The sequence below is a fragment of the Diospyros lotus genome, chromosome 7 (genome assembly GCF_014633365.1).
Source record: "Diospyros lotus cultivar Yz01 chromosome 7, ASM1463336v1, whole genome shotgun sequence".
NCBI lineage: Eukaryota > Viridiplantae > Streptophyta > Magnoliopsida > Ericales > Ebenaceae > Diospyros > Diospyros lotus.
Window position 1 is genome coordinate 11,596,300 of NC_068344.1, and position 69,187 is coordinate 11,665,486.

Consider the following 69,187-nt stretch of genomic DNA (forward strand, 5'->3'; position numbering starts at 1 on the left):
TCCAATGTTAGATTGGATCTGACATGTTATCTATATCACACATCGTACTGGATCTATCATAGTTATCGAGTCATGTGAGTTTAATTAGTCCATGACTCTCACTCAGTCGATATATTAGTTAGTGAAATGACTATAGTGCATGGTAATCGAGGAGTCTTAATAAGTTCATATGAAGTTGGACTTCACTCCTATTAAGATCGTCCTGAGTCCTAGCTAGAGGATACTCAGGATCTTTCAGTGTGCTCTAGGGATTTGGAGAGATTCTCTTAGTAGACTGATGGCATTAGTCGACACCAAGGAGTTGAAATATCCTGATTGCTACATGGCAGTAAATCTAGAAAGTCACACGCATATTGAGTAATGTAGCAGATTAGTGATCCATTGTTATTAGTGTGTTCCTTGTCACTGCGAAGCAGTGATGTTGTAATACCCAAAAAATTCTAAAGAACTTAAGAGTAATTTATCTTGGGGCAAAAAAGGGAATTTTCAGATAAATTGAGGATATAAGGGTAATTTCTTACCGTTATGAATGACTGAATCGACTATAGGGAGTTTCTTGGAGCTGAGATGCCAAAGGAAAATGATATAGCCGTGATGAGTATTTCGAGGCATGATTTATGGTATCAAAAGAAATCAGATCGGGAATGATTTTCGGTATAGCAAAAATGCAGCTACATTTAGGCTGCAAAATCGAATCGTTGTAGGAAACTTCCGGGAAGTCAATGGAAGCTTGAGGGGGCTTTGGATTTTCATAAGAAACAACCCTTCAGCTATTTCAGGAAGAAATGAGAGGGTTTAGGGCTAAAACAAATATTCGGGCCTAAGTGCAATTTTTTGAAATTTCCAGAGGGAGGTCGAAACGATGTTTTTTCAGAATCTTTGGGGGTCTTATATGTAATTATGGAAAGATAAGGGGCTATGTGAAAATGGGCTAAAGGGTGAAAGCCAAAAGTTGAGGGGCCAAAGTGCAAATAATCAAAAGTCGGGGGAGGATTTTTTGTAAAGGCATGGGCGGACAACAGCTAGCATGGTGGCCAGAAAATCAAGAAAACCAACCAGAAGTTTGGCCGGATTGTCGCGACCCTGCAACTTGGATTTTTAGTCAGATAAGGCTGCTTCGAGGTTGATTAAGAGGAGGTAGATGCTCTAAGAGGCATGGGTACTAAGGGCATTTGGAAGCTAGAAAATGCCTAAAAATAGGCATCCATGGTGGGCGAAAATTTGAGGAATGGGAGCTTCAAATCAGCTGCAATATCAAATGAATTGGCGTTTCAAACCATGGGGCTTTTGATGCCCATGAGATGTAGAAGCATTCTGGTAAGTTTGGAGCATTTTCGTTTAGGTATGGTGAGGTTTCGAGGCCTCGTCGGAAAGAGGTGGCGGTCCGCTTGGTCGAGCCTTCAAGCGGCCAGTTAACGACCTTCCGGTGCTCCGTTCAAGGTTCAAGAGGTGCCAAAAGGATCAACTGGAAGAGAGGAAGAAGCTGGTGGAGTCAGCCAGCATTGCTGGTTAACCATCGCCGGAGAAGACGATCGGTGAGTTGTTGGCATGCGTTGGTCTTCACGTGCGGCCACTCGCCTTAGTGCGTGCAGGCGCGTGGAAGGGCAAAAAATTTGGGAAAAAATCTTGAAAATTGTGATCTCGAGGTTTGTGTAAAAAGATTTGATTTTGGCATTCTCGATGTCTCAATTTTTGCATCGAATAGCCTCGTTTTGCGTGAAAATGCAGCATCCGAGTAAGTTCAATAATTTTCCTTTGAAGTTCATAGGATATTATGAATTATTGTGGAAAGAGATTTCAGAAAATAGTCCCGAGAGTATTTATTCGAATTTTTAGAAAAGAAAAGTAAAGAAAATAAGGGGAAAATGAAAGAAATTAGAGTATGGAGATATTTTGTGATAAAATATCATTTATAGGATTGTTGTACTCAAGATAAAGTGATTGGTGCAACTTTTGAGTGTTGGAAAGAAAATTAAGGTTGGGCACGCAAATTGAGGTGATGCACATTTTTTGAGGTATTCTGAATCTCGTGAAAATGTGAGTGGTTTTCTCTTAAGAACTTATATTTATGATATGATTGTTTATATATGCATGTTATTTATGAATGCTATGATCATTTTGTCATATTGCATGGAAAGTCGTGATGTTTGCATGGCACGATATTATTGTCATATTGATATTTGTGCATGGGATGAGATGTCGTCCTGATAGTGTAGTCGTAATTCCCCAATGGCAATTGATGGAGCAACGTTAGGCTTATTCTGTAAAGGTTCGGGATTCTGCATAGGGTTTTGTGCCAGGCTTGTGGGCTAGGGAAGTTACACTGGGGCAAACGTTTATTCATGTCATTACATCATGCATGCATATATATGTTTTTGGTCTCTCACTAGAACTTTCATCTTCTAACGGGTTATGCCCCTGGAACATTCAACATTCCAGTTGATATTTACAGTTTAGGCAAGGAATGGATTGAGATATGACGGCACGGGGTGACGTGTCCGATGGATTCAGTAGGTGGTTTCGATAATTTGTCTATCCGGATATGTTTAGATGAACTGGGGAATGGCTATGTATTTGAGGTATCATTTGATTGCACCTAGGGTGTTTAGATGTTATCTCGGGAAACGAGTCTCCATGTGTTTATGTATTAAGGTTGTTAAAGATATGATGTAATGGTACGGATTCTTATGTTATGATTAAAGTGAATGTACCATATCAGGTTTCTATTATTGCTTCCGCATTTGTAAAGATATGTTGGGGGTTTCTCTTTGAAATACGGTATTTGAGGTTTAAGGAATATATTTAAGAAAAAGAGTATGTATTTATATAATGGGCCCTAGTATAGTGACATGCTCAGGAAAAGTGGGGTGTTACAGATGTTGGTTGCTATATTATTTGTGGGACACGTGGATATATGGTTATGGGAGATTGTTATTGGACAGGGCTTTGGAGGCAATTGGACGAAACTGGTGCCTTGTAGAAGGAATCGATCGACAGGTTCATGGATCGATCAATCGTTTTGGAACTATCAACCCGTGCTCGCATGCTGTTGATTGGCGCATGAGAAAAGTCGACAACCTTAAAACAGTCGATTGGATGCCTCATGTTATTGACTATTTCTGCCATTAAATGTGACCCAAGTTTGTCGCATCAGAGAATTAAATGCTCTAATGAAAATGATGTGAGATGGTGTGGAAAGGGGAGAGGCATGAATGGAAATTGCAGAGGGATAGGAGAAGGATAAGAGGGATTTGGTGGATTGGAGGAGAGCCCCGATCGTGTGAGTTGCTTTCCATCTTTTATCTTCTTCTTCTTTATCCTTTGTTTTTGCTTCTTGCTTGTTGTCCGTCTTCTTCTTCCTCTTAAGCTACAGCTTTTTATTGTTCTTGCTCTAAGACAAGTCGGTATAGCTCCCATCTTATTTTTCTCCACATAAAGAGGCTATTGGACAACCAAGAAACAACTGAGAAAAGGACCACGTATACCTTCATGTCACCTCCATGGAGAGTGTAACACCCTAGTTTTCTTGAGCGTGTTATAACTTAGGATTTCGGGAATATAAAAAGTTTTCATATCACAATAGTTGTCACACATCACACAATATCCCCAAAACCCTAATTTTTACTTTCTCAGCTTAACAAATCCAATAATTGAATAGCTAAGACAAGCATTAAAATTTCAAATGCGGAAACTAGATCGAACCTGATATGGTTCCCAACCATAATGCTTTATCATAACATTGTTCAAGACGTCTACAAAATGTATTACATCACCTATCGCAAATGATAACTGAACATCGTAAACATATCCAAAATTACATAGGTTCGCACATAAGCATACAACAGCAGTAAATTAAGCTTATTCTTCAGCTACATCCTTTCCCTTAGAGTCGCTCGTCGAACTTGGAACGTTTGAATATTTCAGGGACATAGTCCAATTAGAAGATGAATCTTCTAGTGAGAAACTCCAAAAACAGTTTATATCGATGCATGATCAGGTATAAAATGTATGAGAAGACAAGGAGAACTACTCTGAAGTGCCTCGTGAACACGTTAGCCTCCTCCAACGAGAGCTTTCTCAATGGCGCACGCATAATGCCTCTCGGGAGGTCCCTAACCATGTCACTTCGGCCCGACCTCATAGCACTCATGCAAGCTCTACATCCGTTGTCCCTTAGGCTCACGGTCTTCCCCACGAGAGCTTTCTCGATGGCGCACGCATAGCGCCTCTCGGGGGATATCCGACTTTTGCCCTTGGCCAACAACAAATAGGTACAATAGTATGGCCACATGAATTTTATAAATACAACAGTTAAAAAGCCTATAATTTTCAGAAAAATACATTTTATATGTGCATCATGATTTCACGTAAGAGAATAACAAGAGTTTACGTATAGGAACTTCATAAAACACGTCTCATGCAATAGGAGTCTCTCATAAGAGAATAAAAAATAGGATTTAGAGTATAGGAGTCTCACCTTGTTGGTTTATCTTTTCGACGGTATAATTTCACAACAAACGGCCTAGATTTTTGTAGAAAATACATGTTTCAGTAAAGCTAAACCCAAATATTTTTATATACGATTGAAGGGTATTAAATTAGGGGCATAACTAGAAAATTTGAAGGAAAATAGGCCTCTTACGCGCCCTCACGCGCCCCCGGAAGGTGGCTCACGCGCCTTCACGCGCAGCCACTTCCGGTGCATGTATCTCACGCGTTGCTGCCAGATTTCGGACAGCATTGCGTCGTTTTCGTATTTCGGCCATATCTCCCTCGTTTTAACTTCGATTCGACCCCCGTTTGAACCTACGCGACTCTCTCTTCCTCCTCTACAGGATTATCAAAAAAAAAGGACTTACCTCAGTTTTTTGCTGACTGATTTTGACAAACTCCGGTGAAGACCCGCAACTCCGACGAGGCTCGTTCTCCCCGGCTTCTCCTTCAATTCTTTCCCGCCTTCTTGCCGAACTTCCTACTCTCTCTCTAGAGCAAGCTCCTCCTCTTAGAGTGCCTCAACTCTCAAAGTTGTTTGGAATGATTTGAGAACAACCCATGGTGCCTTTTTATAGATTTCTCCAACCAATCACGTTATGCCACTTGTCACAATTTTAGCCATGGACTCCAAAGACTCAAACCTATAATTGAATAGCTTTTGAAATCCAAAGCTAGAATGAATTCAACTTTTGAAATCCAAGCTAAGATCCCAAACTTCTTTCAAATAACACTTTGACCCTTATTTCAAGTCCTCAACTTCAATATTTTACCACATAAGCTCTTAATTTTATCCTTATTTCATTTGGATAATTTTCTAATTACAATTACACCCTCAAACATCAAATTTATCGAGATACTTAAAATTTCAAAATTAATAACTCAAAATTACACAATATATAAGATTTTTCGGAAGCCCCTTACCATCATTCGGTCTTTTTAGGCTACAACTTAGCTTAACCGAAAATCATTTCTGATTTGATTTCTTTTAGCGTCATAAATCTCGCCTTGAGACGCTCATAAAAAATATACCTTTAACCTTATGTATCTAAGCTCTAGGGTACTCCCTACGACTGATTCGGTCACTCGTTGCCAATTCAAACATATTTTCGATATTTTAAACTCACTTAAAATACGTGGCATCTTCACAAAAATATGGGGTATTATATTCTCCCCTCCTTAAAGGAATTTCGTTCTTGAAATTTGAAACATACTCAACATTATTGAATGTTAAATAATTATTGCATTCTGAAATACAATTTCTGGAAGAAAATATAAAAATTTCCTACTCTATTTCCATTTTCTCGAATAAATGAGGATATTTCTTCCTAATTGTTTCCTCAAGTTCCCACGTTGCCTCGTCATCCGAGTGCTTTCCTCACTGAATCTTCACTAACGGTATCTCTTTATTTCGCAACACTTGAGTTCGACGATCTAATATTGCTCTAAGTGACTCTGGGTAAGTCAAGTCATTTCTTAGCTCAATTGTCTCCATCCGAACTCCGAGAGTTGGATCTAGCACATGCCTTCGAAGTTGGGAGACGTGGAACACATTATGAATCTCGGACAAGCTAGTTGGATCTAGTCATTCCTTATCGGTGCACCATGGAGTTGTACTATTTCCTTTACGTACTACTCTGCAAATTTTTGTACCGGTTGATCCATCCTCGTAGGTAGGAAATGCGCTGACTTTGTCAACCTGTCTACCACAACCCAAATGGCATCACAGCCCCTTCGACTCTTTGGAAATTCTGTTACGAAATCCATCGTGATATGTTCCCATTTCCACTTAGGAACTTCCAAAGGTCTCATCAACCCTGCGGGTTTCTGGTGCTCAATCTTTACCCTTTGGCATATATCACATTGTGCCACCCTCCTAGCCACACTGTCCTTCATCCCTGGCCACTAATAGATTTCTTGAAGATCTCGATACATCTTCGTGGCTCCCGGGTGCACGGTATACTTAGCTCTGTGAGCTTCATCCAAAATTTTCTGCCTCAACTCCCGAAGGTTTGGCACATACACTCTACCCCGAAACCTGAGAATGCCATTTCGCATCTCAAAATCTGAACTCTTGGGCTGGCCTTGCTCATCTACCCATAGACGTATACATTGGTTACTTCCACTAGCCTCACGTATCTCGGTCTCCAGATCCAGCCGAGCCTCCAAGCTAGCTACTAGGACAGAAGATCCCTTCAGCACTACACTCACCGTCATTAGGCTAAAAGCCTCAATCAGCAGCCACTCTTGGGCCATCAACCCGGCCATAACAGTAGGCACAGTCCTACTCAAAGCATCAGCTACTACATTGGCATGCCCCGGGTGATACAAGATGGTGCAGTCATAGTCCTTCAGGAACTCCATCCATCGTCACTGTCTCATGTTCAACTCTTTATGCGAGAACACATACCTTAGACTTTTGTGGTCTGTGAATACATCGAACATCTCTCCATATAGGTAGTGCCTCCATAGCTTCAGAGCATATACCACCGCTGCCAGCTCCAAGTCATGCGTTGGATAGTTCACTTCGTGTCTCTTCAATTAGCGTGATCCATATGCGATCACCCGACCATGCTGCATCAATACACAACCCAAACCAACCTTCGAGGCATCGGTGTATACAACATATCCACCGGGCCCACTAGGCATTACCAGCACAGGTGTTGAGGTTAATCTGTCCTTGAGCTCTTGAAAGCTTTCCTCGCACTTTGCAGTCCATTCGAATTTTACCTCCTTCTGTATGAGCTTCGTCATAGGTGTAGCTATCTTCGAAAACCCTTCCACGAATCTTCGATAGTAGCCTGCCAATCCCAAAAAGCTTCGTACTTCGGTCACGCACGTTGGCTGCTTCCATCCTCGAACAGCCTCAATCTTAGCTGGATCCACTGAGATTCCTTCGGCTGAGATCACATGTCCAAGAAATGCCACTTGGGATAGTCAAAACTCGTACTTCGAGAACTTGGCATACAATTGGTGTTTCCTGAGGGTTCCTAACACTATTCTCAAGTGCTCCTCGTGGTCATTCTCATTCGAAGAATACACCAATATATCATCTATGAAGACGATCACAAACCGATCCAAATAGGGCTTGAACACTCTATTCATAAGATCCATAAATGCTGCTAGAGCGTTAGTTAATCCGAATGGCATTACAAAATACTCAAAATGGCCATACCTCGACCGAAATGCCGTCTTCGGAACATCATCTGGTTTAATTCTCAACTGATAATACCCAGATCTCAAATCAATCTTCGAGAACACCTTCGCTCCTTGTAGTTGATCAAACAACTCGTCTATCCTTGGGAGCGGATACTTGTTCTTTATCGTGGCCTTATTTAGCTAACGGTAGTTAATGCACATCCTTAGACTCCCATCTTTCTTCTTTACAAATAGCACTGGTGCACCCCATGATGATGTGCTTGGCCTAATGAATCCCTTATCAGTCAACTCCTGTAATTGACTCTTCAATTCTTTCATCTCCGCCGGAGCCATTCGATATGGCGGAATTGATATCGGCTGGGTTCCTGGCACTAACTCAATTGAGAACTCGATTTCCCGAGGTGGAGGTAGTCCTGGTAATTCTTCTGGAAACACATCATCATATTCTCGTACCACTCGCACCTCATTGAGTTTCAGTACCTCTCTTTCTTCTAACTGAGCATAAGCTATGAATCCATGAGCTCCTCGGCTCAACAGCTTTGCTGCCTTCATTCCCGAAATCATCTTTACGACCTTGGGTTCGCCTTGTCCTCGAAATTTGACCCACCCTCCCTCGGGTTTTCTTATGGTCATTATCTTCCTACGATAGTCTATATTGGTGTTGTACTTGGACAAGAAGTCCATCCCTAAGATTATGTCGAAGTCATATACTTCTAACAGAATCAGATCAGCTTGGAACCAAACATTACTCAGGCTAATTTCGCATCCCCTCACCATTTCTGAGGACTTCATACTTTTTCCCATAGGTGTCGAAATCACCATAAGACACCCCATAGACTCGGTTTCTACTCTCAAACTCCCAGCCAAAACATGCGATATAAAAGAATGAGTAGACCCTGGATCTATCAATGTATGCACAGGAGTCTCCAAAATGAAGAAAGTACCTTGGATAACTGCAGGATTCGCCTCTACGTCCTCCTTGGTTAAATTATAGACTCGCCCCTATCTGGTCCCTTTTCCTTCTTCAATCTTTAACGGCTTCTCTTTTTTCTTCGGGTAGTTCCTCGAGATGTTCTTGTGTTGTTTGCAATTGTATCAGATCACGCTCACTGGTGTTGCTGCTATGGCTTTGCCTTCTTGGACCATTCCCTTCGAGCAATTTCTAGAAGTATGCCCGGGCTGTCCACAGGTGTAACAAATAAGGCTTTGGCCTTCGCACCTCTTGCCCGGGTGCCTCTTCTTGCATTTAAAGCACGCCTTACCCTTTTTCATGATCTTCCCATCCCGAGGTCCCATAGTCGAGTAGGATTTCTCTGATTGTCCTCTAGTTTGAATAGTTATGCCCTTTAGTTCTGCCACCCGCGTCATATTCTCTTCGGTCGTCTTTGCTTTGAAAACTATGTCTGCATAAGACTCCACATGGACCAGGCTCATCAGTTGTTGAAATTCGATTTGCAAGCCTTGCAAGAATTTTCGTCCCTTCTCTACATCATCCATCCAGTACAACAGCATATACTTGATTAACCGCAAAAATTCAGCCTCGTATTGGGTCACGGACATATTTGGCCCTTGGCGTAAGTTCATAAACTCTCGAGCTCTAGCCAACTTCTAGCAAGTGGGAAAGAATTTTCCATTAAACAGTTCCTTAAACCATTCCCATGACATCTGGGGTGCCTCCCCTAATTCTACATCTGTTGCTGACTCTTGAGATCCTGTCCGATTAGGTATTGCTCGCTGCATAGACCTCCACCATTGGGCAGCTTCCTCTTCCAGCATATAGGTCGCACACTCGACCTTGTCTCCATTCAGGATTCTCAATCTTTGTAGGATCTTTTCGGTCTGGTCCAACCAGTATTCATTGATTGCGAGGTCATCTACCAGTTTTCCTCGAAACACTGGCGGGTTTTGTTGTAGATACCTCTCCAAGGAATCTACTATTCTTTGCTCGGGCTGCAACTCCAAAATTCGCCCAGCCATGCCTTCTAGGATTCTCTCGATCCTATCAATCTGGCCTTCACCGAGGTCTGCTCGTGCATCTCTTTGACCTCCCACACCACCTCCTGGGTGCGGGTTGGTGTTGTTTTCTTCACCATTGCCTCTCCCGCGCCTGTTCCTTCTTGTATTCACCATCTAGCAAGAAGACAGGGCGATCTATTAAATCATCACAGCATGGTTCAATTCAAATTGAATAAGCAACAAGAGTATGCTACTAAATATTTCAAAAATCCTAACCTAATTCCCAAAACTTACGATGGCTTTACTCATCTAGTCATATGCGAACTTTTCCTTAGGTTCGCTCTGATACCAACTATAACACCCCAGTTTTCTTGAGCGTGTTATAACTTAGGATTTCGGGAATATAAAAAGTTTTCATATCACAATAGTTGTCACACATCACACAATATCCCCAAAACCCTAATTTTTACCTTCTCGGCTTAACAAACCCAATAATTGAATAGCTAAGACAAGCATTAAAATTTCAAATGCGGAAACTAGATCGAACCTGATATGGTTCCCAACCATAATGCTTTATCATAACATTGTTCAAGACGTCTACAAAATGTATTACATCACCTCTCACAAATGATAACTGAACATCTTAAACATATCCAAAATTACATAGGTTCGCACATAAGCATACAACAGTAGTAAATTAAGCTTATTCTTCAGCTACATTCTTTCCCTTAGAGCCGCTTGTCGAACCTGGAACGTTTAAATATTTCAGGGACATAGTCCAATTAGAAGATGAATCTTCTAGTGAGAAACTCCAAAAACAGTTTATATTGATGCATGATCAGTTATAAAATGTATGAGAAGACAAGGAGAACTACTCCGAAGTGCCTCGTGAACACGTTAGCCTCCTCCAACGAGAGCTTTCTCAATGGCGCACGTATAATGCCTCTCGGGAGATCCCTAACCATGTCACTTCAGCCCGACCTCATAGCACTCATGCAAGCTCCACATCCGTTGTCCTTTAGGCTCACGGTCTTCCCCACGAGAGCTTTCTCGATGGCGTACGCATAGCGCCTCTCGGGGGATATCCGACTTTTGCCCTCGGCCAACAACAAATAGATACAATAGTATGGCCACACGAATTTTATAAATGCAACAGTTAAAAAGCCAATAGCATATAATTTTCAGAAAAATACATTTTATATGTGCATCATGATTTCACGTAAGAGAATAACAAGAGTTTACGTATAGGAACTTCACAAAACACGTCTCATGCAATAGGAGTCTCTCATAAGAGAATAAAAAATAGGATTTAGAGTATAGGAGTCTCACCTTGTTAGTTTATTTTTTCGACGGTATAATTTCACAACAAACGGCCTAGGTTTCTGCAGAAAATACATGTTTCGGTAAACCTAAACTCAAATATTTTTATATAGGATTGAAGGGTATTAAATTAGGGGCATAACTGGAAAATTTGAAGGAAAATAGGCCTCTCACGCTCCCCCGGAAGGTGGCTCACGCGCCTTCACGCGCAGCCACTTCCGGCGCGTGTATCTCATGCGTTGCTGCCAGATTTCGGACAGCATTGCGTTATTTTCGTATTTCGGCCATATCTCTCTCATTTTAACTCCCATTCGACCCCTGTTTGAACCTACGCGACCCTCTCTTCCCCCTCTACAGGATTATCAAAAAAAGGTACCTACCTCAGTTTTTTGTTGACTGATTTTGACAAACTTCGGTGAAGACCTGCAACTCCGACGAGGTTCGTTCTCCCCGGCTTCTCATTCGATTCCTTCCCGCCTTCTTGCCGAACTTCCTACTCTCTCTCTAGAGCAAGCTCCTCCTCTTAGAGTGCCTCAACTCTCAAAGTTGTTTGGAATGATTTGAGAACAACCCATGGTGCCTTTTTATAGATTTCTCCAACCAATCACGTTATGCCACTTGTCACAATTTTAGCCGTGGACTCCAAAGACTCAAACCTATAATTGAATGGCTTTTGAAATCCAAAGCTAGAATGAATTTAACTTTTGAAATCCAAGCTAAAACCCAAACTTCTTTCAAATAACACTTTGGCTCTTATTTCAAGTCCTCAACTTCAATATTTTACCACATAAGGTCTTAATTTTATCCTTATTTCATTTGGATAATTTTCTAATTACAATTACACCCTCAAACATCAAATTTATCGAGATACTTAAAATCTCAAAATTAATAACTCAAAATTACTCAATATATACGATTTTTCAGAAATCCCTTACCATCATTCGGTCTTTTTAAGCTACAACTTAGCTTAACCGAAAACCATTTCTGATTTGATTTCTTTCAGCATCATAAATCTCGTCTCGAGACGCTCATAAAAAATATACCTTTAACCTTATGTATCTAAGCTCTAGGGTACTCCCTACAACTGATTCGGTCACTCATTGCCAATTCAAACATATTTTTGGTATTTTAAACTCACTTAAAATACGTGGCATCTTCACAAAAATATGGGGTATTATAGAGAGGATCCTAGCATGGCTCTGTTGGAGGGTTTTGTGGTGTCTTGGGCATGGATCGACTAGGTATTCTACATTTACAGAGGAGGGCTGGTCACCCAAGTGCGTGCAGGGACAAGAAGGTCACTGTACAGAAAGAAGAAGAGGACATCGCGTAGGTAACTGGCATCGAACTTCATCTGAAAGGTATACCGAAAAACCCCCTATGGCATGGGCTTTTCTATTTTGCATGTGGATGATAAATCGAGTCTTGCAAGGTTGATTTTGGTTTTTGCTGTGTATGTGTTATGCTTTTGCTATGTTATTTTTCTATTAAAAAATGTTTTGAAAATAAAACCCTTGCATAGATCCACACCAAGTTGGTTTTTTTGGCACGCCTTTGGCCACTGCCTTTTAACTTGGATTACCCTTAAGGGAGTTTCCCTTTCGGAGGGTACCCCCGAAGATTATACTACAACAATGGCTCCCATTCTTGCCTTTGACTGAAGGTCAAAGGGAATAGCTCATGAGCATGAAAGGAAGATACCTCGAAGGGCTTCAGAGTTCACCTTTTAGAGTTGTATAGGTCTTTTAAGGGAGTTATTGTCACATGGTGAAGGGCTTCAGAAGGGTTGCTAAAGGCTTCAATACAAGCTTGAGAGATCACATGTGCATAATGATTGCGTGACTATTCCATTCTTGAGGGGTTTCGTCTATAAATAACAAAGACCCTCCTGTAAGTATTACCTATTATTATCGAGATCCTAAGGCTTTGGCAATTTTTCAAGAACCCTTTCGAAGACCTTCCACGCATTCTGAAGGATTTTGATAATAATTATCTAAACTTGCCTTGAAAACAATTTGGAGGTCCTTTATGGGACCTCTGAAGAATCTAATTTGAAGGCTTATATAGGAACCTGGAGGTAGGCCCCCGAAAACTTGACTTCAAAAGATATTATAAGATTTGCTAGGGCTTTCAAAGACCCATTCCGAAGGCCTTCCGAAGACATTGTAGGCATTTATTTTCAGACAAAAATAAGCAATTATGACACCTTGTGTCAAGTTTGTTCACAAATCTAAGAGGGATACAGTACAAACCCTTGGGGGCAATGTAGTGGTGCCTTTAAGGTGTAAAGGTTTAGTGTTAAGGGATAGTGATGTAAGGGAATCGATCGAAGCATTTGATATACCGGCTTCATGGGAACCAAAGAGGTTAGAAGAGCATGAAAAGACACCCACGATGACTAGGGGTAAGGTAGCCGTTAGGGATGTGCACGGTTCGGTTTGGTCGATTTTTGACATTTTCAGTATGCCAAACCAATTGTGCAGTTTTTTGTCAAACCAGACCGCGCGGTCTAATTTGGTGCGCAGAAACCACACTACAAAATGGGGTGCGGTTTTCGTTGTTTGCCCAAAACATCTAAAATATTAATCCACCCATTTTCGTGGTGCAATTTCCACGGTTTCGTAAATTATTTCATCAATCATTTAGCCCATAAACCAAAATAAATAAAAGATTGTATATAAACAATCTTTATAAACATATTGTTTATATATAAACAATCTGTTTAACAAATAAATAGATTGTTTCATAATTTTTAAAATAAATTATTATTATAAACAAATAAATTATTTCATAATTTGTTTAATTATTACATTATACTTGGGTGGTTCGGTTCAAATCGAACCGAAAAATCCTCAAACTGCAAACCGCACGGTTTGAGGATTTCTCAAACCGTGCTGGACCAACCCTCTCAAAAAATTGCACAGTGCGATGTGGTGCAGTTCGGTTATGTCGATTTTCACGATTTGCCGATTTTTTTGAACACCCCTAGTAGTCGTCCACGTTGATAGCTTAAGGATGGGCTTAAGTCTCCCCTTGTATTTATTTGGAATGTAGTACTTGACGAAAAACTAGTTGACACCAGCGTAGTTGCATCCTAATACACGGGTTGTGTTTTTAGGGTCTTTTTGTATTATGCCAAGAGCATGGAATGACCCTTAGCACATAATTGTTTGGTTGTTTCTTTCGCCCAATGACTTCTACAGGGTAAAAGGAATTAGTAATGCTCTAGAGGTGTTTAATTGTCCATTTTTTGATAGTTGAGGAAAGGTAGATGAATTCAAGACCAGATAGTTGGTGGTAAGACCACCCATGAGTTGGACTACATTAAGAATTTGGTGTACAATTGAGGTGAGTAAAAGGGCAGTGATTTTACTGGATCTTAAACTCGCAACGAACGCTAACAAGTTGAATATTAAAAAGTTGTTGAGGGGTGGATCGATAATGCTCAACAGCCTACTCATGGATGAACACTTGATTGACACCGGTTGGCTAGCAAGGGAAGCAGTGGATGATGTGGCTGGTCCCCACATCCTTTGGAACCTCAAGGCCCCATTCTCCCAGTGGAGGGAGAAGGAGAGGAAGGGGAAGTTGGTATTGAGGGCGAAGAAGATGCTGAAAACATGGAGGAAGAATACTTGAAATTGTTGTTGCCATAATATAACAATCAAAACTTGTTTGTCTTAAGGGAAACTAAACTAGTTGATAAAGCTAAGATGGTGAGCGAAATGGGTTGGTTCACTGTTTAGGTAGGCAGGCAGGCAGGCATACACACGGGGTGAAGCTCGATTCATTGTCCAAGAGAGTAGGTAGAATTCCCTAGAAGTAAGCATGGGGGGGTCACTTGAAGAAAGATCACTGAAGGGTCTTTGGGGTAAGTCATGTAGGGTTGATTTTCAGGAGAGTTGAGGGTGCCTCTGGATAGGGTTGTCTTGGAGATGGGCTAGTCTTGGAGCTCCAAAGGGTTTTTCGATCTGCAAAACAAAGAATAGTTAGAAAGCATGTGGACATCTCGTCATGCTGGCTTTTTGATGCCTAAGTTAGGTGTAGTCATGGTGCGGAAGAGTATGTGGATGCATCATAATGTATGTGGGCTTCGAAAGAGCTTAGACTCTTCGAAAGAGCTAAGGTTAGGACATGTATAGATTTGATCTAAGTCTTAGGGTATTGGATTTGGGCCTTGAAGGTGTGGGACCGAGGGGTATTTATAGTCATCCAAGGACTGGGACATGTGGCACTTATGTATGAAGGCACTTGGCAAGACACTTCGAGTGAGAGTGTTGGACTTGAAGATTGGTCTTTAGATGTGGGTAGCCCCAAAAAGGGGTTAACTAGGTTATTGAGGGAACAAATTTGGTTAAGTCGCAAAAGAAAATCTTCCAAAGACCTTCGAAAGGTAGCCTAATGGAAGGACTAAACACGAAAATGACTCAAGCCTTTAGGGAAGTAGACCATAAAGGGTCCTCAAAAAGCCCAATTTGGTCTTTAAGGGCCTCGCTAAAAGGCAGGCCTTCTAAATGCTTGGACTACCCCCAAGGAAGTTTCCTTTGAAAGGTACATTCGAAAACCATGCTACAACACTCTAAATTATATTTTTCATAAAATATAAAATTATATATTATTTAATTTTATCACTATTTTTTTGGGTTAATTATATCAATAATCACTCAACTTTGCATTTTGTTACTGTTTAGTCACTAAACTTTGAAATATTACTTGTTGGTTACTAATATTTCAAAATTGTTACTATTTAGTTACTGAACTTTAAAATGTTACCTACTAGTCATTAATATTCAAAATTATTTTTTATCCATCACTCGTTAGTCATTGATTTTTAAGTTCACAAGTGACAGATAAAAAATACTTTTGAAATATTAGTGATTAATAGGTAATATTTTAAAGTTCAATAACTAAATAGTAATAATTTTAAAATATTAGTAACTAATATGTAATATTTCAAAATTCAGTAATCAAACATTAACAAAATACAAAATTAACTGATTATTAATGTAATTAATTCTTTTTTTTACATTATTATCATCGATTTTCCGCGCCATTAAGAAGATCTCTAAGGGCAAACATGTCATAAAAACGGCCAGTCTGCACCCCGAACTTCCTTCGTGCCTGACTTAGTCGAGAAGTCGGAAAAAAAATAAAATAAAAAAGGAAGGGATCAATTTGTTATTCGACTTGACTTGCCGCTTGCTTGATAATCCATGAGTTGCAGACCATGAGTCTTGATTCTCTCGAATTCATCGGCATCATCGTTTCCCCAATTTTCTTCTTCTTCTTCTCATACACAAATTGAATTATTCGATCGCATCGCGTATATACAGTCAATTCGATTCACCAATAGTCATGGCATCACCGGCGTCGTCATCGGCGGTGGCGAACATCATGCTGGCGATCTACGAGAAGAAGACGGTGGCGGTCGATCTCTACCGCCCGCTGCGAAACTACATAGTCTTCAACTACTCGGAGCGCGAGGCCCAAAATCTAGAGGACGACCTCCAAACCCTCAACCAAATGCGCTCCGATCTAGACCGCAGCGCCGCCGACTCCCCCACCGCCCGCCGCGACCTGCTGCAGAGCTACTACCGTGCCCTCTGTGCCGTGGAGTCGCGCTTCCCTATCTCCCCGAGTAAGGACCACATCAACGCCGTGACTTTCACTTGGCACGACGCCTTCAAGAACAAGCTCAAGGCTTCGCAGCAGAACATCCATCTTGAAAAAGCTGCCGTGCTGTTCAATTTGGGCGCAGTGAACAGCCAGATCGGGTTATCATTCGATCGGGCTTCAGTTGAGGGGCGGCGGCAGGCTTCGCACTCGTTTATTGCCGCGGCGGGGGCGTTCGCATTTCTCAGGGATAATGAGTCGGCGAAGGCGTCGATGGGGAGCTCGGCCACCGTGGATTTGTCGGTGGAGTGCGCGGGAATGCTGGAGAGGCTTATGCTGGCCCAAGCGCAGGAATGTGTTTTTGAGAACACTATCGCCAAGGGGAGTACTCCTGGAGTTTGTTCTAAAATTTCAAGACAGGTAAGTTTTTAGCCTATGTTGCTAATGTTGATCACTCTATGGAAAGATTTATGATTTATAGGGTGCTCTTGGAATGTAATTATATATTTCTTCTCTTTATCGACACGACGATTTGGAGTTAAAAGAGTATGTCAATATGTCATGGGTTCATCACCAAATATGGGGAATTTAGATAACCACACCAAGAATGCTATCTGCTAAGGTTCTCTGTAAATTGTGACATTAATGACTGTATTAGGCAGTTACTAATACAGGCGTGCATGTAGCCAGTTTGTGCCATTCCCCCGGGTTTTGTGGCACAATGGCTAACCATTACCAAGCAGAGGTATTGGTGTTGATTAGTACAAGATGAGACAGATATCCTACGTGTTATGTATATAGTGCAATGGTTTTAATATGCCAAAAAGTTTAGGTATATGCTTAGTAGGCTTCATCATAAATAGGATAGAATTTTGTTTAAATTCATCCCCGAGTCTATAAAATTGTTCCTATGATCACTGTGCCAAATCTAGAATTTTCTTGAGGATGTTAGGAGATGCCACTTGTAGTAATTATATACTGCTTGACATTGGAATTATATGACCAGGTAATTATGCCGGAACTATAATGCTTTGACATGATTACAGGTCGGGATCTACTATGAGGAAGCTTTAGCAGCATTAAATGTTACACCTCTCAAAGATCATTTTGACAAGACATGGTTAAGCCATGTTCAGCTAAAGGCAGCCTTGTTTTATGCTGAGGCGTGCTATAGGTATGGTTTAGAGCTGCATGAGAAAGAGGAGATTGCTGAGGAAATTGCTCGTCTGAAGAGTGGGATTAATGCTTTGTCTGAAGCCAAGAAACCATCCTCAAAGGGTGCTGCACAACAGCTTTTGGATGCAATGAATAAATTGGAAGGCAATTTAAACCGTAACCTGGAGAGGGCTGTGAAGGAGAATGACCGAGTTTACCTGATGAGGGTTCCTCCCATCAGTTCTCTACCTCCTCTTCCAGCATTTTCTATGGTTAAACCTATCCCAATGAATGACCTACTGGATGCAAGCAAAGAAAAAATGTTTGCAAGTCTTGTCCCTGATAGCAGTGCCAAAGCTCTTTCTCGATACACTGAAATGGTTGATGATATCATAAGAACACAAGCTGAAAAATTGCAGCAAGGGAGTGAAATTGCACGAGTGAGGCTCAGGGAAATGGACTTGCCAGATTCTATTCTTGCTTTGGAAGGAAACTTCAGCCTGCCAACAGCTCTTAAAGAAGATGTTGAGGCAGTTCAAATTAGTGGGGGACCTGCAGGGTTAGAAGCTGAGGTACAACAACTTAGAGATTTGAGGAGGGTGAATCAGGAATTGCTTGTCCAGACCGAGGAGCTCTTGCAGAAAGAAGCAACAGAAGATGCACAATTTAGAAGCCAATTCGGGGTGCGGTGGACTAGGCCTCAATCCAGTACTTTAACAAAAAACTTGCAGGACAGGTTAAATAGATTTGCAGGAAATCTGAAGCAAGCTGCAGATAGTGATGCCCGGATTGAGCGTTCTGTGAGGGATCATTCCATTCTCATGTCAATCCTTGACCGGCGCCCGGTATGTCTTTTTACAAGGATTGGTGCACTCTTTCCTTTGTGTAATTAGTTAAGGCACCGGCTTTTCATGGTCTTTGGCTTATAATGATATCTTTGTTTCTGTGAGTTCTATGAATTTAACCAACTTGTTTGATTGGCTTAAAGGATGTCTCATATGCCTCCTAATAGGATTTCGAAAGCATTATTTGAATTTAGTTTCTGGTCCTGTCTAAGGAGAGTATTAGAAGAGATTCTAATTTCTTTCTTTATGCACACATTTGTTTCATGGAAAATTTATGGCTGTGCTTCTTGGTGGTTCCTCCTCTTCTATATTTTCATATGCCAATTTGTGTTGTTGCTAGGAGGAAGTTGTGGACATTCAAGTAGTTGTTTGTTTCAATTTATTTATAATTTTCTTCTTGGTATAAGGCTTGTTTACTTAGTTTATTGTTGGGGTTTGTAACTAGCTAATTCACTTAATTTATTCTCAATGTTCTGGCTTGTTTTGGTTTTGGCATTTCTGACTTCTGTGTCATCCTTTCCTTTTTATCCCTTCATGATGAAATCCTTATAGATTTCTAAGTATGTTGAATCTAAATTTCTCATTCTCTTCATTTCCTATGGGTACTGATATGCACTTGGCTCCACACAGATAGAATCTGCCCTGCCTACACTGGCAAGGCCTATAATGTCTTTGGATGCTAATGAAGATGCTATAGTGGGGGCACTGAAGCAGAGCTTGGTAATTTGATCTTTTCATTCTATTAAATGCATGCTTGTTTTGTGAATTTGTAGCTGAGTTTCCTGCCATTCTATTAAATTCATGCTTGTTTTGAGGTTAGTACTAAGTTAATTACTGAATAATCCACCCCCCCCCCCCCCAAAAAAAAAAAAAAAAGTGCCTGGCAAAAACAAAAGGGAAGAACTATATTCTATTGATTCTTTTAAGGATTAACCTTATTTACACGTATAAATACTTTTCTGGTATTCAAATTTCTGAAACAGTTATGTTGTTCCAGTTGTCAAGATCCAGTCCTTTTATTGCCATCAAGTGCATCAATTACTTATTTTTAGGGTTATCCTGCTATTTTCAGGACTTCAGTTATAATCCATAGCCTTGCATGCTGATATGCTGATGTAGGGTTAAGTTGTTCCCATATGATTTTTATATTTATTTATAATGGGAACTAAATGCAATGTTCAATTGTTGGTATATGTTGAAATTTAAATGGTGGAATAAGGGGCAAAAGTTTCTTAGCTTCTTAAAATGCAAGCTGAAAGTTTTAGAACTTGGAGGATGAGGAATTAGCCATTTGTGATGTGGAATCTTTTTCTTGGATGAAAATTGTAAAGAGTTAAGGAAAGACTACTCTTAACACTGTCTGTAACTCTTTTGTTTTCCTGATGTGGTAAAAGAATGTCCAAGAAATGCTGGACAGTATATGAATGCTGGATTTGTTTTGCTAGTTTTATAACAATCGTCGAAACTATGATTACTTATCAGAGTTCTGTCAGTTAAAGATGTCTAATTCACTACATTACTCCGATAAATGTGTACAGAAAGTAATGTTGTCAAGAATTAGGAGAAAATAAACCTTCCGTCTTACATTACTCACGGGTTAGAGCTTGATTTATACAAGGCTCTTTACATGATTTAGAAAGATACTAAACTTAGCTTAGGAAAGGATTCTAAATCTAGATTTAGGAACTATACAGATTTAGGATACAAACAAATTAGGAAACATATGCTAATCTATAAGATACAATTCTACTTTTAGAAAACATAGACAATCAATCAATCACCAATCAATTAACCAATGATTAGAACCTTCCATTAATACCAGCCGCCATCTTTCCCAGGCTAGAAACCAAACCCTAGCTGTCATCATCTGATGGAAACCCTATTTGCCGACAAATGTTATAATAAAAATGGATTTGTACGGACTAGTGCATCAACAGTTTTAAATAGAAGGAAACCTGTAATTTTGCTACTCTATTATTTTTTTGAAATATCATTTTATTTATGATATGGATCAATGAAAACTAAACATTGTACTTATACTGTACATCAAAATTTGTTATCTGGTATAATCATATGTAAATGCAAAACTTGTTGGTGCATACTATAGTTATATTTATTTGTCATTAAGAGCTAAAAAACAAAATTTTTAGTGTTATATTTATCTTTTCTTTTGCCAATGTGAAATCGGTAGCTATATTGAAAATGATTCCATTGATAATACTTTCATTGGATTGAAAACAATATATAGACAGAGAGAAGCAAGGATTAAGGAGTTAGTTTGGAAATAATTGACTCCTTAATCTCTAAACTAGGAAATGATAGAAAAGAGGAAACAAGCTGAGAAAGGAAATACTGAAAAGGGAAACAGAAATAATCTTTCCGATCTGATTTGAATCTTCTGATCTTTCAACACTTCTCCTCAAGTTGGTGAATAGATATCTATTATTCCCAGCTTGCTAACATATGACTCAAAGTTTGACTTCAATAGAACTTTTGTAGGAAGGTCAGCCTCTTGCAACTTTGTTGGCACATAATGCAAGGTGAAGGTCCCATTGTCAATTTCTGACTTGATGGAGTTTCTATCAATTCTCACATGCTTCATCCTATCGTATTGAATAGGATAATGAACTATGCTGATGGCATATTTGCTATCATTGTATAACTACATAGGTTCTTCCATTGGAATAGATAGGTCTTGAAGTAACCGACTAATCTAAATTAGTTCACACTCCTTGAGCAATTGACTTGTATTCAGCCTCAACACTACTACTTGCAATGACTGTCTGTTTCTTGCTTCTTTAGGTCACCACATTTCCCCATACTTTTGTGCAATACCCAATAGTAGATTTTGTGTCTTCAACTGAACATCAATCTACACCTGCATAGCACTCAACACTCCATTGGTTCATTTTTCTTGAATAGTAAACCCTTCCCTAGAGTACTCTTTAGGTCACGAAGAATCTAACTCATTGCTTCCAAATGTGTCTTTGTGGGAGCATGCATGAACTGATTTATCACATTGACATTGTAAGCAATATCGGGTTTGGTGAGAGATAAGTAGATCATCTTCCCCACTAGGTGTTGATATCTCTCTCTTTCAACTGGTGGATCCTCTTCGGTAATTTTGTGCTTCCAATTTTGGTCTAGGGGTGTCCATGTAGGTTGGCACCCCACTTTCCCTATCTCTTTCAGTAGGTCAAGGGTGTACTTTTTTTGGGAAATAAAAATGCCTTTCTTATTCCTAGCAATTTCCATCCCAAGAAAGTATTGTAGGTGCCCAAGGTCTTTTACTTTAAATTCTGCCTGCAACTGACCTTTAAGTTTGACAATTTCTTGTGTGTCATCCCCAGTAATCACCATATCATCTACATAGACTATTAAGTATAGTCCTTCTTTCAGCCTTAAGACTTTTTTATAAAAAAGAGTATGGTTAGCCTGACTTTGAGTGTAACTGAATTGCTTCATAGCTGTACCAAACCGAGTAAACCACACATTAGGGGGTTATTTCAGTCCATATAAGGATTTTCTCAGTTTACACACCATGCCTGCTCTGTTCTTTTCGAACTCAGGAGGAAGTTCCATATATACCTCTTCTTCCAAGCTTCCATTCAAGAATGCATTCTTTACATCTATTTAGTGTAAATCCCACCCCAGATTGGCAGCAAGAGAAATAAGGACTCTAATGGAATTCAACTTTGCAACAGAAGCAAACGTTTCCTTGTAATCTATACTATAAGTTTTAGTGTATTCCTGAGCAACCAGTCTTGCCTTGTATTTGTCTATATTCTCATCACATTTAGTTTTGTGGTAAAGATCCACTTACACCCAACAACCTTCTTTCCTTCTGGTTGAGGAACAATATCCCAAGTCTTGTTCTCATTCAATGCTATCATTTCATCCATTACAACTACTCTCCACTTTTGATCTTGGAGAGCTCCATACATGAAAAAGAAAAAACTGTTGGAAGTTTTATGAGAGGAAAGAACTTCCATAATCTCATTGATCTGAGGGCTACAATATATATGTACACAATCTCCTAAAACATAGGAATAGATTACAACAACATATTCCAGATTAGTGTTTATTTGAATTAGGATTGACTTATTTGGTTTTAAAGTAGCCTTATCCTTTCTTTTTTTTATCTTCTTAGTTCGAACTCTCCATCTTTTTCCATATAAATCTTCATCTTCTTCTCTTCTTATCTTCTTGTTTATAGCTTGTAATTTCTCCTTTATCTTCTCTAACACTCCCCCTCAAGCTGGTGACCCTTTCTTCTGTATTGTTTTAGTGAGAATATCTGCCTCCTGAAACGCAGTAGGAATATAAGCAAGATTTATATATTCTCTATCAATTTCTTCCTTGAGAAAATGTCGGCTAATTCTTACATGTTTCATCTGGTCACGTTGTATTGAATTATTCACAATATTAGTTGCCGACTTACTGTCACTATGGTGCCTTTTTGGAGAGGATATTGGTATGTGTAGGTCTTCCATTATTTTCTCCACCCAAATTACCTCATATATGACTTGAGCAATAGCTTTATATTCTGCTTTTGCACTATTACATGCCACTATTGGTTGCTGCTTGCTTCTCCACGTTACCAAATTACCCCATAGTTTAGTGCAATATCTGAATGTAGATCTACTGTCTTCAATAGAACTAGCTCAATCAGCATCTACAAATGCACTAATCCCTCTGTCTTGACTCTTCTTAAACAAAAGTCCTTTCCCAAGTGTTCGCTTAAGGTACTTGAGGATGTGACGTGCGACCTCAAGATGTCTTTTTGTAGGTGAATGCATGAACTGACTAACTATGCTTACAACATATGCAATGTTAGGACGTGTGAATGATAAATAGATTAACTTACCCACCAAGCATTGATATCTTCCTTTGTCCACTTGGTACTTTCTTCTGTTATCTTCTTTATTTTTCCAATTAGGTTCTAATGAAGTACTAGTAGGTTTACACTGGAGTTTACTAGTTTCCTTCAGCAAGTCTATTTTGTACTTCCTTTGAGATATAAAAATTCCTTCCTTGTTCTAGCTACTTCCATCCCAAGGAATTATCTCAATTCTCCTAAGTCTTTTACTTCAAATGCAGTCCTTAGTTGCCTTTTGAGATTTTCAATTTCCAGAATGTTATCCCTTGTGATGATAATGCCGTCCACATATATAATAAGGATTGTTTTCCTTCCATCTGCTTCAAGTTTTATGAATAAGGTATGGTTTGTCTTCCCTTGTTTGTATCCCAGCTTAGTTAGAGTATCATTAAACCGCTTGAACCAGACTCTTAGAGACTGCTTGAGACCATATAGTGACTTTTTTAATTTGCATACCTTCTCTTTTGTGTTCTCTGTCTCAAAATCTAGGGGTATTCTCATATAAATCTCTTCTTCTAACTCCCCATTTAAGAATGCATTCTTGATATCCAGCTGGTGCAATTTCCAATTTAGATTGACAGCCAGTGAAAGTAAAACTCGAATAGAATTAAACTTGGCCACCGGAACAAAAGTTTCCTCATAATCTAGTCCTTAGGTTTGGGTAAACCCTTGGACTACTAGTCGAGTGTTGTACATGTCAATGCTTTCATTTGACTTGTACTTTACTGTAAAGACCTATTTGCTGCCAACAATTTTCTTCCCATCAAGTAGGTTAACAATATCCCAAGTTTCATTAGCTTCTAAAGCCTACCTTTCATCCATAACTGTTGCCTTTCATTTCTCATCTTGTAATGCATGATATATATCCATAGAATATGCCCTCCTACCATGGTAAAGAATTGTTGCCATGGCAAACACTTCTTTGATTGAAGGCAATGGCTTTATCCCAAGAATATGCCCTCTAACTTCATCTAGTTCTTTGTTAAACCCCTGAAGAAAATAAAAAACTCTCTTTCTCCAATATTTGGTTATATAGTACACCATCATCGAAACACTTCCATTTAATTGTATAGAACAAATCCATTTCTTGCCATAACTCAATCAAAATGTTGAAGTATTCGGTGACGGACATATTTCCTTGCCAAGTACTATGAAGGGCAAAACAAATTTCAAAGCATTGGGCAGAATTTTGGAGATTAGAGTACATTTATTAAACTGTTGTCCAGATCTCATGGGTTGTGTTGAAGAATAGGCAGGTCTTGCCGATTTTCAATTCCATAGAGTTGATCAGCCACGCCATAACTATGGAATTTTCAGCCTCCCACGTCTTGTATGCCGGATCAGTTTTAGGTGGAGTAGCAGTTTCACCTATGGTTGTTAAACTCCCGATTTTATGAGTACGATTTTACAATTTTTTGCACTGAAAACCCTTACGATTTTACGATTTTGAAGTTGAATCGCACTCGATTTTACGATTTTACATGTCGAAGACCCTCTTACGATTTTACGATTTTAACAACCTTTCACCTGTTAAGTAACCCATCTTCCCTTTCCCTTTGATTGCTAGAAGAATCAATTGGAACCACTCAAAGAAGTTCAACCCATTTAGTTTGTGTTGGGTGATTTGAATGGAGGGATTAAAGTTAGAGATCTGGAGGTTTGGAATCGAATGAATAAAATTCGCTGGATTGGAAGAACTGATTGGATTAGGGTTCAGGGTATGATTGGACGACAAGGTGTTCACAAACTCCATGTTGGTCGGTGATGAAGGGATGCCCGCCATGAAGCCGAATCTAGTTTTCACCTGGCAGTGGATGGCAACGTTGGATGGCTAGTCTAGATGGCTAGGGTTGATCGTAGCGATGTTGGATGGCTGGCCTGGGTGGCTTGGCTTGATTGTTGTGGCGTTGGACGACTAGGGTTGATTAGAACCTAGATGGCTAGGGTTTATCGCAGCTGAACTCTGATACAATGAAATCAGTAGCTATATTGAAAATGATTCCACCGATAATACATTCATTGGATTGAAAACAATATATAGACAGAGAGAAGCAAGGATTAAGGAGTTAATTTGGAAACAATTGACTCCTCAATCTCTAAACTAGGAAATGATAGAAAAGAGGAAACAAACTGAGAGAGGAAATACTGAAAAAGGAAACAGAAATAATCTTTCCGATCTGATTTGAATCTTCCAATCTTCCAACACAATGTATGAAATGATTGACGAAAAACTCCATATGAAGATTTGTATCCTCTTCACTGAATTTTTACTTAAAAACTTTATAAAAATTAAATTAATGGCCTAAAATTTACAGTAAATTTCAACTTTGGCATCTGATATTTAGCTCTATCTAGTGGTATTCAAGGAAGGATAGTACATCATGCCACTTGGATATGCATTATTATTATTTTTGTATAAGTTTTTAGTGAGCTATATGCTATGGTACCCATAATGTGTATCTGAATCAAAATTAGGTCTCTATATCATCAATTTTGGAATTCATGTAGCCGATCCTACATAGTGGGATAAATGCTTGGTATGTTGTTTGTAGTATCTGTAGAAGCTGGTTTGTCATTGTCAAACCTGGTGGAAAGAAATATGAATGTATAAGCACAATTGACTCTTAACAAAAGGAAAATGGGTCTGGCTGAAACATTCCACTGAAATCTTGGGTCGTTTTGTTGCATTTCCATTTTCAGTTTTTGTTTTCAAAATTTTCAAAACAGAATTAGTAAATATTATATGTAAATCAAGTTATACCAATAAAAGATTAATTCAGATATCCTGAATCAATGATCTAAAAGGATTGTGAGATTAATACAGATGTTACCTATAGAACTAAGCTGGGGTGGTTAAATTGAAAAAGTGCATCCTACATTTTATGTAATAGTAAAACTTTGTTAGACCTAAGAGAATTTTATAAGATGACCTTAAGAAACAACTCTGTTGTATAGCACCTATGTTGGGTATTGAACACCTCCATGTGCAAAATATGAGTGTAAGGAGATGAGGATGTTACGGCGGATGTGTGACTATAGAAGAAAAGATAAAATTAAAAATGAGGCTACTTGAAGTAAAATTGAAGTAAATTTTTGAAGATAAAATCACGAGACATGATTAAGATGATCTTGTCACGTGAGAAGAAGACTAATAGAGACTCCTATGATGAGAATGGATGGAATGAAATAAGTCTTTAGCAAAAGAGAGACCAAGAAAAAACTTGATGGAGAACTTTTAGGTATTACATGAGTTATAAGGGTCTTATAGAAGATAAGGTTGTAGATTGAAATGATTGATGAGATAGAATTCATGTTGTAGGCCCTCTATAGCATGATTAAGCTTGATATGGTATTATTGTTGAATTACAAATTTTTGTTTTGTTGTTTATTTTTGCTTTCAAGAAAAAAAAAATGAAAATTTGAAATTTTTTGAGAAAAATGAAAACAGCAGTATGGTGTTTCCACAGTTTTCATTTTGTTTTTACTTTATTCCTTGCCCTCCCCTTCCCTCCACACAAATCTTTCCCCCTACTACGACCAGTGACTCCTAGATTGCTTTGGGAGTCATTGCAAGTCAGCCTTGCGACTCCCACTACTAACTGTGGAAAGGAGGAGGAAGAAGAGAAAAAAAAAAATAAATGCAAAAATGAAAACAAAAAAATAGAAAATAAAAATGGAAAATTTAAATCTCTATCAAAGGGCCTAGCAGTCTCTACACCTTTCTGTTCTATTACCATTCTCACTTAAGTTCAGAACCCTGTTCTATTCTTTTTCGCTTACAAGAGACCAAAATCTTCAAAGTTTGGGTACACACCCACTAAATTAAATCTAGTAGATCGGAGAGTAATTTGGTTGCTCAAGTCACTTTTATAGTAGTAGTAGTAGTTGTATCCAGCAAGGGAAAGCCAAGTTATGCATGTGAATTAATGTATATATTGTTGTTGACATTGAAAGGATTTTATTCGCATCAACACATAGCAGTTCTCAAGTATTCTTAGATGTCTGGCTTTCATCTTGGGCTTTTCTAGGTTGATGTGAAAATGTCTTTCAACAGACGAGTTGAGAATGTATAATAAATAAATCCAATGTGCAATCATGTGAGTTTGTGGCACATATTAGTTCCTGAAGATTTAACGGAAAGCATAAATATTCATTATGTGCAGCCCTAGTTATAGGGTTGGAAATTACAGCTATAGAAAGTTTACAATAGGAAGGATTACAACACATTTAGGAAAGATTATGATACAATGGGATTAGGAAAGATTCCTAATCAGTTTAAGAAACTAATCTAATCAAGATAAAATCTTAAATAAATCATTCCTAAAATAAAACATTCCAAAAACAGGCTGCAACCTCTTCTTCTTTCCTTTCCTTTCATGTTAACAGTTCCACTCCTCCGTGTCTATTGTACTAGTTATGTTTTGTTGTGCTAGTTATGTTTTTGACATGCATGTCTATTTTCATTTTAGAGGTCATAGTGTCGGATGATTTTGATTTTGAAGAATTGAAGTGGACAATAATAATAACAAGCCTTAATCCCACTAGATGGGGTTGATGTCATGAATTCTAGACCTATACCAATCTATCATTGGCCATATCTTCTGTTGGGCATCGTTATTTTCTATCATATCTAAGGGTTTTCATTCCTTTGGTCTTTCTCTTCCTTTTTTGCTACAAATTTACTCCATTTCATCCATTCACAAATGTTTCTTCTTCTCACTTGTCCAAACTATGTTAATCATTACTCCCTTGTCTTATCTTCAATATGCATCATTCTAACATCATTACATATAATCTCATTTTTAATTTTGGCGTTCCTTGTAAATCAAACATTCTTATCTTTGTTAAGCTCTCATATTTTGCACATGTTGGCACTTACAGATTTTGAATCATACAATGAAGATGGTTTTATTGAGGTTTGATAAAACTTCACTTTCAACTTTCGAGGAATTTTATGATTGCATAAAATGCTGCATGCACTTTACTTTGAGCTTTATGGCTAAGCAGTGGCAGAGCCACATACTTGAGAGGAGGCCAATTGCCAGCCCCCCAACTCCTGCCCCCACTGCAAGTTTCTAAAAATTACACTTTAGGCATAGTGTTTGAATATTTTTCCAAAATTGCCCCCACTCAAATATATGAAATTTCGATCAATTTTTTCAAGGAAAAATATGATAAGTTATAAAGTAACTAAAAATAGAAAATGATTAATTATTTTAAGATTTTTTAAATTGTTCAGGGTTCTAGCAAAAGAAAACAACGTAAGGTTTTTATGTAAAAAACGATATAAAGGGATACTTTTCATAAATGTAAAAAATTTAAAAGTGCTATTAGTAATAAATTTTTATCCTTTATAGGATATATATATATGTGTGTGTGTTTTTTTTTGTACAGTGGCTGTTTAAAGATCTGAAATTAAATTAAAAAAAAGAGAGGAAAGGAAGAGAAACAGAGAAGAAGTAATGGAATAAATTACTAAAACATAAAGAAAATTGAATGAACAAGATTTTCTTTATAAAAATTTCATCAAATTCATGCCAAGTTTACTTCTCAAATAAACCCTATTTTTATTTTATATTGATAGTTTTTATGTTATAATCAAACTCAATTTTTTTGGATAGTTAAAATATTTTATAATTTGTTACAAATATTTTCAAGAGAAAACAGTATTAGATCAATGATCAATATTTTTAATTTGGTGATCAAGATGATGAAAAATATTTTTAATTTTTTTAAATTGTAGAGTATTATTCTGATAAACAATAAGGCAATATATGTGTAATTTACACACAAAACAAATTTTGTCAACTTTGTGATTATAATTTTTTAGACAAATTTGGAAAAGAAAAAAAAAATTCAGTGAAAATTTTGTACCGCTTGTTTTATTGAGTTTGGAAATTGGCTGGAGTATGACATAGTAAATGATATTATTGTATTATATAGCTACTAATGCTAGAATCAACTTTAAAAAGTAAGGACTTTTTTACACCATAATTTATATTAAAAAATTGCCGCTGCTGGGCATTTGTCCTGGCTCCATCACTGTGTCTAAATAACATTCTGCAGATTTGCCTAAGTAACATTCTCCATAATCTGCCATTCTTTTGGAACAATTGGTTCGTGATATAAAAATTGATTTCTTTTTTAAGGATAACTTGGTCTCCAAGTTTCACAGTAACAATATCCACACTTCTATTTTTACTGAATTTATACTCTATATCTGAATGTTTGACCTACTTAATGTAAACTTCTGGACTCTCAGGTGTTCCTCGTTATTTCAAGTTTATTATTCATGCCTTCTTTTGTCTCATCCATCAAGATAATTTCGTTTACAAATGACATGCACTAGGGCACGTCTTCTTGATTGTGCTTTCTGATTTAATCCACCACAAAAGTAAAGAGGTAAGAGTAAGAGCTCAATAGAGGTTCCTAATGTTATCCACTTGTGATTGGAGAAGTCTCAGTATTTCCTCCACAAATCCTAGAACATGATACATGTTCCTAATAACCTAAATAAGCAATCTGAACTCCTTTCTTCTCCAACACGTTCTATAAGACTTCTTTCAAGACTCTGTCATAGACCTTTTCCAAGTTTATAAATACCATATGCAAATCCTTTTGTTTATCTTTGGACCTTTCCATTAGGCATCTCAATAAGTAGATAACTTTCATTGTTGACATACCAAGCATAAAACCAAATTAGTTTTCAAATATCTAGTTTCTCTCAACTTTTGAACTACCACCTCCTAAAGTTTTAGATTCGTTAGCTTGAACAACCCCCCTCCCCCTGCAGTAATTTTCACAACTCAAAACATTTTCATCTATTCTTATAAATAAGTATTAAAGTGCCTTTTCATCCAACATTCTTTTTGATTGAACAATCACATTAAATAATTTGATTAACCAAAAGTTCTCCACTCTTCCCATGCATTTCCTGTTTCTATCAGGATATCATCTTTTCTTAACTGCCTTACAGTTCTTTTATCTTTTTCAATAGTTGCATTGATTTGTTATGAGAAATACGTCTATATTAGGTGAAATAGACATGTTAATTAATTTTTCAAAAGTTTGGATATCTTAATGGTTTTGAAAATATTGTTATATCTGACCTATGTAAGTGGTATTTTTTATTTCAGAGTGAACTACCCTCGGTACCCCTGTTGTTCCATTAAATTACATGTACCTCTCACACTTTAGAAATTAAACTGACCTCTCCTCCACTAAATGAATGTTAAGAAATCTGTTTTAAGTATATAAAGCAATAGGGATACCTGTGTAACATAAATCTAATGGCAGAGAGTAATCGATCTAATACAGCTTTTGAACATTAAGGACGGTTAATATAATTTCTGAAACATGAGGGATACTCCTTGTAGCTGTACCAGACCTTGTACCAGACCTCACGGGTGCATGGTATATAAATTCTTAGTAAAATAGTAAGACAATGTAGGAAATGGCATTTTGATTCCTTTCTCTCTGTCATTGCAACCACTGTTGTTATTCTACTTCGCCAAGAACATTTATTGCCCATGTCACTGATTGATTTTATAAACTCTTCTTAATCTTTGCCTGCATGTCTGTTACAGAGGCAATTGGAGACTCTTGGTGCTCAACGTGCAGGGCTTGAAGACATGCTCAAAGAGATGAAGAGGAAGGTTTGCTACATTTATTGATGATATCTCTGCAACTGTTCATATTGGCAATAAATTGTTTTGTTCTTTCTATTTTCTCTTATTTTTTGCTCTGATTGCTCTGGGAAGATGAGGCTTCACGTCTACTGTTTAAAAAAAGATGCTTGTCCTGCATTTCTTGATTTTGGAGATGATGTAAGCTGTTCCCTTGTTCAACCAATTTGATTCCTGTATCTGATTTCAGCATGAGGATTTGCATTATGTTTTACTTATGTTGAAAGCAGCCACATTCTGTGGTTCTTGTCTGAAAGTTATCCTTGGATAAGCTGTTACACAAACGCACTTAAATACTTTATATTTTTCTTGCTCTTTCTCATTAAAATGTCTTTCTTTTTTCTTTTCTGATTGTGTTAAGAAATGGACTTTGTTTTAGAGAGTAGACCTGGCCTAAATGCCTTCCATTTTATCAATTGGTTCTTCTATATGTGGGTGTGTTCTAGAAAGCTCTTTTCTGGTCTGCTTCAACTTCTATTACTGATGGTGAGGATGATGTTGTGTGAGCTGTTCTCAAGCTCCTGTCTTCTCCTACTCGGGCCGATGGCAAATGGTTTAGTGTACCCTGCTCAAGTCTAGTTTTTGAGCTGGAACTTTCATGTCCACACCTATCATGGACAAGTCAAAAGTTTTCAAATATTGTTTGATTGTTTTGTTTAAAGGTGGTATCTCATGCTATGGTGTAAACATTTTCATGATTAGTTGAGGTTTTGTGTCGCACAGATGATTTTCCACTGGACTTTTCTGCCTTGATTTTGTATTTAATAAAATTGTCATGCTTATTTGAGTGGTTTTTTATTTTGTGCATTCTTTTCTGATGCTTATCTTTCTTTTATTTGTAGTTGTAAGTTTTCTAGTGCTCAATTTTTCTCAGTTTGTGCGTGCCCTTTGCTGGCTAATTTTATTTTTTGTATACTCAGGATGATATATTGCCCAAGTTGATGGCATCAACTGGCTCTTATGAGGATCTTTTCAGGAAGGAGATTGCAAAATATGATCACATCTGTGAGGAGATTGCCCAGAACATTGAGGCACAAGAGCAACTTTTGCTACAAATTCAGGTTTGTTTTTATTTCTGTGATTTTCTAAATTACTTTCCTCTATGTTGCTCACTATAGAGTATGGTCATTTGCCTTCAACTTGTGCCATGGTTGCGCAAAGCAAATTCTTGTCTGGTCTGTGGATGCAAATATATGATTAGGTTGTGTTTTTAGGGCTTGTTGGGTCACATTTTGCTTTTAGTTTTCTGTTTTCATTTTCATCATTGTGAAAACAGGAACAGAAACTAAAATTTGTTTTTTTATTTTCATTTTGAAAAAAAATTGATAAAAATGAAAACAAAAAAATAGGTGTAATTTTCCATTTCATTTTTGTTTTCTTTGCCTCCCCTACCCTTCATTCCATTGGCGACCAAAGTTGTCAAACTAAACACAAAAATAAAAACCAAAATTGAAAAATAGAAAACTGAAAGTTCTATCAAACAGGTCCTTAGTTTTGATTGCTTTCCTCTGCTTCTTATTTTCAACTTGGAAGCTTAGCCTGAGGGGGGAGGACGGTTGTTGAAACTATAAATGATTGAATTTTGGATGGTCCTTGGTATGGTGAAGCAAGCTTTTACAAGTTCAACATGTTGTTTGATGGCATAAACTTGTGTTATTCATTGTTGAATATGCTGGATGGTCCTTGGTATAGTGATGAAAAAGCATCATTGGTTTTTAGGGGTGGTGAAATTAGGAAATGATATAGTGTTTGTGGCATGTTTAGGGTCGACGACTTGATAGGGCTTAACAAAAATTATACAAGTTTTGCCTTGATGGTTCTCTTTGATTTATGTGTTATATTTCCTCTCAATATGAAAAGAAGGGAGAAATCAGAAGAACAGAGAAATATCTGTCACAACTCATGGGTAGCGAGAAAGGCATTATTGTAATAAGGTTGTAGTAGTTAGTAAGAGGTATTTTGTGAGTTGTTAGGAGCACGTGGGTGCTATTTTCCAGATTTCAGTTACTATTGAATAGCTTATAAATAGGCCCTAAAATGTAGAGAAATGTATGTTGGTATGATTTAGTGAATTCATATTTCCTTCTTACTTTCTCTCTCTAGTTCTCCCTTGTTTTCCCTCCCTTTCTCTTAATTTCTGCTACGTATCTCCTTCCAATTTTTTATCCGTTTCTCTCCCAAATTCTTCCGAATTCCTCCCTAGACCCTAGCTAAACCCTAGGGTCGTGACACAACCATGAACATTTAGTGCTTGTGTAAACAGGGTTGTGAGAAGAAGTTTTGGTTTTTATTAAACAGGGTTGTGGATATGGGTCTATTTCGCTTTTATACAATATAGCTTGTGTAATGCCCTGCTTCTCCAGGACATTACTAATAAATAATTAATACCAAAAACTGGGGGAAATATAACTTTTTCCAATTAATTCCAATAAATGTCAAAATCTTTTCTTTTCAACTCAACTTAATTATTTCCTCACTGTTCTACTAAGGATGAATCAGTTCATGGCTTGGCTTATCTACACTGCTAATATCCTCTAGTGAGCCCATCTTTAATCTCTTTATCATGCTACCACTCATGATAATTAAAGGTTAAATTATGCGCTACACGAACAAACCTACTCATGTTCAAACCACAATCATAATACAAAATGATATACCATTACATCTCAAAAATATAGTTAAATCCAAGTTGTTCAAATTTCTCGCCTTTAACTATATCAGATGTTTAAAATAAATTCTACAAGCTAGTAGCTGATCTCCTTTACTCCTAGGGCCTTATCTTGTCCTTTGATGAACCTACTATGTCTACGTATGTATACATTTTACAGGGAAAATACAGTTTGGGGGTGAGTAATACATTTTTAAGAAACATCTTGCATGAAACTATGACATGAATAGCATTTTAACAACTTCAAATACAACAGACGGATGAGGAACACACAAGGAAATATTATGGAAAATATTACTCTAGGACAAAATATGTGAAATAAACAATAATATTTTCGCATATCTCATTCCCTTCTTTTTTAGTTCTTTCCCAAGTAATTTTAGCAAGATTATATTTCCATTCTAATTAGGATATGGTTTTGGTCTTTCTTATTTTTCCTAATTAGGGAGGATTTATAGTCTATATAAATCCTTTTCGAGATGTATTATTAAGTAGACTTTGGTGATTGGTATTGAATTTGAGAGTTGATTTGAGTTTAGTTGTTTTAGTTCTTGTTTTCTCCCTTTCGGTTTTGCATCAATTGGTATTAGAGCCAAAAATTCTAAATCTTTTTGGAGATTTTCCAATTTTTTTTTGAAAATTCTAGGACATCAACAATTCTCCCTACTCAACCCACCATCAGTTTCAGCCGTAATTGCCTTTGGTGTTCACCATTGAACATGACAACGCTCATTTGAAGTGTTTTGAAGACCATCGTGAAGAAGGTTCGTATCTTTAGGTTTCACTAAAGTTGTCATAAACCCTATCCAATAACATTGGAACTAGCCAAAGGTCTCACTGAATTTGAAAACCCACTCAACTCCTCACCAAAGTTGACAACTAGAAGCTCTAACCCTACTTTTCTCCCGTGCTTGCTCAATACGTATTATTGTTGGTTTGAAGGGCTTTGAATGTCTTCAATGGCGATGGCAACGAATAGGGTCCTACCATTCTAGACTATAAATCCTCCCTAAATAGGAAACATATCAAAGAGCAAAATCATATCCTAATTAGAATAGAAATATAATCTTCCCAAAACTACTCAGTAAAGAAATAAACAAAGAAAGGAAATGAAATATACTAAATATATATATATATTATTGTTTATTTTCTATATTTTATCCTAGAATAATATATTTCCATAATATTTCTTTGCATGGCCCTCATCATTCTCTCCCAGTTGAAAAGAACTCGAGTCTAACAAGTTGGGCTGCAAGTGTCACTCCAAGAGCTTAAGGTCTAGGGCTCGAAAATCATCCTCAGTAATCGATGTATTATCTTAATCTAGATGATCTTTCCACTTGACGAGGAATCCACCATGATATGAAGCCAAAATCTCATCGTTGAGCACATCTATCACATCCTTTTGCTGTAGTAGGAATGGGACATAAGGAACTTCGGGACTTATAGGAACACTAGTGGGTGAAAGAGGAGACTCAAAAATGTGCCTCGGTAAGGACTAATACTCATATTGTTAGGCCAATCAAGTAAATAAGAATTAGGTCTAAGTTTTTGAATGATGGAAATGCGCCACTAGCTTGAGCATGTAGTTTCTTGAAGGAGGGTTCGGGGAAGTGCTTGGGTTAAATATGAACCATGACATAATCGCCTTCTTAAATTCCCTAGCCCTACAATGTTCATTAGCAACAAGTTTATAATTAACATTACTTGTTGCAATTTTTCGTATAATCATAGGATGCAAATCATGGATGTGTTGGGCAAAATTTTGTACAAGCTTAGAAATTTAGGCTTCTGTGGGTAAGGATATCAATAAGGTTGCAAGGGGAGTAGCCATGACCAATCTCAAAAGGTCTCTTGCTAGTAAACCAATTAATAGAGTTATTATACACAAAAATAGTGGTTTGCAAGACCAAATCCCAATCATCATGTTTCTCTCCTACAAGACACCAAAGCAAGCTTCCCAAACTACTATTAACAACCTCAATTTGTTCATCTTAGGGTTGGAAGAGATAAGTGAATTTCAAATTTGTACCTAATAATTTCTCCAACGTCTTCTAAAAATAGCTAACAAACTTGGCATCCCTATTAGACACAATGGAAGAAGGTAAACCATGTAACTTAACAACCTCTTGAAGGAATGACTTAGCAACATGTGAGGCATTAGGTCTTCTACATGGAAGAAAATTTGCCACCTTAGAGAACCTATCAATTACTAACAGAATTGGGTCACACCCACTAATAGTCTTGGGAAGTCCTTGGAAAAAATCCATACATCTTTCCAAGGTGTATGGGAGATAGGAAGAAGAGTGTACAAGCCAATGTTGTTTTCCTTAGCCTTAGATAGTTGATAGGTGCAACACTGTGAAACAATCCTTGAGACTTCCCCCTTCAAAGATGGATATACTCAACAAGTGCAATGACCTTATCCCTCCCAGAATGACAAGCTAACCACTTGCATGCATCTAGAGACTTACAGATGCAGGTGGATTAGCCTGTTATTTTGGGAGGAATAAGACTATTGCACTTGTTGAGGATAGATTTTTCTGGCCATTGTTGAAGAGGGATGTCTCTAGGATTATTTCAGTGTTCCACCTATCAACTAAGGCTAAGAAAAGCAAAACTAGCTTATACACTCCTTTTCCCATCCCCAATACACCTTGCAAAGATGTATGGATTTTGTCCTAGGACTGCCCAAGATTGTTAGGGGATATGACTCAATTCTGGTAGTAACGGATAGGTTCTCTAAGATGGCACATTTCTTCCATGTAGCAGAACAACTGATGCTTCACATGTTGCTAAGTTTTTCTTTCGAGAGCTTGGTGAGTTACATGTTTTACCTTCTTCCTTTGTGTCTGATAGGGATCCTGTTTGTTAGCCATTTTCAAAAGTCACTATGGGAATTATTTGGGACAAGTTTGAAGTTCACTTCTTCCTTCCACCCCCAAAACAGATAGACAAACTGAGGTCATGAATCATAGTTTGGGAGACTTGCTTAGGTGTCTTCTAGGAAGGGAAGTCTAGTAATTAAGATCTGGTCTTGCCAACTGCTGAATTTGCCTATAATGACTGCTATTCAATCTACTAGTAGTGTCTTTTTGAGATCGTTCATTGGTACTCCTCTTGTGCCACTATTACTCTTGTACCCTTACCCCAGAAGGCCAAATTTCAGTGTGTGCAGAAAATTTTGCCCAACACATCCATGATGTATGTCCTAAGATTAGATGAAAATTTGCAATGAGTAATACTGATTATAAACTTGCTGTTGATGTACATCATAGGGCAAGGGAATTTAAAGAAGGTGATTATCATGGTACATATTTGACTTGAGCACTTAAAACACTCATTAAGAAATTATGTGCTCAAGCTAGTGCTTGTGCTTGATAATATGAATATTAGTCCTATTTTCAATGTGGAAGACTTTTCACCTTATCAAGGCACATTTGAGCCTTCTTTTTTGCCTACTAGTGTTCCTGCAAATCACCAAGTACTCATGTCCCACGCCTATCGAAAAAAGGAAGTGATAAATGTGCTCGACAATGAGATTATTGCTTCATCTCATGGTGGTTATTGAAGATTCCTCCTCAAGTGGAAAGATCGCCCAGATTTTCGAGTCCTAGATCTTGAGCTCTTGGAGTGGTTCTTGCAGTTTAACTTGTCAAAGTCGAGTTCGTTTCAACCAGGGCAGAATGATGGACACACAAGGAAATGTTATGGAAAATATTATTTTAAGACAAAATATAGAAAATAAAGAATAATATATTTGTTTTAATATATTTCCTTCTTTGTTTATTTCTTTCCTACATAGTTTTGGGAAGATTTTATTTTCATTCCAATTAGGATGTGATTTTTTCCTTGATATGTTCTCTAATTAGAGAGGATTTATGTAATACCTGAAGAGCCCAGAGAAGAGTAGTATATATCGAGGATAAGTAATGAAGAAAACAACACCAGCTGGATACCTTTTAGATTGAATGTTGGCAAAAAACTCTCGGGTTAAGCGTGTTTGAGCTGGGGAAGTTCAAGGATGGGTGACCCCTTGGGAAGTTTCGGTTCTTTGTATCGCTCGATGCGGGATGTTACAGGTGGTATCAGAGTCTACCCTTGGTGAAGGCAGTCCAATGAGGGCGAGGAGTGGTGCCGGGGCTCGAGGGCTTGTACAAGGAGCGGCTTCTGGCAAGCTTCTAGGATGGCAGTCTCCAAAGGGGAGAAAATCTGGGATCAGTTGTAACATCGCATGACGAGAACGTCATGTGCTCAAGAGAGAGAGAATGTAATACCTGAAGAGCCTAGAGAATGGTAGTATATATCGAGGGTAAGTAAGGAAAGAAACAACACCAGCTAGATACCTTTGGGGCTGAATGTAGGCAAAAAACTCTCGGGTTAAGTGTGCTTGAATTGGGGAAGTTCACGTAGTTCCATCAGGGTAAGTTGTTTTGGTTCTTCCTATTGCTCGATGCGGGATGTTACAATTTATGTCTACAAATCCTTTTTGAGATGCAACATCAAGAAGACTTTGATTATTGATTTTGAATTTGAGAATTGATTTGAGTTTGGTTTCTTAGCTGTTTTGTGTTCTCCCTTTTTGTTCTGCTTCACTTTAACAAGAACTACCAATTTAGCACATGTATGGCCATTTTCAACATATTTAAGATACATGCAATCTAACATTCTTGTAAAAAATAATGCAAGAAATCGTGCTCATGCCCCATATCCAAAAATAGCTTTAAGAAGATTAGCCTAGTTCGTCTTATCTTCCTCTCAATTTTTCTTCTTAGCCAAATACTTAGAGAAGGTTTAATTCTTTAAAGTCTCTTTTTCTGTCCCTCTCACTCTATATGACCAAGCACCACTCTGATGAAAAATCTTATCTCGCACTTTCTTATTTTCTCTACTTCTACCACTTACTCTATTTATTAGTTTGTCACTCAATTTCTTTAGAACTATCACACTTGCAGAGTATGAAAGTTTCTTTGCATGCAATCTCATCATCTTATGCCATCTCAACCTCCAAAACTCACTCACGCAAGGTTAAGAAATTGGAGTGCCACTTAGCACCTTGCATGCTTCTTAGTTTGACACCAAACTATGTTAAAGCCCCCAGTAATTCCTTTGAATGACACCTAGGTAAATTTACCTTGAATCTGACTCATGACTTGTTGAATTTTATGACAATTGTATGCATTCCGTTTTCTTCCTTTGACTAACTTAACCATTTATTTTGTAATAGACATACAATTGCTGACCCCCACAATGTTGTCAATGCAAATTTTTTATTATTTTATTATTATACTCCACTAAATTTGATCCTAGTCTCAATTTGTTTTACTGCAATGTTCTATGATTACCCTAGTAATTATGCCTAAATAGCCTATAGGTATTTACCAATCCTTCTTTGGTGAAACCTTTTTTTTGGGTACTCCACTTGCTCAATGAATCCAATGGTGTCTGCTTGGGTTTAACCATTCTCCAAATTAAACACACCTATATATGCTTCTCATGGAACTCCATACATAGCCCGTGTGTTAATCTGGATTACCTCTTCTCTCTTTGGCTCAATTTAGTTTTTAGATTCTAAACTGATCACTGCACTCACAAAGCCTTCAGTTAACCAATTCTTTGTATTTGGTTGGCTGAATCTGTCCAGTAAGCTAAACCCAAGTTCCTTTTCATGGCTCAGTTAGCCAGGGTCTCCCCTTCCAGTCATCTGAACAACTCCTCAAATCCTCTTTACTCTGCTAATTTTTTTTCCAAAAATTCCATAAATAACCATAATGTATGAAATTTTCTTTTATTAAATATTCCTCAAAAATTCTTTGTCATGCATTACAGCTTGTGTGTGCAGTTGGAAAGAATAACTTCTCCGCTGTGATTTTCTTGCTTCATATGCAATCATCTTTGATAATTGACATTCAGTTTCTCTTTTACTTCCATTGATAAAATTATTGAGAAATAAAATCATGCCTGGAGTAAGTTCTTTGTTTAGCTCTTGATCCTATAATATATTTTGAAAGGTGAATTATCGTTGGAAATCTAATTTGACCCTAAAGCATCTATTGTTGTTTACAGGCACAAAGTGATGAATTTGCTGCCATCTTTAACCTTGAAGATTATAAAGGTAGGTCTTGAATAATTATGTTGACAATGTTTCTTTTTCCTTTTTTGGGTACTCCACAGAAATCTCCATATTATACACTCATGATGGAATTTATGTTTCTTTTAAGTGATTTTAGAAATAGTCTTGCATCCCTGCTTTTTGTTTGTCATGGCTGTGTTTTTAGGCATATTGTTGTCCGTAGTTGCCATATGAATCTTCTTGATAGCAGACCTTTAAATTTACGAACTAGGATTATTGTTATTGATGGTACTTGGCCTGTTTGAATTCATCTACCCCCATCATGGCGTACACTTGGGCACCATCATTCTTAAGGATATTTCCTGGTTCTGATACTTCTATGTATCTTTCTGTGTCCATGATCTGGTCAGCTAGTGGGGTTTACAACAGTCCTTTATTTATCTTTTTTTATGAACAAAAATATCATTGATAAAAAAAAAAAAGGGGGGGGGGGGGGGGGGGGGGGGAGTGTGCCCCTAGCAAGGAGCCAAGGACATAAAAGGGCCAAAAACTGAACATGTTATCCAGGAACTGCTAAAAAGAGAATATGAAAGGATAATCTACTTGATAACTTCTGTAATTTTATTGTAAAAAAGTGTGCTTCTCTTTGGGCATTGTCCCCACTTATGTGTCTTTTTCCCAATTTATCAGTATCTCGTGAGAAGAGTTACAAGCAGATTGAAGCCGCCATAGCGAAGTACCGAGAAATTAAAGAAAATATTAATGAGGGATTGAAGTTTTATGTTACTCTTCAGGTATTTCTATCAATTCGTAAGTTTCATAGTTCCATCGAATGTCTGTAAGCTTGCTTTGACAATCTGTTTTTCATCTCTTACGTTAAATAGGATGCTATCACAAACGTAAAGCAGCAATGCAGTGATTTTGTGATGACCAGAAACATTCAGTGCCGGGAAATGATGGAAGATGTACAGAGACAACTGGCAGGTTTCAGTTTTCAAGATAAGAATGTTGGTGGTTACAGCTATCCAATTGCTGGACAACCTCATCATCAAAGACCATCTACACAGCAACAAGCAGATCAGCCTCCTCGCCCTCAGGCAACATCTTATTACCACCATCATCCCGAGCAGCCAACTATGCCTGGGTACACCCATCACCCTCCCCCCTATGGCAATCCACAGCAGCCACCTCCTGCTTACCACCCATACCCACCTCAACAGACTCCTCAACAGCAGCCAGCAGTGAGCCACGAGTATGGCCAACCTGCATATCCCGGGTGGCGAGGTCCATATTATAATGCGTCTGCTCCGCAACCAGGAACTCTACCTCGGCCGCCTTACACAGTTCCTTCTCCATACCCTCCTCCCCACCAGAGTGGCTATTACAAGCAATAATAGTAGGGTTACTCCCCTGACACTCCCAATTATTTGTTGTGTATTAGTTTGCCCCCATCTCTTCTTTTTCACTGTTCTTGCCGTTCCCAGTAGCAGGATATTGTGGGATTAGAATAGAAGAAGAGGAATCTGCCCTCTCTTACATATCAACTTTCAAAATGCGTGGACTCCATCAGTTTGGTTTGCTAAAAAACTCATCATCTACAACTATTCTACACTAGTGTAAAGTGGGTATGTTTCCAATATTATTTAGCAGTTGTACAACCATTTTGATTTCAATTGTTCATCAATTTGCACCACGTATTCTCTTTGGGAGTTAGTTCGGCCTTATTGGCATGCAATTATTGTTTGGGGATTAGTGGAATAAAGCAATTGCGTTTGTTTATTTGAGTTGAGGTCTCATTTATATTGTGACAACGTCTGATGTAATCTCCTCTCATAATGTATTTGGTGCTGCTGGGTAGGTTCATGCTATAATCAGCCCTAAATTCTTCATTGTGAGTGTGTTTATCTTGATTGTAGATTATCCTAGTGATGAAGAGATCCCCATTTGTCATTGACAATGGCTTGGCCACTTTTTTGAACATAAGAAGAAGTTCGCTCGTGATCTCTACTTAATTTCTCACCATTAGTGTCTTCTTAGATCTGAATCTACACTCGCAAGCTAGCCTAAATGAGCAACCACCAACCACACCAAATTGATAAGCTGCCGACCCTTACTAAGCTGGTTGCCTGCATAAGACAATTCCACCCATACTTTGCTCATGATCTCCCATCTCTGTCTTTTTTCTCTTCTTCTAATCGTTTGAGCTTCTTGGCAAGTACACTTGCATCAAACAACACGGATTCGATTCGATGTGGTCTCCCTAACAATTCGTTTAGCTTCTTAATTTGTTAATAATAGTAAAGACGGTTTCGTAGGCTTTTACAAACATTCCAAGCATCTAGTCCCTTCATTCCAAACCAATTTGTTAGCTTCTTAATTTATTTAGCTTCTCTTTACTCCCACCATTTTTTCAAATAACAAAATATAGTTTTTGGACGAGATTGTGTTTCTTCAACTCTCTGATTAAGCACACACACTTGGTGATGATGGAAAGAGGGGGTAAAATAATGTTAAGCACCACGTGGAAGGGGTAATGGTGACAACAGACAAAGAGTAGGGACTTTTCAGTAAAAAGCGAAGAATATCCAGAGACTTTATCACTTATAAATAGAAAGATAGGAAAATGGAGAAAGGAGAAATTGAAAAGAGAATTGTAAATTGAACTCATCAAAGGGACTCACATTCCATACTTCATCAATTGGAATACACCTCGGGACTCTTGGATTCCTTGTGTGTATAATCTTGCGTAAATTGTGTAAGAAAAAACCAAGCTTTAAGAAGTTAATTTGTGTGGAAATTGAGTTTGGTGAATGTTGTCAAGCAAAATTATTAAAATGACCAATAAAATAGACGAAAATATGGATTCGATAGAAGATATGAAAGGAGGTTGAATGTCTCGATGGATTTGCACATGTTAGAAAAATGAGTTTTAGAAATGCGTGAAGCTTTAAGGTCTATGATAGAAATACTAAATGAGCTGCTTGCAAATTTGGAGTATCATAATGAAAAAACATAAAATGGAAAATTAGAGCATGAAAGGAATCATCCAGATGGAGACTACATTAATTGAAAAAGTTTTACTAGATGAGTCCAAGAAAGGTGACTAATGAGAGAATAATACTGAAAGAGTGAATTTAGAGATCACTATGAGTAGAGGAGATGATCATTGTCGAAGAATGGCATGTGAAAGAAACTATTTGTTTAAAAAGGGAGGTAAATTAAGCTCACCAAAAAAAAAAAAAAAAAGAATTCAAAAAATAAGGAAATTAAATAATATATAACAAAAAATTTATAGTGTTTCGGTCTACTGCCTATGTCCATTTATTAACTTCTGGTTAAAATTTTTCAATTAACTTATTATGTAACTTTTAAAAAATTAAACTAGAAACTCTTTACACAATTTTTAAAAGGATTAGCAAAAATCTTTACAGGCTCAAGCACAAACTACAAACAACTTAAACAAGCTAAAGTTGAACAATTGGATAAGCTTATAATTAAGCACTAAATAATAAAATAGCTTCTCACAAATACCGAGATTGAAAAGGATGTGAAAAATAGGCACAATTTATCTGATTTTACAATAAACAAAGAATGTGTGTGATGAGAGCTCTTTTTGGTTCGAGAATGACTTGAGAGTATTTAGATCAGCTTGGTTCAGTGTTTTTCTTAATGTCTCTACTTGTCTTCAAGCTTGTTCTGCCTTTTATAACTCATCTACATTTAATGTTGATGGCTTTTTGTCCAATGGATAAAGGCATTAACTGCAAAAAAAAAAAAAAAATTCTCCATATACACATTAATGGTTAGTATTAAAGATTTGAACTCTAATTTCATTTCATTTGCATGAAGGGACCATCAGATCACCTTAAATTGCCTAGTTTTGTCTGAAAAACTTAGGTTGCGTTCTTTTTGCTGTTTTCAAGTCATTTTTAGTTTTCAGTTTTCTAAAATAATAAAAACGCGTTCTCTTTGCTGTTTTTAAAAATGCATTTTTGAAAAAAAAAAAAAATTGTAAAGAAAACTCAAAACAACAAAAAGTTGTTTTGAGTGTTTTCATTCAAAACAAACTCTAAACTCAAAATACATCTATTTATTTATTTATTCATATTTTATTATTGTAATGGAAAAAAATATTACAAAATTCATTAACTTTAAAATTTATATATATTTTTAATAATATATTAACATTAAATATTTATAATTTACTTAATAATCAAATTTATTGAATAAAATATCATTAAAAAAATATTTTCAAAATTTCAAAGAGAACGCGTTTTCTAATTTTCTGTTTTGAAAAATAGTTTTTCAAAATGATAAACAGAACGCGTTTTCAATTTTCTAAAAACAGATTATCAAAACAGAAAACTGAAAATGAATTCAAAACTCAAAATTAAAAATTGAAAAGCAAAGAGAACGCAGCCTTAACTTTGTGCACATTAAATACTCTATAATGGCTATATTTTCAAATAAAAAGTTGAGAAAAAATCAATGTTACTCAAGTAAAATCAACAAATACTCATGTATGCTTAAAGGATAGTTGATTAAGCTTAGACATTACTTGACTACAAGATTTACTCAATCAATTAATAATTCAAATACAAAGATTGGTTCTTTGTTTAATAAATCTTACTTGACTAAGTTACTTAGTAACTTAATTACACAATGATATTACTTGAGTACAAAAATATACCATAATTGATTAACATTTTGATTATAGATTAAGCACATGTGATACTCGATTAAATCACGTCATTACTCGAGTACGAGATAGCTCTTAGTCGATTAATAAGTTAGATACAGATACTCACATTCTGTTTAGTAGATTATATTCGACTAAGCATTTCATTTACTTAACTAAGATAAGAGTTACTCAATTAAGCCTATCCTTTTAGTCAATTAATGTTCAAGTGACTTGACATTTTTCATCTGAATTATTACTTGAGTAAGATGTTTGATTATTCAACTAAAAAGAATGAATTATTTGATTAACTTTCCCTTTTAGTCGATTAATGAAACAACTATAGAAACTTATCATTTTGCCCAATTTTTTACTCGATTAACAAATATGATTACTCGACTAATATCATAGTTAGTTAATTAGCATTTAGAATCACTCGATAAAAGTTTTTCAGCACAACACTCAAGTATATCAGACATATAATCGATTAAGTCTTAGACAATCCATGTTTTGCTCGATTAAATTGATAAGTTAATTGATTATGATCACTAGTTACTCAACTAATCATTTCTTTACTCAATTAACTTTAAACCCATGAATTGTTTTATTCGATTAACAATATTGATTATTTGAGTAATGTTTTGAAAGTTAATTAAAATTAATTTTTTCACACATATATACTCGATTAACAATGAGCTTTACTCACGTAAGTAATGTGTTACTCGATCGACATATATTGATAAAAGTTTTATTTTTAAATTGTTAATTGTTTATTACTAAAATATTTACTAATTATTGTTGTGTTAAAATCTTTAGATTCCACAAAAATATCATTGAATAATGGCATCATTGAAGTTTGAAGATAAATGATCTTGTTATTCAACTTGAATTTGTAAGTCAATTTTTTTTTTTATTAATCTTTTTTGTATTGTTTAATCAACTTAACATTAATAAATTCCATTTTAAATTAATAGACTGAAAATTGCAATGAACACTCTTGAAGGAAGGGATGAGCCCAAATTCTTCATGTAATTAGAGAGAGATGATGATGATGATGATGATGATAAAACCCAAATAGTTCGTGTAGAGAAAAAGAGAAATAAGAAAAAGAAGACGAAGAATCAAAGATTATCTCGAACCCAATTTGGATTTGAATGAGAGAGAAGAAGGGGGGAAAGGAGGGAGAGAGTGAGAAGAAGAAGAAATTAGAGAAAGGGATGAAGAGAAAAAGAAAAAGAAGAAATAGAGAGATAATGAAACCCTTTATCTCGAACCCAAATTTAGGTTTGAGATGAACAACAAACCCAGATCTTCGTTCAAGATGAACATCTCGAACCTAGATTTGGGTTTGAAGAAGAAAAAAGAAAAGGAGAAAGAAGAAGAAGAATAAATCACATAGAGAGGAGTAGATGACCTTGTTTTCATCATCACCGCTGTCGTCGTGAACAACCCCCATCATCGCTATCACCATGAACAGATACCCCTGTCATTGTTGTCATTATTTAGCATCGTTGTCATTCTCCTTACAATGCCAGTCGCTACTACTGTTGCCATCGCTATCATTATTCATTAATTACAGACAAAAGCGAAAAACAATAGAAGAGAGGAAAAAGAATAAGTTTAGATATAAAGGCATTTTAATCTTTTTATAAAATTTAACGGTGGTAAACTAACAGTAGGAAAAAATTATAACACAACATTAAATCTCAATGATACTCTTTATATTTTCTCAAATATTAGGGATACTTTTTACAATTGCCTAAACTTTAGGGGTATCATGTGTAATTTTTCTTATTTTATATGTTGCAACTTACAAAAAAAAAAAAAAAAAAAAAAAAAGCATGGTAGTTTATGGGTTACTTGTTTTGCTTTGCATAGAAGGATAAATGTTACTTTAGTTCGTAATTAGCTTAGTCTCTATGATGCTAAATTGTTGATGGTTTAGTTTTGTGAATGCTAAAATTGAATGTTCATTTGGTTACGGTGGTTCATGGTGGATGAATGTTAAATGTTACTTTAAATTGAATGTTAATTGCACAAAATCTATTGCTTTTAAAGACATGAAATAGTAAAAAAAATTATTAAACTAAATATAAATGGTGAATAGAATCAAGTCCTTGATTCTATCATACTACATCCAGGCAATTTAAAGATGTTCTTATGTTTGGTAATTTCCCATATTCTCTCAGCATCATGATATCTACCTGCATCGGCATAGATATTGGCTAAAAGCACATAATATCCGATCGTCTCTGGTTCCAACCCAACGAGTCTCTTTGCAATTCGTACCCCCATCTCAAGATTACCGTGAACTCGACAACCCCCTAACAGTGCGCCGAGGACAGCCGCATCAGGTTGACTAGGCATTTCTTCGATAAGCCTTTCTGCCTCAGTGAGTAGGCCTGCTCGACTCAAGCAATCGACCATACAAGCATAGTGCTTCAGCTCAGCTACCACACCATAATCCTTCATCATTCTAAAAATGGATTGTGCATTTTTTACTAGTCCACCGTGGGTACAAGCAGACAAAACACCAAGAAAAGTTATGCCATTGGGCTTGACATGCTGCTTCTGCATCTTATCAAATAGCTCAATAGCAACGTCTACATAGCCACCCAACCCATATCCCAAAATCAAAGAACTCCACGAAATGACATCTTTCTCAGGCATTTTGTCAAACACTTTGTGCCCATGACATAATGCGGCGCATTTTACATACATGTCAATCAAGGCATTGCCCAAACACAACCCTAAGCCTAAACACCTCCTTATGCACCATCCATGTACACTCTTCCCTTGCTTCAACCAACCTAATTGGGCACAGACTAAAAGCAAGCTCACCATAACTGCTCCATCAAGCTCTTCAACCCCTTGAGCAATCATCATTTCTCTAAACACAGATAATGCCAACATGGGCTCCTCCCGTTGAGCATACCCAGCTAACATTGCAGTCCACAACACAGCATCTCTTTGAGGCATTTCATCAAACACCACCCGTGCATCCAAAATCTTCCCAAATGTCACATACATGAAAACTAGAGCAGAAGCAACAAACAAGCTCATATCCATTCCTGTCTTGATGCAAAACCCATGCACTAAAATGCCCAAATTTACCATCCCAGCACCGGCACACGCCCTCAAAACAAGTGGTAGAGTGAAAACATCAGGTTGAACCTCACAATTGGTGATGTTGCGCATTTGAAGAAACAAGTCTATCGACTTCTCAGGCAAGCTGGATCGTGAAAACTCCCCAATTATGATGTTCCAAGAGTAGATGTTTCGGTGAGGCATGTGAAAAAAGACAGAGAAAGCTTCTGGGTAGAGCTTCTTGTGGTGGGAATACATTAAAACTAGCTTGGAACTAAGGATTACGTTGTCATAAAGATAGAAGGCACGAAGGAGACGAGCATGAAGATGGCGAAGGTAGATTGGGTTTGGAGAAGAATGTAGAAGTGAGAAATAATGGGAAACAAGATTGGAATGGGTAAGGGTGGAGAAGAGCTTCTTCGTATTGCAGCATAGAGCTTTTGCTACTATTTGCATATTAGACTTCTTTCGTTTTAGCCACTGCATAAATACAAGCACACACACACACACACACATATTAGCATTATGAAGAGTCAAGTCGTTACAAGCCAACAAGTTCCCCGAGAGGTGTTCAACTTATAACCTAGTTAAATTGGAGGATGAGACTAAATCTAGTATTTAGTCCAAATATTTGAAAACTTTGTCTCGATCCAGTCCTAGTCTTAGATTGAAGAGTGAAAACATAATTAAAAAAGCTCTAAATACTAAGCCCAACCCACCCATTAAACACAAGGCCCCAAACATAAGTACTTTGCAATTATGTATGTTTGCTTGTAATGAATATTATGTTAATTGTTTTGCAACAAGCAAGCAAATTTAACTTTGAAGTGAATTGTGTTTGTATATATTTTTTTTTTTTCAAAATTCATATAAGAAATAGGGAAAGAAAATTGAGTTGTAATGAATTAAAAGCTCAACCACCCACCTTCCTCAAGTCTCCATCATCAAAATTGGTCTTAAAGAGTCCCAAAGGATGGATCTTGCAATATAAATTAACAATAATAACATATATCAGAATAAATTACAAAAAAACATACCAACCTTTTAGGTAATTTTCAATTTAAAATGACTTTTAAATCTTTTTAATAACCACGCTCACTTTTGTTATTTGTTTTAATTTTATACCATAGTTAAATTTCGTTCATTTTCACCCCTAGAATGATAAGTGTTTTGTATGTGTAGACACTTTGTGATTAGTTTTTAAGTCAAACAACTTCCTGAAATAATCCACATTAATTTGGATTATTCAGGTCACCGACGACGCACAAGTAGAGGTGTCAAACAGGCAAATTGAGCCAGCCCGACCCACCCCCTATCTGGCCTTTCATTTTCATGGGTTGGGTCAAGTTTGACCCTTTTTAGAAACGAGTCATGCCGACCCAAGCCATATTACAAAAAGGGGGGCTCGATAAAGGTGTCAAACAGGTCAGACCACCAGTGGGTCACTCAACCCACCACTTTCTAACCTAACCCAACACGTCCCATTATTTTAGCAAACGAGTCATGTTGGGTTGGTTCAAGGATATAGAATCGAGCTAGGCCAAGGGTATATGACTAACGACCCAACATGACACGACATGCTAGTGGGCCAACTCATGGCACAATCCAACACAACCCATTTGCCTCAATTGAAGAATTTTTTTTAAATTAAAAAATTAAAAAAATAATAATAAATCAAGAAATCTTTACAATAATTTAAAATTTGAAATTAATATTATATTTAATATTTAATTACTTAATCATTACTCATTAGAGCAATATGTATTAGTATCATTACTAATATTACAATTGATAGCAATAAATTTAAATTATACTTTGTCAATTATGGGTCGAATTTAAGGGATTAAAAATATGAGTTCAAGTTAAGAGATTAAATAATTTCACTAATATTTGGATAGTTTTACGTCATAAAATTTGAAACTTTAACTAAGAGAAATCCAAATAAGAGATAAAGTTTGACTCATATCGAATAAACCAAACATAATTTTTTTTTAATTCTTTTAAATTCAAACTGGTCTTTTTTTAATCAACTCGCTATCATTACCTTATCATTCATCAATAAATGATAATAAGTTAACTAAAGACTATCTTGAATTTAAAAGAATTAAAAAATTATAATGTTTAGCTTATGCAATAAGAGTCCGTCTTATCTCTTATTTGAATTTCTCTTAATTAAATTTATAACATTTTATGATATAAATCCATCTAAATATTAATAAAATTATAATTTAAATCCATAATCTTGAACTCAAAACATTGAGTTTTTAAACCCTTAAATTGAACCCATAGCTTACAACTTACATTATTGTAATCAATTGTAATATTACTAATGAGACTAGTATATAATGTTCTAATAAATTAAGTATTAAATATAATATTAACATCAAAACTTAAATTATTATAAAATATACTTAATTTATTAACATTTTTTAATTTTTATAATTTTCTAAAAAAAATTCTTCCAATGAGCCAAACGATTGTGCTGGTCGTGCTACGAGTTGGCCCACAAGCGAGTTGCACCAAGCCAATGGGTCATGTTATGCCGAGCCGTGAGTCATATCTTTAACCTAGCATGATCCCATATCATTGGACTAGGCCAACATTACTCGTTTGCTACAGTACAGGTATAGGTTGCATTGGGCTAGGCTAGTAAGCGAATGACCAAGGTCAACCCAAAGGCAAACTGACCCATTCGACACCTCGACTCACAAGCCATGACCTCCCACACCACCATCATTATCCCCAAATTGCCAAAGAGCAGTGCTACCAAGGAATCCAACCAAGAGTTCCTCCGGTGCCACCTTCAAAGGTCTAGAACAAAAATTACCAGAAACCCATGCCTATTTATAGTACCTATAGATAGGTGAGATGTTCCTTTCTATTTTGTTGTTTCTCAATAAGTCACCACAAGAAGGAACAACACCCTAAACTACTTCAGCAGACTCTAAAACACGCCAACCCTTTCAAAATTACCAAAAATAATATAATTCCCCTTTCCAAAGGACTAATAATTATACTCAATCTCAATAACCGTGCAGAGACGTCCAAGCACCCACGTAATTAAACATTGTGTTATAATGTTGTAAATCTCTCTTCAACATAAACCAGCAAAAAGGCTCCAAGCATGCAAGCCACTCGTCATTGCTTTATCGCAAGTTTCAACGCAAGTTAACCGCATTATAAAATTGAAACAAATAACGTCTATTAAAAAAATTTAAAATGTATTCTAAAATTGAAAATTGGCTTAAAGGTTTGTATTTTTTTTTTCTCTTTTAGTAATTTACCCAAAATTCTTGGATAATTTTGTAACCAAACAAGGTTAAGGCTATACCTGCAGCCAAACAACCCAACCCCTAGTCCATTAGGGTTTCTTGCTAACAGGTGGTAGCGGCAGCGGCACGCCGGCTGGAGAGGGAGGCGGACGGCGGTGGCAAGTAGCATCGCGGAACGGAGGAGGCAGATCGGTGACCTCGCGGTGGCGGAGAAGACGGAGAGGCAGATCAGGGGAAGAAAGAGAGCAGACCGAAGTAGGCAGAGACAGTAGAGGCCGGAGATTATGGCGGTGTTGGTATGGCAATGGATAGTGGAATCGAAAGCCACCGAAAACAGGTGGTGGCGGTGGCTATCTGGAATAGCAGTGGCGGTGGTTTAAAATGCTACCAGCGATGACGCTGGACGTGACACGAGAGAGAGGTCAAATTTGAGATCTAAGATTACGGGAAGACAGAGGCAACAGTGCTGTGGTGTCAAGGCCAGAACAGAGAGGTAGACGGAGAAACGGAATGACGATAGTAGCAGTCGGAACCTGGAGAGATTGGATGGCGGTGGCTGGCGTCGGGGAGAAAACACAGAAATCAAAGGCTACGATCTTCGGTGTGGCGAGCAGATCGATGGCCGGTGATAATGGCACGGCAGCGCGATAGTTGGTGGCGATGGTCGTGAATGGAAAAGGAGAAAGATGATAGTGGCGGTGGGGGTGGGGGCCGGGGCCGAAAACGAAGCCAACGCCAGCGTCGGAAAATTGGAAGAGAGAGAGAGAGAGAGAGCTCTGGGGGAAATTTGGAAAAATAGGACTCCTGCTACTAAACTTTGGAAAAAAAAAAAAAAAAGACACTTTTGAAAATCTTTGCAAAACTAAAATTTTTAAAAATTAATTAAAAAAAATATTCCCACTTTAAATCAGCTATAGGATCTAGCAATTTGAAAAAATATGACTCTCAATACTAAACTTTCAAAAAATATGGCACTTTGAAAATCTTTACAAAATTAAGACTTTTAAAAATTAATTAGACAAAAATACTCGATCAACAATAAGATCCTGTCTTCTTTTCTTCTTCTTTCACAAACATTCTTACTCGCCCATCTTCAATCTCTCTCACTCGTCTCTCTCTTTCCATTCGAGTGTTGTTGCTTCTTTAAAGCCATTATTGTTCTTCTCTTTGCAGATTCGATAGCTTGTCTCCATACCAGGCATGCATTCATTTTTTTATCTTTGAAAAACGTTGGTCAATGAGTCTTAGTAGCCTGAGTGATTTCAAAATATTTTATCATTTTCATCTGCTAGTTTTTAAATGAAAATATAAATGAACTTGGCTCTAATTCTTCATTCAAAAACTCGATTGAGTGAAGAGTATGTATTTCGCTGGTTTAAACATATATTGATTCATATATCAACAATTTATGTCATGATATATTTCAACCGATATAAGTTCAAACACAAGAAGTATCATGAAAATGTTTTATATCAGTTTCTATATTGGTCATGAAAAATATATGTACTCATCTATTCTGAACTAATATATAGATAGCATCTAATCGATTAATATCTTATGTAAACTGCTATATATTAACCAACATATCCTTACACAACCAATAAAAGCTTAAACAACCGATATATTTTTATACTTACAAAATCGATATGTTTGTATTTAATTTAGAAATTGATTCAATTTATATTATAGGAATGACAACTTTGAGACCTATATTTGTAAATATGATGTACGGAGGTCAGTGGCAATATGATGTTGATGGGAAAAAATATAAGTACGTGACCGATATATCTTTGTATATAATTGACGTGAAGAACAAGAACTCGCATGAGGCAGGATGCCAGAAGTTTAGTTTCTGGTGTGAGTTGTGTCAGGTTGAAACCTTCAGTAAGAAAGTGTTGAATGTTCATAAGAGGGGTCAGAAACACGTGGTTGTGGCAAAAGAGGTGAAAGAAGATGAAATTGTATTAGTTGTGGCAAAAGAGGCGAAAAAAGATGAAATGAGAGAAATGGTTGCAGGAGAAGAAATCGAAGACAAGAAAGATCGAGGAGTTGTTGCGGTAGCAGAAGAGATCAAAGACGAGAAAGGTGGGGAAGTTATTATGATAGAGAAAGATGGAGAAGTTGTTGCGTCACAAGAGATTTAGAAAGAAACAACGGACAATGCTACCGATGAGGCAGTAGAGGATATGACTGTTGGCTCTACAAACTGATCGATGAGGTGAGGCTGATCAGGAGGTTGGACATGACAAAGAGAAACTGATATCCTTTGCATCTACTATAATCGGTTTACGTTTATATAACCAATATTTTGTGTATAAATTGCAATGTAAGCATAAATATAATATTTCCACAATAATATCAGTTCTATTGTATCGATTTTTAACCTGTTGGTTTTGACCGATATCCTTTGAATTAGTTTTCATCAATTTACATACTTAGTTTATATAATCGATATCTATGTATAAATTGCAATGTAAATAGAAACTAAATAACATAATATCAATTCTTCTATATCGATTATAAAACGATATGTTTTGACCGATATCCTTTGCATCTGCTATCATCGATTGACATATTTCGTTTATATAACCGATATGTATAAACTGCAATGTAAATAGAAACTTAATAGAAATAGAAATATAGGTTCTACTGATATTGATTCCCGCAAAATTTCTATTAATAATGCAATGAGACCTTTTTTTTTTTTCCTTTGTAGTTCCCAATGTCTGCACCGATATGACCTTTTATTTTCTTATGGACAAAAATGTCTTTCTCGCCTGCTACATGTACCTTCGTGACTTTCCATTTTCCATGTTTGATATTTTACTCTTGCAAAATAAAATAGTTTTGATAATGACTATATGAAAATCAATCTCTAAATCTATATGAATAAGTTTGAGTTTGAATCAATCTATATGAATGAGAAAATCAATCTTTAAATTTATATAAATGAGTTTGAAGCAAAGTTGTGAAAATAAATCTATATAGGAGTAAGGTTGAGTATGATTGAGTGTGTTTAAATTCAAAATGAATAACTTTTTGATAATCTCAACTTGCTTTCAAAAGAATCAAAGTAAGGAAATTATATGTGTTCAGTTTCTCTAAATAGATAGTCAACTATGTGAATATGCTTTGTCGACTATGCCTATGAATAGTCGACTATGTGCCTATGTTCTGTTGACTATGCCTATGGATAGTCGATTATGGGTTATGATCTGTCGACTATGCCCAAGCTTCTGTCGACTATATTGTGGTCTATTGACTATTGGACAAGCTTTGTCAACTATGAAATTTCCTTTGTCGACTATATATGTGTATGATGTTATAAATTTTCTTTGTATTTTTGGATGTGTCGACTATGTGAAAGCGTTTGTCGACTATTAGTAGTTTTGGTTGAACATCTGTCGACTATGCCTCATTGTCTGTCGACTATGCCTTAGTTTTATTTGAAAATATAGTCGAGTAACCTATTTTGTCTGTCGACAGTTTGTTTCTCAAAATCTTGTAACGGTTAGTTTTTAGCGCATTTAATGCTCGCCTAACCACCACAACGGTCGGATTTTTGTATTTATCTACCATCAACTATAAATATGGGTTGGGAGAATCGATTGAAGGTTGCTGAACACATTGAATATCTTCAACTACTGAGCATTCAAATTTCACTGAGCTTTAAATTTTTACTCTCTCTGTAATTTTCTTTTTGAGGCTTTGTATCTACACTGTTGTATCCATCTTAAGCCTGTTAATTTTCTTGGAGAGAACCTGTAACTAAGAGTTGTACTCTTAGATTCTCATTCTCACATTTACTGTAATTGACCTAGCGTAAGTTAGAGGGCCCATTAGATTGGGAGGTTTATACATTTCCTAGTCACGGACTAGAGGACCTACTCGTGTTGAGTAGGGGTTGATAGTGAAGTTACTTTAAAATCCTTAGTGGGTAGCTAAGGTAGTGGACTAGGTTTGGGAAGCCGAACCATTATAAATCCTTGTCTCTTGTGCTTTCTGTTTTTATTTGTCCTTAGTATTTTTATTCTTACTTAATTCGTTCATTCATTCATAAGATTTCATATTTGTTTGTCACAAAATGAGATTATTTTTACACAGTTAATATCTCATCGTGCCATTTTAAGGTCTTGAAGTTTAACGAATCCGTAGTCTTAACAGACGACATCTCTGTTTCTTAAAAGATTTTTTTAATATACCAATTCACCCCCCTCTTGGTGTGTGTCATATTATTTCAATTCTATCAATTGGTATCAAAGCCAAGTTCCATTGTTTTTTATCGATCTAACAACCTAGGGAAAAAGATCTTATCAGATGGCACATTTTGCTTCCTCATCCCAATCCGAGGGTCTAACCACCACTCGTCCCTTATTCTTTGATGGAACTAATTATAACTACTGGAAAATAAGAATGCAGATTTATTTGATGCAGGACTCAAGCTTAATGCAAGTAGTGTATAAGGATATCAAGCCAGCTGACATGGAGAAAATTGAGACTTGAACAACAGAAGAAAGAAGAAACATGGAGATAAATGCAAAAGCTATGAATGCACTAATCTGTGCACTGAGCTCAGAGAAATTCAACCGAGTGTCAACATGCAAGACAACTAAGGAAATTTGGGATAAACTAAAGGTAACACATGAAGGAACCAATTAGGTAAATGAAACAAAAATCAATCTTCTTGTCCATGATTATGAGTTATTTTCAATGAAGGAAGACGAGTCTATAAAAGATATGTATACTAGATTCAATGATATTGTTACTACCTTAGAAGCTTTAGGTAAGACATTTTCAAATGGAGAAAGAGTTAGAAAAATTCTAAGAAGTTTACCTAGATCGTGGGAATCCAAGGTCACTGCCATAACAGAGGCTAAAGATTTAGATACACTTCCATTTGACAAGTTGCTAGGTTCATTAATGACACATGAAATTATGATGAAAAGAAATGAAGTTGATGGCTCCAAGAAAAACAAAAATATAGCATTTAAAATTGAGGATGAAGATAAAAACTCTCAAAGTGAAGAGGATGATTTTTCACTGTTAGCTAAAAAAATTAGGAAATTTATGAAGAAAGGTAGATTTAATCAAAGGAGAAACTTTCGGAAAGAGAAAGATAAAAAAAAAAACTAACCCATCCAATGAGCTTCGATGTTTTGAATGTAATAAGCTAGGTCACATTAGAAGTGATTGCCCTCAATTGAAAAAGAAGGATCGTAAGGAAAGAAAAATGAAGAAGAAGGCTCTAGCTGCATGGGGTGAAGAGAAGCTCTCATCAAGTGATGAATCACAAGATGATGAAGTTGCCAACATTTACTTTATGGCCAATATTGAAGATAAGCTAACTTCTCAGCATCCTAATTCAATTCCTAAATTTACATTTGAAGAACTTCACAATGCATAAGATGAAAGAAACAGACCGAGTGTTGAAAAAGAAAGTCTCTTAAAAGAAAATAAACACATGAAGGAATCCTTAGAAAAATTAGTTAAAGGGAAAAAGAAACTAGAAATGATTCTTGGAGCTCAAAGAAATTTTGGAGATAAACAAGGAATTGAATTTGATTCATTCCATGCAAGCTCTAGTAAAATAGTTTTTGTAAAAGTTTCAAACCAAAAGTCTATTCAAAGAAAACCATTCTTCAAATCAAAGTTTTCAAAAAGAGGTATTACATGTCACTACTGTGAAAGAAATGGTCATTCAATTAACAAATGTTTTATACGAAATTTTCCTCAAAAATTCAAACAAGTTTGGGTTCCTAAAGATGTAGTATCTTCTAACAAGAATGGACTCAAGATGATGTGGGTACCAAAGGGAACAACTTGAATGATTATTTTTGTAGGCTGCGTTGGTTTCAAATGATTAAAGGAGCAAGTGGTTCCTTGATAGTGGGTGCTCAAGGCACATGACGAGAGATCAAGAGCTTCTCAACAATGTCATCTTCAAATAAGGAGGTAAGGTCTTCTATGGTGACAACTCTCAAGGTAAGATCATAGGTATAGGGGTTCCATTTCTTTTGAAATCTCACATTAGAAAATGTATTTCTTGTTGATGGTCTTAAACATAATTTGATTAGTATTAGTCAATTGTGTGATTTAAATTATGAAGTTTGTTTTTATGCTAGTTCTTGTAAAGTTATATGTTCTAAGACAAAAGAAATGAAATTAAAAGGAAATAGAGTAGGAAACATCAACCTCACATTTTTAGAATCATCTAAGATGGAAAACTGTCTGGTTACAAATTCTTCTCAAAACACTTGGTTGTGGCATAATAGGTTAGGGCATGCTAGTATGAACTTAATCAACAAATTAGTAAAGCATGATATTGTTAATGGGTTGCCCAAGCTTAAATTTGAAAGAGATCACATTTGTGGCACTTGCATGAAAGGTAAGCAAATTAGTGTATCATTCAAACCAACTAATGAAGCATCAACATCTAAACCTCTAACACTACTTCACCTAGACTTGTTTGGTCCAATGAGAACTCTAAGCTTAGGAGGTAAACAATATGTTTTGTTAATAGTAGATGATTATTCTAGATTCACATGGGTAATCTTCCTTGCATCCAAAAATGAAACTTTTAAGTCATTTGAAATATTTAGTAAAAGAATTCAAAGAGAAAAAAGGTTTTTGCATTTCAAAAATAAGAAGTGATCATGGAGGAGAATTTGAAAATGAATCTTTCAAGCTATATTGTGAAGAAAATGAAATAGATCATAACTTCTCTTGTGCTAGGACTCCCCAACGAAATGGTGTAGTAGAAAGAAAGAATAGATCCTTACAAGAAATGGCTAGAACAATGTTTTATGATAAAAATCTTCCTAAGTATTTTTGGGCAGAGGCTGTTCATACCGTTTGTCACATTCTAAATAGAGTCTCAATAAGACCAATATTGAAAAAGACTCCTTATGAATTATTCAAAGGAAGAAAGCCTAACATAAGTCATTTTCATATTTTTGGTAGCACTTGCTATATTCTCAATAATGGAAAAGAATCTATAGGTAAATTTGATGCTAAAAGTGATGAAGGTATATTTTTATGATACTAATCTCAAAGTAAATGTTATAGGGTATTCAACAAAAGAACCCTAGTAGTAGAATAAACAATTCAAGTAATAGTTGATGATATAAGCTTTGAAGTTCCAAAACTTAGAGAAGATGGTGAAAATGAAGTAACCCAAAATCTTGAAAGACTTTCAATAGAGAAAAATGAATCAAATACTCAAGATAATGATCATTTTGAAGGAGAACAAGAGCATCAAGTAGAAAAAGAACCAACATTTCCAAGAGAAAGGAAATATGTCAAAAAGAATGAAATCATAGGAGATCCATCCAAAGGCATTAGAACTAGATCATCCATTAGAAATGAATGTCAATATGTCGCCTTTCTATCTCAAGTAGAACCTAAAAATGTCAAAGAAGCTTTAGAAGATGAAAATTGGATTATTGCCATGCAAGAAGAATTAAATCAATTTGAAAGAAGTGGAGTTTGAAAACTAGTGCTAAGACCAATAGATTATCTAGTTATAGGCACAAAATGGATATTTAGAAATAAGATGGATGAAAATGGTATAGTAACTAGAAACAAAGCAAGGCTAGTGGCTCAAGATTATAGCCAAGAAGAGGGTATTGACTATGATGAAACTTATGCGCCTGTTGCTAGGTTAGAAGCCATAAGGATGTTATTAACATTTGCTTGTTACAAAAACTTCAAGCTATATCAAATGAATGTTAAGAGTGCTTTCTTAAATGGGTATATCAATGAAGAAGTTTATGTAGAACAACCTCCCGATTTTGAAAATCATAAGTATGAAGACCATGTGTTCAAGTTGTCGAAAGCATTATATGGTCTAAAACAAGCCCTTAGGGCATGGTATGAGAGACTTAGTAAATTTGTCTTAGATAAGAGATTTAAAAGAGGACAAATAGACACGACCTTATTTATAAGAAGCCATGACAAAGATATTCTATTAGTTCAAATTTATGTAGATGATATCATATTTGGATCCACAAATAAATCTCTATGTGATCAATTTGCAAATCTTATGCAAGGAGAATTTGAGATGAGCATGATGGGTGAACTTAAATACTTTCTAGGATTACAAATAAAACAAGAAGATGAGGGTATATATATTTCTCAACAAAAATACATAAGAGATCTTCTTAAGAGGTTTGATGTTCAAGATTGTAAACCTATGGTTACACCTATGAGTAGTTCTCAAAGCCTAGATATCTCAAAGCCTAGATAAAGATGAGTTAGGGAAGGCTGTAGATAACAAGCTTTATAGAAGTATGATTGACTCTTTGCTTTATTTAACAGCCAGTAGACCTGACATTATGTTTAGTGTGTGCTTGTGTGCTAGGTTTCAATCTAATCCCAAAGAATCACACTTGAAAGCAGTTAAAAGGATATCGAGATACCTAAAAGGAACTGCAAATCTAGAATTATTTTATGCAAAATCAAACTTTGATCTAATAGCCTACACTGATGTTGATTATGATGGATGTAAAATAGATAGAAAAAGTACAAGTAGTTCATGTCAATTCTTAGGAAATTGCTTAGTATCTTGGTCAAGTAGGAAGCAAAGCACAGTAGCTCTATCATCTACTGAGGCTAAATATGTTGCAGTTGGTAATTGTTGTGCTCAAATATTGTGGATGAAATATCAGGTAGAGGATTATGGCATAAGACTTCAAAACATCCCAATAAAATGTGACAATACCAATGCTATAGCTTTAACAAGGAATCCAGTGTTTCATGCAAGAACTAAACACATAGAAGTAAAACATCACTTCATTAGAGACCATATTCAAAAAGGAGACATAAATCTTGAATTCATAGATACTAATCATCAAATAGCAGATATCTTTACAAAGCCTCTTGATAGAGAAAAGTTTGAATATTTTAGGAGTGAACTGGGATTAATTATAACATGAGTAAGTATGTGGTATTTGAATTTTTGGTTTATTAATTTTTGTTAATATATTTGTGATAAGGCCAAGCTTTTAAATCTGTCAAATAAATGAAATAATCTATTGACAAAATGCATTTTGACCAAATTTTGTAGGTGATGATGGGCACATCTCTTTTAATTAAACTCTTTTTATTCTTCAAGTATAGTCGACAAAAGTCACACTCTTGTCGACTAAGGTGTTATGTGATTGTCAAGATAGTCGATAGAAGGCCCAGCCATAGTCAACTATGTTCTCTATTCTCAATTAAAATTAGTTAACAACAACATAGTGTCTGTCGACTACTCCTTTAATTTTTTTTATGATAGTCGACAATGCCCCTTGAGTCTGTCGACTATGTGGGTCTGCCTATTTAAAGATCGGGCAACTATCGATTTTCTTAAAACCCCAACTTCTCTTTGTGTGACCAAATTGCTCTCTTTCTCTTTGAGTACCGAACCCTCCTCTCTCATTTTCCTTTGCATCCTCGGTCGTATCTTGCTTTCTCCCTTACTCGTTTTCTCGGCTATATCTCACGACCTCTCTCGCTCTCTCTCTATTGCATCTTTCTCTATGACCCTCATTGGCACGAACAAAGAACTCGGGCAAGGATAGAGGCAAGGGGAAGGAACTGGCCTCTTCAAGTCATCCACCACCTCAACCTAGGCCTCAAATCCAATTTTTCAACTCTAAGGGTCAACAAGAAAGGTATTCCATTCACTTTGAATCTCGAGAAATCGTAGAAGGTCGTTACTTGGATTTAACGTTTCTAGAATCCACTAGTTTTCCCCATATTCAAACATTTAAGGACTTTGGTTGGTGGGATTTCTTAATGATTCATAGATGTATATATGAAGATGTTGTTAGGGCTTTTTACTCAAATGCTGATAACACGTATCACAAGAGGAAGTCGAACAAAAAGTTTAAAACCAACATTGGAGATTCTCTCATAGAAGTTACTTTGTTCATAATCGTTTTGGAATTCCATTAGATGGTGAGGATTATGCCTCCTGGACCCAAGATTATGTTCAGGCTGCTAGTAAAAAAGTCATAAGAGATGACTCTATTACTTCTAAAATCAATGACACAACAAATATGAACTTGAACACTAGAATTCTTCATCTCTCTTGTTATCAGATGATCTATCCTAGGAGTGATAGTTTTTCTCTGGTTACTAAACTTGATTTGTGGCTACTTCAATATATTAAGCCTAAGAGAAGGACAAATCTATGTCTTTTGATGATCAACCTAATGATGGAATCATTCTCAGCAAAGACTAGGTCACTTCCCTATGGCATGGCAATCAGTAAATTATTGGATAGTTTAGTAGGCCACATGGAAAGTGCTAGAAAAGTCTATCTTAGCCCCTCTCAGCATATTAATGACAAGACAACCATTAGATTTGGCTATGCAAGTAAGGATGGAGAATGGGTTAAGGTTGATAAACCTGAGAATCCTAGGAAAAAGAGAAGATCAGAAGGACCATCTTTATCTCAACCTGAGTCTCATGATGAGTTAGTGGTTCAAGGGATAACAGATTTAAAATTGGATATATTAAGGGTTGAACCAAGTTTGACAGAATTTAAAGAAGAGGTCAGATCAGATTTGCAGAGTCTCCATAGACAGCAAGAAGATCTTTCATCTCAGATGGGATGACTCATTTAGATGTTATCTTCTTAGTATCCTCCTCCTACTGCATCTCCATCTTTTCCATTAGTTTTTTCTCCTTCACCAGTTTAGTCCTCTCCATCGTCTATTTCTCCTGATGTCTAGATGCTGCCCTCATCATACATTATGTCTAGATGTTGCCCTCATCATACATTCTACTTTATTTTTGATATATGTATGAACATTGCTTTTCTCACGTGCTTTTGTTGAACTTTATTATCGCTATGTGGTTGTTTGCTTTTCAATTTTTGAAATATGGATATGTATTGACATTTTACTCTTACCAATGAATGTTTTCTTCTGAATGCATGCTTAAATTGATGAATGATTTCTATGAGGATTTGGTTTAAGAGGGAGCCTCTTTTTATTTTCTCTTAGTTTGTTCCAAAAAGGGGAAGTATAATTTTTTTTTATTTTGAAAAAAAATGGGGGGAGATAAAATGAATGTATTGATTTTCATATTTGTTTTGTCATCATCAAAAAGGGGGAGATTGATATTTTACTCTTGCAAATTAAAATAGTTTTGATAATGACTATATAAAAATTAATCTCTAAATCTATATGAATAAGTTTGAGTTTGAATCAATCTATATGAATGAGAAAATCAATCTTTATATCTATATAAATGAGTTTGAAGCAAAGTTATGAAAATAAATCTATATAGGAGTAAGGTTGAGTGTGTTTAAATTCAAAATGAATATCTTTTTAATAATCTCAACTTGCTTTCAAAAGAATCAATGTAAGAAAATTATATGTGTTCAGTTTCTCTAAATGGATAGTCGACTATGTGAATATGCTTTGTCGACTATGCCTATGAATAGTTGACTATATGCCTATGTTTTGTCCACTATGCCTATGGATAGACGACTATGGGTTATGATCTATCTACTATGCCCAAACTTCTGTCGACTATATTATGGTCTGTTGACTATTGGGCAGGCTCTGTCGATTATGAAATTTTCTCTGTCAACTATGTAGTGTATGATATTATAAATTTTATTTGTATTTTTGGATGTGTTGACTATGTGAAAGCGTTTGTCGACTATCAGTAGTTTTGGTTGAACATCTATCAACTATGCCTCATTGTCTGTCAACTTTGCCTTAGTTTTGTTTAAAAATATAGTCGAGTAACCTATTTTGTCTGTCGACAGTTTGTTTCTCATAATCTTGTAACAGTTAGTTTTTGGCGTATTTAATGCTCGCCCAACCACCACAACAGTCAGATTTTTGTATTTATCTACCATAAACTATAAATATGGGTTGGGAGAATCGATTGAAGGTTGCTAAACACATTGAATATCTTCAACTACCGAGCATTCAAATTTCACTGAGCTTTAAATTTTTACTCTCTCTGTAATTTTCTTTTTGAGGCTTTGTACCTAGATTATTGTATCCATCTTAAGCCTATTAATTTTCTTGGAGAGAACCTGTAACTAAGAGTTGTACTCTTAGATTCTCATTTTCACATTTATTGTAATTGACCTAGCGTAAGCTAAAAGGCCCATTAGATTGGGAGGTTTGTACATTTCCTAGTCACGGACTAGAGGACCTACTCATGTTGAGTATGGGGTTGATAGTGAAGTTACTTTAAAATCCTTAGTGGGTAACTAAGGTAGTAGACTAGGCTTGGGAAGCCGAACCACTATAAATCCTTATCTCCTGTGCTTTATGTTTTTATTTGTCCATGTTAGCATTTTTATTCCTACTTAATTCGCTCATTCATTCTTAAGATTTCATATTTATTTGTCACAAAACGATATTGTCTTTACATGGTTGATACCTCATCGTGCCATTTCAAGGTATTGAGGTTTAATGAATCCGTGATTTTAACAGACATCTCTGTTTCTCAAAAGATTTTTTTAATATACTGTTGACACATAATTTTTGTAACACCCCGCATCGAGCGATAGGAAAGTCCGAGACAACTTACCCTTATAGGCCTACCCAAACTTCCCAGGGGGGTCACCCATTCTTGGATTTCCCTAGGTTAAGCACGCTTAACTTGGGAGTTCTTTACCTGCATTCAGCCCAAAAGGTATTCAGCTGGTGTTATTTCCTTCTTTACTTATTCTCGATATATACTACCATTCTCTAGACTCTTGGGGTATTACACACATCATGTTATAATCATAAGGCCCACAGCTGCCGGTCAACTCTTTAGCTCTCGCCTTTCAACGGCTAAGAGCCCCATCGCACTTATGAGCCTCTCAGTGGTTGCCTTCTTGGCAACCGATGTGGGACGAACCCGGTGCATCCACACTATCTCCCCCAAGGTGTGGTGGGGCTCTATCGGCTCCTCCCTTATTGGGGGTTGTAGGGACCATTAGGGGGAATTCCCACAGACAACGTCAAATGTTGACATACATTTTTGTAACACCCCGCATCGAGCGATAGGAAGGTCCGGGACAACTTACCCTTATGGGCCTATGCGAACTTCCCAAGGGGGTCAAGCATGCTTAACTTGGGAGTTCTTTGCTTGCATTCAGCCTAAAAGGTATCCAGCTGGTATTTTTTCCTTCCTTACTTATTCTCGATATATACTACCCTTCTCTGGGCTCTTGGGGTATTACACACATCGTATCATCATCATGGGACACACAGCTACATGTCAACTCTTTAGCTCTCGCCCTTCAACGGCCAAGAGCCCCACCACACTTATGAGCCCCTCAGTGGTTTCCCTCTGCGCAACCGATGTGGGACGAACCTAATGCATCCACCAGAAAGTTCAGGAACTACTCCGCCTTTTCAAAGAGTGCAAGTTGAATCAAGTGCTAAGGAGCCAGAACTCCTACGCCGATGCCCTTGCTCGCTTGGCGTTAGTAGGAGATGCAGACTCATTGGGGGCCATTCCCGTGGAGTTCCTAGCTACGCCAAGCACGAAGGGGAAAAATGAGACGCTGACAATCGAGCTGAGGCCAGATTCATGGATGAGGCCCATCGTTAAGTATTTTCAAGAAGGAAAGTTGCCAAGTGACAAGCTAAAAGCACGGCGTACGCGAGTTCAGGCAGCCAAATACTGTATTCATGACCATATGTTGTATAAAATGGGGGTTTCAGTCCATTACTTAGATGCATCAATGAGTCTGATTGCTAAGTGGTTCTCACAGAAATCCATCCCGATCACTGTGACAATCATGCTTGGGGAGTATTCTTGGCCCAAAAGGCACTTCGCTAGGGTTTTTACTAGTCTACCATGAAGCAAGACGCTATAAATCTAGTAAATAGGTGCAACACATGCTAACGATTTGCAAAGATACCGCGAACCCCCCCTCCCCCCTGCCTACCTACAACCCCCGATAAGGGAGAGGTCGATAGAGCTCCACCACACCTGCCGGGAGGGGATGGTGTGGATGCACCGGGTTCGTCCCACATCGGTTGCCCAGAGGGCAACCACTAAGGGGCTCACAAGTGCGGTAGGGCTCTTGGCCGTTGAAGGGCGAGAGCTAAGAGTTGACCCATTGTTGTGGGCCCCATGATGATGACACAATATGTGTAATACCCCAAGAGCCCAGAGAATGGTAGTATATATCGAGAATAAGTAAGGAAGGAAACAACACAAGCTGAATACTTTTTGGGCTGAATACAGGCAAAGAACTCCCAAGTTAAGTGTGCTTGACCTGGGAAAATCCAAGGATGGGTGACCTCATTGGGAAGTTCGCGTAGGCCTATCAGGGTAAGTTGTCCTAGACCTTCCTATCGCTCGATGCGGGGTGTTACAAAAATGTGTGTCAACATATACCAATTCACCTCCCTTCTTGGTGTGTGTCATATTATTTCAATTCTATCAATGTTGCTATAGCTTCGTTACATTCTTTATCTCTCTAACTGCTTTGTCTTTTCGTTGCATAGAACTTATCTTATTGCTCTCGTTATCTCGTGTCTTTTAAATTTTGGCTTTGTAATCTTGTCATTTCCTCAGTTCATATTACTAAAAATGGCTGGCTCATGTCATGTGTCGTTTGAGAAGAACACAAGTAAGGAGAAGGCAAAGATGACGGATAACTGGAGCGAGAAGACGATAACAAAGAAGGTTAGAATATTTTTTTCGTTATTTGTCATGTTTTGACAATGTTGGCAATGATTGGTTTGAAATAGAACCAAAAATTGAGTTAGGGTTTGCGACTAGATTAACTAATAGGCGGGAAAACATGTAGATAATGAAGAAGTGATATTGATTTATGGGCATTGGTTCCTCCTAAATATGTTATAAACTATTGTAGATATTAAATTGTTGATATTGGTTATTAAAGGCTAATCGGTTAACATATATCGGTGGGGTATCAATATGGTGTAACCCATATCAATTATATGATATCGATAATTGTCCGATACTTTGTAACCGGCATGCCTTCTCTTCATCGATATATACTACCAATATAGTTAAGTTAAAACATTATATGACATCTTATTTATTGTTTGTTTAATTAATATTGTTTTCTCTATTTGTTATAGAGCTTAGATGATAAATTGGAGATCAAGAAATTTTTCCACGCCAGAATAACTAGACTTGGTCATTTTGATACCACTGTTGATTTAATTAGGAAGGCACTGAAGAAGAAGCCTACCCTAGAGGACTAGTTTAAGAATTCTGCTTTTGGCCAGCTTGTCTATGGAGTAAAGGGAGTAACATGGAGCAATCAATTAGTTCACAGTCTATTGTTAAGGTTGTTGGAGAGAGAAGACAAGGACGAGGAAGGCTTCTTGTGCTTCAGACTTTGTGAAAAGTAGGTAAAATTTGAGAGGGAGAAGTTTGCTCTGATAACGGGGTTGAAGTTTGACAACAGCAAATCAACAAAGAGGAAAATCAAGGTAGTGGGAACTCCTACACTGTTTGCCAAGTTTTTCCATGACTGTGACCTCAAAAAAGGTGTTTCAGGGGTCAAGTTGAGAGAGTTCTTCAGGACAAACATTGCTAGCGGTTAGGTGAAATGTTCTAATGAAAATCTTCTCTCTTTGTCATATCTAATAATCATTAATGAAATCAATTTCCAGTCTCGTGCCACAAAGGTGGATATAAGAAATTTTCACCTGGCCTCTTATTAGGAAGAGGCCAACAGTTTTCTTTAAGCAAATGACTCCTTTATTTCTACCACAAATGGTGTCAGAACTCGAATTTTGACTGTGTTTAATTAGAAGCACGAGAACAAGAAGACATGTGACATGGGAGATTTTGCAATTACCTTATAGGTATAATTTTATATATATTTTTATAGGTTAATATATATTAGTGGAGCATCAGTTATGTTTCATTGAGAAGGATATCGGTATTTGGCCGATTCTTTTAACTGACATGTCTTCTTTGAACCGATATGTAAAATCGATATGTCTAATTTAAAACATTACAAGACATCTAATCTATTCTTTGTTTTCTTAATTTTCACTGATATATAGATTTTATGTTTGAGGTCATGCCACGTTTGGTTAACCTCCGAGTTGTTGAAATAAATAAAAAAAGCCCTTAAGCTCCACGAATAAAGAAATGGAGACTTTATGATCCAAAACTCACCCATGAACAGATTATGTCCATATCGAGATCTAAAAGTAGTCTTTGTTATATCTTCATTTTTTATCCTCAGCTGATAGTACCTTGATTTCAAATCAATGTTTGAGAATATCTTAGCACCTTGCAATTGGTCAAATAATTCATCAATCCTAGGAAGCAAATACTTTTTTTTTTATGGTTACCTTGTTCAGCTAACGGTAATCTATACACATCCTCAAGCTTCCATCATTTTTCTTCACAAACAACATGGGTGCCTCCTAGGGCGATACACTAGGTTGAATAAATCTCTTATCAAAAAGATCTTGAAGCTGAATTTTTAATTCCTTCAATTTTGTCGGGGCCATTCTGTACGGAGGTATAGATATGGGGTTTGTCCCTAGTGGAATTTCTATGGAAAATTCAATTTCTCGATGAGGAGGTAGCCCGACTAGTTCTTCGGGGAACACATTAGGAAATTCTTTTACTATGGCTACCTCACTAAGCTCGACTCTCTTATTTTCTGTTTGTACACAGGCCAAATATCCATAGGCCTTTTCCCCTAGCATCTTAACAGCTTTGAGGGCGTTATCCATCGAGTTCTTCTAGCATTATTTTTCCCTCGAAACCTTTCCCAAGTCCCACAATCATCTTGTAATTCGACTATTTTTGCTTAGCAGTCAATTTTGGCATTATATTTGGACCAAAAATCCATTCCTAGGATTATGTCGAAATCTTGGATTTCTAATGGCGTAAGTTCAACTGCAAATTCACTATTTCCCAACATGATTTTCCTTTCTTTATAACCCATACAGGTTTTCACTTGGTTTCCCAAGAGGGTGGTAACTATCATTTGGCAATCTAGCATAATTAGTTCCAACCCTAGGCAACATGCCAATGCATGTGATATGAATGAATGGTTGGACCTCGGGTTGATTAACACTTGTACTAGTGTATTAAGGAAAATCATTGTACCTTGTATGATTGTCAGGTTAGCATTGGCATATTCCCTTGTCAGGTTGAACACTCGACCCCATCGCGATTCTTGGCCCTTCTTATTTGCCTCGAATTTGTTAACCTCTCTTCTTTGCAGGCAGTTTCTAGAGAGATAATCGATCTGTTGGCAATTAAAACACTTAGGCCCCTTTGGACAATTTCATGCCATGTGGTCGTCTTTTCAACAAGTATAGCACCCTTGACTTACAACTTGGTTTCCAATCTGGCAAGGTTTCTTGGGGTGAAATTTTTGACATTTAGAACAGTTACCTTTAGGCTTAAAATTTCTTCCTTGAATCCCCAAGTCATGTTTCTTTCCAAATCTCTTGTCGTCTAGTTCCCAAAATTCTGCTTTTAAGGTGTCCATTCGGTGGAGGTTGCTTTCTACAGTCAGGGCTTGCAGGACCACCTCTAAATAGGTGCATTACCCTAATGAGCTTAATGCCTGCTAGATCTCCAATTTCAGTCCCCTAGGAATTTTGAGCTTTTGCCTCCTCATCCAAATTGTAGATGTGCATATATTTGATTAGCCGAGTGAAACCATCTTCATATTGGGTAACGATCATGTTCCCAGTTTGCTTCAAGTTCATAAATTCCCGGCCTTTCTCCATTTTCTTACAAAGGGAAAAATATTTAGCATTGAAAAGTTCTTTAAATTGTGCCCATTCAATGTTTGGCGTACCTTACTCCATAGGGGCCTTGTAGGGTCCTTTGCATAGTCCTCCACCAATAGTCTACCTCATCTTGATGCATGAAGGTGGCATAATTAACCTTTTCTTCCTCACCGCACCCGATAAAATCAAAGATTTTCTCAATTTGTTCAACCAATATTCGCTTTCATTTGGGTCAGCTCTTTCTTTGCCTAAAAAAAATAGGCGGATTTAATCGCTGGAATTTGTCAATGATATTAGGAGTTCGAGGGGTAGCCTGACTTGTTAGCTGTGTCCCTTGCATAAATTTAGCATATTTTTCATGACTTCTTCATTCAGTTTATGAGGGTTCCATCCTCCTAGCTTCTTCCTCGAAGTGGATTTTCTCGAGGAGTTTTTAATGTTTACTCGTGGGAGTATTGTGATTCCTCCTCTTGGATGTTGCTCTATGATGGTTTAGGGTGATTGGCTCAAATCTTTGGGAACGTTAGGTATTCACCATCTAAAAATATCCATATTTAAAATCATAAGATGAATGTTTAAAACGTGGTAGTAAAATGGTCTC

General features: G+C 36.8%; 2 protein-coding genes across 3 annotated transcripts; one reads left to right on the forward strand and one right to left on the reverse strand.

Moving 5' to 3' along the window:
- Positions 1-16,019: 16,019 nt before the first annotated feature.
- LOC127806191 (vacuolar-sorting protein BRO1) lies at positions 16,020-41,628 on the forward strand. Its single transcript, XM_052343318.1, has 8 exons — positions 16,020-16,959; positions 17,586-18,539; positions 19,170-19,259; positions 31,005-31,073; positions 32,024-32,164; positions 39,838-39,886; positions 40,535-40,638; positions 40,729-41,628. The coding sequence occupies exons 1-8, from the start codon at positions 16,282-16,284 to the stop codon at positions 41,236-41,238; spliced, it is 2,595 nt and encodes an 864-aa protein (XP_052199278.1). The 5' UTR covers positions 16,020-16,281; the 3' UTR covers positions 41,239-41,628.
- Positions 41,629-46,516: 4,888 nt separating this feature from the next.
- LOC127806912 (pentatricopeptide repeat-containing protein At4g14170) lies at positions 46,517-51,677 on the reverse strand. Of its 2 annotated transcripts, XM_052344507.1 has the most exons (3): positions 50,941-51,677; positions 48,535-48,588; positions 46,517-48,089 (listed from the first exon to the last, which is right to left on the reverse strand). In XM_052344507.1, exon 3 carries the CDS (start codon positions 48,063-48,065, stop codon positions 46,632-46,634), a length of 1,434 nt encoding a protein of 477 aa, XP_052200467.1. In that variant the 5' UTR covers positions 48,066-48,089; positions 48,535-48,588; positions 50,941-51,677; the 3' UTR covers positions 46,517-46,631. The 2 variants fall into 2 exon arrangements, with proteins under 2 accessions (XP_052200467.1, XP_052200466.1); XM_052344506.1 differs by lacking the exon at positions 48,535-48,588 and having other exon boundaries at positions 50,941-51,676.
- Positions 51,678-69,187: the final 17,510 nt, after the last annotated feature.

Bases quoted from the DNA above. Each gene is read 5' to 3' on its own strand.
- LOC127806191 (XM_052343318.1), top strand. From the start codon at position 16,282: ATGGCATCACCGGCGTCGTCATCGGCGGTGGCGAACATCATGCTGGCG. The intron at 31,074-32,023 runs GTTTGCTACATT...TTGTATACTCAG, and splicing joins TCAAAGAGATGAAGAGGAAG to GATGATATATTGCCCAAGTT. The intron at 39,887-40,534 runs GTAGGTCTTGAA...CCAATTTATCAG, and splicing joins TAACCTTGAAGATTATAAAG to TATCTCGTGAGAAGAGTTAC.
- LOC127806912 (XM_052344507.1), bottom strand. From the start codon at position 48,065: ATGCAAATAGTAGCAAAAGCTCTATGCTGCAATACGAAGAAGCTCTTC.